At 35.6% G+C, this 72089-nt stretch overlaps 3 protein-coding genes across 3 annotated transcripts; 1 reads left to right on the plus strand and 2 right to left on the minus strand.

Annotated features, from left to right (window-relative positions):
- Positions 1 to 16879: 16879 nt before the first annotated feature.
- On the minus strand, positions 16880 to 17785 carry LOC120197565. The gene has a single exon (XM_039199055.1). It carries the CDS (start codon positions 17783 to 17785, stop codon positions 16880 to 16882), a length of 906 nt encoding a protein of 301 aa, XP_039054986.1.
- A 6647-nt stretch (positions 17786 to 24432) lies between these two features.
- On the plus strand, positions 24433 to 40396 carry LOC120197725 (probable ATP-dependent DNA helicase CHR12). Its single transcript, XM_039199143.1, has 12 exons — positions 24433 to 24731; positions 25733 to 25889; positions 26100 to 26164; positions 26692 to 26880; positions 27426 to 27575; positions 34901 to 35296; positions 35886 to 36145; positions 36290 to 36508; positions 37472 to 37679; positions 37757 to 37910; positions 38436 to 39038; positions 39564 to 40396. The coding sequence occupies exons 1-12, from the start codon at positions 24480 to 24482 to the stop codon at positions 40247 to 40249; spliced, it is 3339 nt and encodes a 1112-aa protein (XP_039055074.1). The 5' UTR covers positions 24433 to 24479; the 3' UTR covers positions 40250 to 40396.
- A 7306-nt stretch (positions 40397 to 47702) lies between these two features.
- LOC120197451 (protein NRT1/ PTR FAMILY 6.2-like) lies at positions 47703 to 50843 on the minus strand. Its single transcript, XM_039198979.1, has 5 exons — positions 50786 to 50843; positions 50596 to 50698; positions 49494 to 49711; positions 48844 to 49394; positions 47703 to 48755 (listed from the first exon to the last, which is right to left on the minus strand). The coding sequence occupies exons 1-5, from the start codon at positions 50786 to 50788 to the stop codon at positions 47867 to 47869; spliced, it is 1764 nt and encodes a 587-aa protein (XP_039054910.1). The 5' UTR covers positions 50789 to 50843; the 3' UTR covers positions 47703 to 47866.
- Positions 50844 to 72089: the final 21246 nt, after the last annotated feature.

The following is a 72089-nucleotide window of genomic DNA, read 5'->3' on the forward strand; positions in this document are numbered from 1 at the left end:
ATTGCATAAAAATATATTCACACGCTTTGGAACACCACGAGCTATCATTAGTGATGAGGGCACACATTTTGACAACAAATTGATTGCCAAGGCACTAAAACGATATAGAGTGCGACACAGGATCGCTATGGCGTATCACCCTCAGATTAATGGACAAGTCAAAGTGTCTAACCGGGAAATTAAATAGATCCTTGAGAAAGTGGTCAACCCATATTGGAAGGACTGGTCGCCGAAGCTAGATGAAGCACTATGGGCTAACTGCACAACGTTCAAGACACCGTTGGGAATGTCACCGTTCAAACTGGTTTACGGAAAGGAATGTCATCTACCTGTTGAACTTGAACATAAAGCCTACTAGGCCATCAAAAGGTTAAACATGGACGCTCAGATTGCTAGAGAAAGAAGACTCTTGGAACTGAACGAGATGGATGAATTCAGAGCACACGCATACGAGAATGCCCGCCTATACAAGAAGAAAACAAAACGATGGCATGACAGAAAAATATTGCTGAGGCAATTTTATTCTGGACAACATGTACTGCTCTACAATTCACGTCTTAAGTTATTTCCAGGCAAGTTAAAATCACGATGGTCAGGACCATTCATCGTACACCAAGTCCATGACAATGGAGTAATTGAAATCCAGAACCAACATGATGGTTCCATCTTCAAGGTGAATGGGCAGTGACTCAAGGAGTACAAAGGAGCCCCAGTCATGCGCGACAAACCGACATTATTGGCACATGATGCCCAAGAGTTTGCCTTACTTACTTGAAAAAAAAATCCGTTGCCTAGGCAACGAAAATTTGAATTCTGTACATAAATTAAGTTATTTTCTGCTTTCATTATCCGTTTTATTTTATTTTATTTTATTTATTGTAGGCATACAAAGCACACGTGATAGCATAGGGAGTTGGAGCATGCATGAAAAGAAAGGAAACCCTAGGGTGTATAGTTTTATTGGCAAAATAAAGAGGGAAATAGATCTTTCCCCCCAATTTATGTCCAATCATATATTTCTCATTGAATGCAAAAATCTTTTCCCCTCATGTAAGGACAAAACTACCCCGAAACCGCCCATTACTTTCCAACGAAAAAAAATTACTCAACTTCTTCTTCTTCTTCATGCCTCACTCTCTCTTTACCAAAAAAGAAAAATTTTCTTTCTCTCAACGAAATCCTCCCTATTGCCACCACTGGTTTCACCACACCAACAAAGTACCATGGCCAGACCACGAAAAACCTAACCCCAACACCGAGCTTTGAGCATTTCCAAACAGCCGAAGTCAAAGCACGCTTCAAAATCCTCTAAAAACGTCAAGTGTATTTGAAAGATGGATTCTTTTTTCCAACAGAGGATGGAGAGCCGTTTGGACCGGAGGTAATGGACGTGATAAAGAAGCACAATTGGGAGAAGTTCGCTCGCCATCCAAAGGTTGTAGCACCGATGATGGTGAGGGAGTTCTACGTCCATCTCGAGGACCCATCCAACCACACAGTATATGTTTGAGGAAAGCTCATTTGATTTTCCCCTCTACACTCAACCGATACTTCAAGTTGGGGAAGATGGACGAGCAGTATAAGAAATTTGTGGCTGAGGTAGATAAGGAAACATACAGTGGATTTCTAGAAGATTTATGCTTCGGGAGGGCCAAGTTCGAAGGGAATGCCCCAACAAGGAAGAGAGTCGATCACCGAGCCCTTAAACCGATCGTCAAGTTATGAAACCATTTCCTCAAGGGCAAGCTTATGCCCATGTCTCATAACACAACAGTGCTCGTGAAAAGACTGATGCTCTTGCACTCAGTAATATACGAGATGGAGATTGATGTTGGAGAACTCATCTTTGAGCAAATTCACGAATGTGCCAAGAGGAACCGGGGAAATATATTGTTTCCTAACTTGATTACTGCACTGTGCAGGAAAAAGAAGGTCCCCAAGGAGCCCTTTGAGGATTTCATTAAATCCAAGGAGGGTATCACCAAGAAGAAAGTACCTGAGTTGATGAGTTTCGATGACAATGCCCCGTATAAAGGTTTGGAGCGGGGAGCAAAATCAGTTGTCGTGGCTAGAATGGCCGCTGTGATTACGTATATGCGAGAAATGCGTGAAAAGATCGAACGCCTAGAGGATCACATGGAGATCAATTTTGAGTATGTCATGGCAAGGGACGCGCAGATTAAATCCTTTTTGAAAGAGTTTCTCCCGAACACAAATGCCAATCTGCCGCCCTTCCCCAGCGTTATCCTCAAATACACTGTTGGAGGTAGCACATTCCATGCCTCGACATCGAATGTACCGCACATTCCATGCCTCGACATCGAATGTACCTCCAGAGGTTCCCCCAGGAGTATCCATTGATGTTCCACCACTGGCAACCCATGTCTCGGCCGTACCAGAAGAGGGCCAAGGCGACACAGAAGAGTTCCTCAGCTCGTCATCTTTCTCAACCTCCGATAGCAGTCAAGATACCCCACCCAACTTCTTCTCCAATGAAGCTTTCACTCTAGCACCACAGTAACTCGAGAATGATCTTATTCAGTCCCCTGTCCATCAAGTAACGCCAGTACCAGCAGTAGCTTGTAGACTAGCACCAGTTCCAGCACAACCGACTCATACTGCCGAGCAACCAACTCCAGCACGAGCCTCGACCAGCAGGAAGTGATACAAGAGAATGGCAGGCCGTATACTTCAGCAGTCTTCCTCTACGATAGCAGCAGTAGACTCGAGATCCAAGAGTCCCTCTCTTCCAAAACGACACCGAACAAGGGCGTCCAGTCAAGCCACCCCACCACAGTAAGTTTTCATTCTAGTTTTTTTCTTTTTTGCATCTGCATATAGCATCATGTAGTTTTAGTTATCATGCATTGAGGACAATGCATTCCTCAAGTTTGGGGGAGGTATTGTGCCATATTTTTCCATACTTTGTTAAAAAAAGCAATTGATTATGATTGGTTGAAAATTTTGGTTGTCATGACATAAGTAGGTTAAGACTATTGTTAGGAATGAATTAGGGATGTCCAATGATGAATGCATAATTTGATTGCCTAGGCCAAAATTATTGTAAGTCTGTATAAGGAAGAGAACCAACCCTAGGTCTGATTCTTTGAAATTTACAAACACGATTGTAGGTTGTCTCTGCTTAAGGTAATCTGTAAAATTTTTAGGAAATAACTTCTATTTTCTGAGACTTCAAAATATTTTAAGGTAAAGTGAAGCTCCCTAGTGTTTAAAAACTTGAAAAAAAAAGGGACACTCCTCTTTGCAAAGGCATAAACATAAAAACTCCATAACAAATTAAGAGTATCCAAGGCATATGAGTGAATGAAAGTAGTCATAGGATGACTCTTTCTGACTAGCTTGGGGGTGGAAGGTATGCTCTCTTTCACCTAGAGTGTGGAACGATAGGTGTGATGAGTTGCCTCCCCTAAAAATGAATAAATAAATAAGAAGTTGATAAACAACTAGGAGTATAAACTAAGCCTGACAGATAATTGATGACAATCCAGAAATGCTTTTAAGTTTCTAATTACCTTTATGCATAGACTGGTTACAATCACGCACATGCAATAACAAGGAATCATGACTAGGGAAGGGACTTAACTGATATGACTGTCGAATGAGGCCAAATAATTTACTGAGGGCTAAAATCTCAAACCATATGATTTTCTTAACACTGCTTGGTGATAGGGAAGCGGTGGCGGGTTAATGAACGTTGCTCTTGTTGAAGAATCAAACCTAGAAAAGATCTAGACTCGATGAAGAAATAAGGGATGAATGGGGAAGGTGGCAGCAATAGATAGGGTTCTTTAGGGTTTCTTTTTGGTGCTGGAACAAGATAAAAAAAAGAAAACAATATAGAAAAGATAAAGGAATTGCAAATAAAATAAGAACCAAGAAATCAAAAGATCTCCCTTATGAAGGTGAACGGTAAAGATGATTGATGACGTGGATGGATATGTGGAAAATCGATGGATAATGTCCTATCGAGCCCTCCTAGTTGTAATGAAAAGGCAAACACGATAATATGGCTCTAACCAACCCTCCTAGTCGCGATGAAAAGGCAAATTGGAGTGTGAAGATTAATCTCCCTCACAAGAACTTGAAAGAACTCAAGGAGAAGAAGCTTCGAAGGCACAAGGCAATCAGCACTTGCAAACACGAACTCTCGTTGTATTATTAATCAAAGAAATCTTGCCTTACAAAGTTTAATGAAACCTCCTTTATATAGGGGCTGAGTTCTAAAGGTCCTAAATAACTAATGAATAAAATAATAATAAACTAAACATATCTTAACTCTAATTCCTAATAAAATAATAATAACTAAAGATAATATTTTTAACCCAACCTTAATTCCTAATAAAATAATAAATATAATCCTAAAAGATAATGCATCATCCTATATTAAGTTATATTACAAATAATCAATAAAAATATTGAAAATTCGTAATATTTACAAAATCCCGTATAGAATTTTCTGCATGCACCGTCTTCAGTAAAATAACCATATCTTGAGTTCCCGATATCGGATTGATGCGATTCAAGAACCGTTGGAAAGATAAGAGACAGAAGGTCGTATCTCCAGAAGATATCTTGACTAAATAAGATCATAATCCCATTCAAAAAGTCGTCATAAGTCTGCTTCTGTTCTGATCTTCTTTTCCAATGCTTGGACGAGTGGATCATTTGGAAGAGTTATTACTTCTTCCTTTGATGTGAGCCTTGTGATGCATGTATCATCCTCACTTTCTTCAAAAAGATTCGACCTCGAATCTGAAACATTAAAGGGAGCAACATTAGAATCGTTTAATGATTCATTCACATTATACTTACCGAATAGATATGCTTTGAATCTTCGAGACTTTGTTCTTCTAATAGGTTCGAGTAGAAACATTAGTCCAAAGAAGCATGTATTATGGACTCTGGTACATGTATCATTCCCCCACTCCTCAAAAGGATTCGTCCTCGAATCTGAAAATCCAAAAGAAAGAGATTTAGATGTGTTGAAAGAAAAACTTATGAAACATTTACCAGGATCAATGTGATGTGTCTTTATGTGTTTTAGTTGAGGTTTCTTCTTTGTAGGAACTGATTTCTTGAAGTCTTGAAATCCTCTTTTGCATACAAGTCTTGTAATCTGATGTTTTGGTTGAAATTCAACATGGCGCCGGCTACTGTTGGCTTTATGTATGATTATTTCAGATAATTTCTCCATGGTATTATTTGTGTGTGGCGAGAATGAGTGTTTAAAAACCATGTCAACTGGTTTGTTAAAGTAATCCCCTTAAGTCTCCTAAGTGAGGTTCATGAATTAATGATTCCCGGGAGGAGCTTTGTGGACTGTAGAACCTGTTTAGTTGGCAAGGAAACTCATATACAAGATAAAGCTCATTAAAAGAACTTTTAAAAGTATGGGTAGAAATATCAAAAATATCCTAGTTATCGTGATATAAATCTTTGATATGTTCAATTCTCGGAATAGTAGTATGAGTTTGATAGGTAAGAGTATACCTTCGTGGTAGTGTATCGTCTACTGTGTTTTGCTTACCTCGGTATGTTACGCACTTAAAGGAGTTGTGTTTAGTATGGATGAAAACTTCACGAGCCTTACCTTGTAAGAAGGAGAAGAAGTATGTTACAATGTCATTAAAATGAGTAATAAAATACTTACCTTTGGACTCTCGTAAATCATGACTCTTCATTGATATAGCATAGTGATTAGGGCTTTCAGGTGGTAACCCATTAGGAGGGTCACCTAGCACTATTCGACAACTCTTGGCAATAGAAGATGGTGTGGGCCAGTCTCGTGTTGCTTTTACTTTCTCATCATTTACATGGATTCCCTGTGCATGAACTATAAAGCATGTGGAGTTGTTCAAGTCATGTTTCATCATTAAGATGACGTTATGACTAAGGCTTTCATGGATGTAGCCTTTTTTTAACAAATTTAACTATTTGGTTTCTTCGAGATTGTATGTTTGACGAGGTATGATGGAACCTTGAATTAGATTGGTTTGGTGTTGTTTTCCTTTTTCCAATGGTAATTCATCAGGTGGATCACCTAATTCTTCTTGAAAATCTTGTAACAAAGATGAAAACATACTAGGCAAATCCTTGTTAATGTTAGAAATCGAAACAATTGATTCTCTAAAGCGAACAAGGATGGAAGGTTGTTTGTAAAGAAGGTTCTCTCTCAATTCTTTTGTGCTCACACATAGATTTTGAGTCACTCTTTTCTTCTCACAATTAGGTTCACTCACCTCCCATGGGTCATTATTCTTTTGGCTTTTGTAACTAGTGACCTCTTTTTCTTTTGCCTCTTTCTCAGCTTTTTCTTTTTTTTTTTTGCTTTCCCTACCTCCTCACAAATTATCATTTGATCTTAAGGGGCTGGAAGTATGTCATTCTTTGCTAGTCGTTCTTTCTCCTTGTCAGGTTTGTCATCTCTTAGCTTTTTTAGAGAAGATGGAGCAGAAGACGAGGAAGGATTTGAAGGATTACATTGGTAAGAGGATGAATTACCTTGGTAATGTTCTCGGAATCTCCTTTGGATTTTTACTTCGATTGTCATTTCTTTCTTTAGTGTATCTTCAAGGTTTTCGTACCCATGGAGGTCAAGAAGATCAGTGATGTTTGAGTTCAAGCCGACGATGAATCTTGACACGGTGACTTCTTTTTTCGGTTATGTTTATTGAGTAAGGACTGCATCTCCTTGTAGTAGTCTTCAACTGAACTTCTACCTTGTCGAAGTCGGTGTAGTCGTAGTTTAACTTCTCGTGTATAATATGTCGGTAGGAATCGCTTCCTCATGGTTTGTTTGAGGTCGGTCCAAGATGTGATTGTTGGAATTTAGAAATTCTGGATCTTTTTCCTTATTTGCATCCACCAAGTTCGAGCATATCCTTCGAATTGCATGGTGATGAGGGGAACTTGTTTAGCTTGGGGGTAGTCATGGTATGCGAATATGAGATCAACTTTTCCTTCCCAATCGATGTACATGTCCGGATCGTTGTCTTCTTTGAAAGACGGGATCATGAACTTTGGTTTTGCAAAGAGTTCGGGTGCTTGGAAACGTGGTTGTTCTCGCCTGGGTACCAAAAGTTTAGCATTGTTTAGTCTTGGATTCTGGTTTGGTAGATCCAGTTGTGGTTCTTGTCGTTCTCTCACGGTATTGGTAAGTTCATCAAATCTTTCAACTTGAGTCGTGAGTTGTGCAAGTGCGGCTAAAATAGCCGTAAGTGTCTCGTTGTTATTGTCACACATCCTGTAATCATAACACTCGAAAGAAAATTTTAAAGTAAAATAAAAATAAAAGAAATAAAATTCAACAAAGCAAGAAACCTCACAAGTCACTCCAAGAAAGTAACACAATGAGAGGCAAGTAAGCCGATCTTGTACTCTTTAAAACTCACTTTACCAAGTAGTCTTCCACTGTTCGTATTGGAGTTTGATTACTAGAAAAGGTGATAAGAAAAAACCTACAATACCAATTGATAGGGAAGCGGTGGCGGGTTAATGAACGTTGCTCTTGTTGAAGAATCAAACCTAGAAAAGATCTAGACTCGATGAAGAACAATAAGGGATGAATGGGGAAGGTGGCGGCAATAGATAGGGTTCTTTAGGGTTTTTTTTTGGTGCTGGAAAAAGATAAAAAAATAAGATTAAAACAATATAAAGAAAAGATAAAGTAATTGCAAATAAAATAAGATAACCAAGAAATCAAAAGATCTCCCTTATGAAGGTGAACGGTAAAGATGATTGATGACGTGGATGGATATGTGGAAAATCGATGGATAATGTCCTATCGAGCCCTCCTAGTCGCAATGAAAAGGCAAACACGATAATATGGCTCTAACCAACCCTCCTAGTCGCGATGAAAAGGCAAATTGGAGTGTGAAGATTAATCTCCCTCACAAGAACTTGAAAGAACTCAAGGAGAAGAAGCTTCGAAGGCAAAAGGCAATCAGCAATTGCAAAAACGAACTCTCGTTGTATTATTAATCAAAGAAATCTTGCCTTACAAAGTTTAATGAAGCCTCCTTTATATAGGGGCTGAGTTCTAAAGGTCCTAAATAACTAATGAATAAAATAATAATAAACTAAATATATCTTAACTCTAATTCCTAATAAAATAATAATAACTAAAGATAATATTTTTAACCCAACCTTAATTCCTAATAAAATAATAAATCTAATCCTAAAAGATAATGCATCATCCTATATTAAGTTATATTACAAATAATCAATAAAAATATTGAAAATTCGTAATATTTACAAAATCCCGTATTAATCCCGTATAGGATTTTCTGCATGCACCGTCTTCAGTAAAATAGCCATATATTGAGTTCCCGATATCGGATTGATGCGATTCAAGAACCGTTGGAAAGATAAGAGACAGAAGGTCGTATCTCCAGAAGGTATATTGACTAAATAAGATCAGGATACCATTCAAAAAGTCATCGTAAGTCTGCTTCTGTTCTGATCTTCTTTTCCAATGCTTGGACGAGTGGATCATTTGGAAGAGTTATTACTTCTTCCTTTGATGTGAGCCTTGTGATGCATGTATCACTTGGCCATGACAATTTTGATTTTTTTTCTTCTAGTTATTATACATTGCTTGAGGATAAGCAATAGCTTAAGTTTGGGGATGTGATAACTCCGTAAAAAAGACCCAATTTCCAGTCTTTTCACTTAAGTTATTGCTTCTCTAAACAAAATATGCACATCATTTTAGTTGCATTTAGTTGTATATAGGTTATGTTAGCTTGTGGTGGATAAGTTTTTCTTAGGCAAGATTTATTTGGTCTGATTGATGCTGCTGAGGAGAAAAGATTGTTTAGATTGTGTTTGTGCAGGAAACTTACAGAGGAATAACATTTCAGTCGTGACAACGTAAATTTACAAAAGCCAATGGAATAGATAAGAACGTGAGGAGCAGATTTACCTCACCGAGGCAAGGTTTATCTGAAGAACTCTGAAGCAGGTGTGACGAAACTGCCTATGTCACACGCCAGCTGGATGACCTACTTCACGTGCAAGCAAGCCTTAATAATTATGTTAGCCGTCTTTCCTTTTTAAGTTTGGGCATTTAGTAACGGTTATTTAAGAAACTCTAAAAGCATGCAAAGCCCTAGGAGATCTTTCCTTATAAATAACCAGTCGTAGCCGCCAAAGAGAATGAGGCAAGAAAGAAGAGAGAAGAGCTTTACTTAAGGCATGAGCAAGCAACTGCAGTGCTTTCCCACCATGTACCAACCAACCTTCTATAGCCAGACTATAACAGAGTAGTGATCAGGTCTCGAGAGAGGCTGATCACCAAGGCAGGCGCGATGCTGATCAGAATTGTCGCGACAGAGCCCCCAGTTTTGGGAGTTGTTCTTCCTTTGTCCTTAAATCTTTATCTATTTGGGGTTGTATTAAACGTTGAATCTTGGATGATTTTTTATAGCACCATGACTATCTTACTTGGTGTTAAACTTTGTTTTGCCTGAACAATATTTTCTCGTTTTATGAATGATGAATTATGGTTTGCTTATGACTGTTTTGTTCATTGTTTAAATATTTTACCTTACGTTGTAAGAGCATCAAGAGATCACCTGGGGCTTTGGTAAAACAAGTCTTGGAAAAATAAGAGCATCGAGAGATAACCTTTTGTTTAGATTGTTATTCTTATATTAGAGAGAATTAAGATAGATCCACGTGAGCAATAGAATGAATCCAGGATGGTGAAATTCTAACTTGTTTACCTTAGAGATAAGGAGTGAGTTTCAAATGAATAAAAGGGATAGATGCTAGAGTAGGGTAGACAATACCTATAGTTTACGCTGAGAGGTATTGCTACAATAACAGTTTGACAAACCAAGGGTTGTAGTTAACGCTGAGGAGTATTGCCATAGCAACCGTCTAAGAATACCTAGTAATCCTGTAGAGCAGTTTTAGCAAGTCATAATAATTCATTCTAGACTTAGAATAATTGTTGTCAATACAAAAGTTTAACATAAGTGCTCTGTGATAAGTCTGAATACGTGAGGTTGTTTGCATTATATTTAAGTCAACACTTGTCTTGTTTTATTTTATTCCAGCATTCTGCATTATTTCTTTGCCTCGACCAAAATTTTCTACAATCATTATAATTTTTCCTTGTTTCGTTAATATTAGTTTTTAAGTTGACAAGACAGTAGGGATTATTTTGTGACACTAGTTCTAGTTTTGGTAAAGATAAATTTCTCAATCAATCCTTGTGGAGATGATACTCACTCACTACTATATTACTTGCATCGATTGTGTATACTTGCACAGATTTGCTTGCCTTAGCATATATATTTACAAGTGATCAGTACTACACATGTATCACACCAAGGAGCCTATTGATCATGTATCTTTTATAATCATTATAGAGGCACCTTAAATATTGTTAATACCCCGTTTTGTATTTCCATTTGGGCATCTTTTCATGCCCATTATATTTTGTTTACATTTTCTTTTATAACATTCATTTATACTAGTTATGCATTGTTGTACATTATATATATATATATATATATATATATATATATATATATATATATATATATATATATATATATATATATATATCATGCCTTCATATCACTTAGGTACCATCCTTATCATAATACTTTAAAATTTCTTTATTCTTTTAGCCAAAGGTATTTAACCTTTCATCTAACTTGCATATTTGACACTTTTCTTTCAAATGCATAGCTAGTACATTATTCTTTTACTCAACAGTGTTTAACCGTTCATTTATTACTCAACAGTGTTTAATCGTTCATCTAACTAGCACAATTGACAACTTTTTGCCAAATGCACAGTTAGGCCTCAAGGCACTTAGCCTTTCTTCTAACTGGCATAAATGACACATTTCTGTCAAATGCACAGTTAGGCCATAACGGCACTTAGCTTTTCATCTAACTAGCATAAATGACACATTTCTGTCAAATGCACAGTTAGGCCTTAATGACACTTAGCCTTTCTCTAACTGTCATAAATGACACATTTCTGTCAAATGCACAGTTAGGCCTTAACGACACTTAGCATTTCATATAACTGGCATAAATGACACCTTTCTGTCAAATGCACAGTTAGGCCTTTAATCTTTTATTTTAGACCAATTTATACTATAATAATCATTCTAATATCAATTAATATTTTCAATCATTATACATTCTATGGTTTATACCTATAGTGCCCATGCAATAATCCCAAAATTTTACTATATTTACATGGATTACTCATCCACTACCAATACGACAATTCACATTCTTATTATGAACTTCTGACAATTTCACATATGTTTCCCATACGGAAATTCATACACTTAGTATGAATTTCTTAACATTTTAGCACACAAAGTGCCCAATACGGAAATTCATACACTTAGTATGAATTTCTTAACATTTTAGCACACTTAGTGCCATCACCATACATATATCCTTAATTCATACAACTATGACTATCATAGCATATACATACATAATTAAATGCACTCACCTGGATTGCCTTGCTATTATTTCCAAAATGCAAAGTTGATCACTCCGGTACTTTGTCTTTGTCTTTAGTTTTGCTTGACTCGGGAGCTTGGTTTCAATCTATTCAAGCATCCAAATAACTACACGTACAATATCAATTGTTAGTATATTTCCTAACAATTATACTCAAACATTATTTAAGAGTATATATTATTAACTTTCTATAACATTTTCAACCTAATTAGTCGTTCCAAGCTCAATAGTATCGATACTACTACCATGGTACTGATACCCATTTCCGACATCGATACAAATTTTATATTCGATGTTGCCTGGTATCGATACTTTTACCATGGTATCAATATTACCAAAATATGGTACCGATACCCCTTACGGTATCGATACCAATTTTATATTCGATGTTGCTTGGTATCGATACCCTTACTATGGTATCGGTACTAACTCGTCGGTATCGATACTGATTGAATCAGTATCGATACTACTAAGCTAATTTATCCAATTATAGCCAATAATATCAGCATTGTTCTATCAATACTGATACCCTTGCCCATATTTTCCAGTTTTAATCCCGATTATCACCCAAATGGGGTCAAATTTTGGTATGTTTACACCATACAATACCATTAAGCTCTTATTTACCTATCCATACTAACTTTCTTTCATTTAGTTTCTTAAAACATCTAAAATCTTCCAAGAATATCAAATTCTACGAATCACACCACTTTCTCTAATATGTTATTAATCATATTTAATGCTTCTAATATTTCATTTACCTCTTTAACAAGTCAATTGTACCAATAAACATCAATAAACACTCCTATAACAACATATCATTTTAAAACCCATTTCTTTAAATCTCAAATATTTTACTAATCACTTAGTTTTAATCCCAATTAAACCTTCCTTAAGCTTCCACATCACTTAAGGTTTCAAAACTATCCCATAATCGAAAGGAAAAACTGATTAATTGAAGTTTATCTTTGGAGCTATGGAGGAGAGCAAAACCATGGGAAGAAGAAGAAGAAGAAAATAGCTTATTGCCTTCCTCATTTTCTTAAATCCATAATTTAAATGGGTTTTAAATTCATTATACTCTAAAAGACCAAAATACTCTCTTTATTCATCTATTGATACAATTTATTCTAACACTATTCCAAATCATTCCCTATATTTATCATTTATTCAATTTAATCATCCAATTTTACATCTTTTCAAGGAAGTCACTGACCTGTTATTTGGGGTATTACAGGTCGGGTCTAGAGCTTATGTCATGAAAATGAACGTAATTTGTGTGAGGATGAACGTACAAACCTTTGACTCTAAAAAAAGAAGAAAATAAAAAAACCTCAATATATGAATCATATGTTAACTAAAGACTCGAACTCATTTCCACCACAACAACAATGTGTAAGCGACCTACAACATGACTCTCTAAAAAAGTCCCAAGCGGAGTCGCCAAGCTGTCATAACCATTTTTTTTATAAAACAATTAATTATTTAAAAAACAATTATGACTTTTATTTTGAAAAATTGGGGATTTATGAATTAATTTGTATTAAATTGAAAGGGAGTCTCCATCGACCTTTGGGTTAGGTAGGTCGAATACCTAAAAACGTCTTTTAAAACAATTTTAAGGAAAATCGTTTTTAAGACAAAAAATGGTATGTGTTTACCAAAAATTCGATTTAAAGGGTCCGGGAGTCTATTACGTTTGGGGAAGGATTATCACCCCACAGCGCCCAAAATTGGTACTCAATCGCTTACACATTGTCATAATGGTGGAAATCATGAATCGAATATAAATTAAAAATATGATATATTTATTAAAATTTAATTAATTTACTTCGAATTGATTAATCAGAGAAAATTCTTTAACTTTAAAAGAAATCTCGAGATTAGCAATCCTCCATCGGGAAAGTTATCTCGTCTATTTCTTATCTGTAAAGAATATTTCCTCCCCGATAAAAATATATATCGAATATATATCTGAATATTGACATTTGCTTAAAATAACTTGCAATTTTAGAAACATACATTGCGTCATTTGAATAAAACCACATTAATTTGTAAAATAAATTAGATTTATTTCAAATTCGTCTTTCGTTCGAAAGTTGTAATTAATCGCACCTCCTCCGTAAGGTGGTACTTTTCACACACATTCTACAACAAACGTTCTTGATAGTAGTTACGGGTAACACATCAAAAGAATCTAATAAATATAAATATGAAACTTGACCATATTTACATAATATACATATAGAACAAAATATTCATTACAAACGAAATTAACAAATTTTATTTAATAAATACATAATATACGAAATACATATATACATAAAGTGTTGAAAACATTTTGATATTTCGATATAACAAATTAAGTTAAATGAATTTTAAGATTTTCCAAAAAGATTTTCTAAGTATATTCGATATAATTATTCAAATATCAAATTACTCTAAATCTTTCAAATGTCATTTTTAATCCTTACTCAAGTGTAAAATTAAGTTTTAATCTTAAAATAATTTCAAAACAATTTTACAAAATATTTCGAACCATTTCAAAGCCAAAAATTCCATATTGCTCAGAGGGAACCGATTCCCCCTGAATGGTTTGGCTCCGAGAAAAACAGAATTCTCGGAGGGAACCGATTCCCCCTGTTTAATGGTCGAAATATTTGAATTTTACACTTAGGGAACCGATTCCCTATGAGGGGAAACCGATTCCCCCCACGCTCCAAGCAGAAATATTAGTTGTTTTCACACTTAAACGGCTCCAATAACTTCATTAATGATCCCCAACGTTCAAAAGTGATTCAAGGTGTATTTAAACAAGCTTAGAAGCCATTGATCAATAACAAGAAACATTAAGCAACTAGAATCAAGAGAGAATCAAAGAGAAAGCATCAAACCTCAAGTTTGAGCATTTCAAGCCTATTTTTCATTCAATATTCATTTTGCTTTCAAGAACACTACTTGTACTCAATTGTATTCATTCTTGAGTGTTCTTTTCTTTGTTCTAGTATTGTGCAAACAATCTACCTTGTGAGGATTTCCTTGTAAGTTTGCAAATTTGTATTGTTCTCTTTGGGAGAGAGTGTTCTCAAGAATTTAGGGTATAATTCTTGAGGGTTGTAAGTTTACTCTTTGTCCTCAAAAGAAAGACAAATTAGTGAATTTGTGAAAAATCCTTAGTGTGGATAGCTAAGGTAATGGACGTAGACTTTGGTTGAGAAAGTCGAACCACTCTAAATCGTTGTGCAATTACTTTCAATTTTCTGCAAAAGCTTCCACCAAATTTTTGATTGCCAATTCACCCCCCTCTTGGCCGATTCCGTCAATCGATTAACTCAACATAAAGGACTAAAACAAAATAATAAATCATTACACATCAAAATATAAATAACCAAATAAACAAATTTGGAAATTTAAGGGACCAAACTGGATTAACATAAACTTGAAGGACTGGAAAGCTATTACAAATGAACCATATCCATAATTAGGGGTGTTCAAATAATCGAACTAATTCGGTTAACCGACCGAACCGAATTAGTTGGTCGGTTCAGTTACCGAATTAGTTTGGTCGGTTAACGGTTAAGAAAAGTTTTAGAATTCGGTTAACGGTTAATTCGGTTCGAATTCAGTTAATTAACCGAATTAACCAAAATTAAATTTTAAATATTAAATAAATTATATATAACATATGGGCTCAGCCTAAACCATTTAAAACCCAATTAATAATTTAAGATCCAATAACTTTTAAACCTAAATCAATATTAATTAATTAAAAATTTTATATAATTTTTTTATTTTATAATTATATATTATTTAAATTAATTGTAAATTGTTTTTTAATTAAAAAATATTAAATATATTATATAAAACATATGGGTTCAGCCCAAACCATTTAAAACCCAATTAATAATTTAAGATCCAATAACTTTTAAACTTAAATCAATATTAATTAATTAAAAAATTTATCTGAAATTTTTATTTTATAATTATATATTATTTAAATTAATTATAAACTTTTTTTGAATTACAAAAAAATTTCATTTTTATATAAATTAGAAAATTTTAAAAAATTTCGGTTAATTCGAAAATTAACCGAATTAACAAAAATTTATTCGGTTCGGTTAATATTTTCGAAAAAAAGTTCGGTTCAGTTAACGGTTAAAGAAAAAAAAAGTTTGGTTAATTTGGTTCGGTTTGGTTTTAACCGAATGAACAGCCCTTTCCACAATCAAATATAGTAAATAAAATAGGTACCATAAATGAAAATAATCCAAAAATAATGTTAGGAACCAAAATGAAATAAACCAGAAACATGACAGGCTAAATAATTATTAAACAAATATGTAAAACAGTGATTAAAATAAAAGATTTACAAATATCAGGGCCAAATTCAAACATCAACAAAAACACACAACACCTAAAATCAGTGACTAAAATGAAACATTTATAAACATTGGGACCAAAGTCAAATATTAACAAGAATGACATAATATACAATAACTTGACTAAAATATAAGTATTGAATCATAAGTACTCGAAATAAAATAAAGCAAAACTTCATTAAATGGCTAAAATAAACATTACAAAGGATAGGGGGACCCAAAGTGGGATTTACCCACGCACAAAAATATCGATTGGTGCCCCTCGAAACTACTTCGTTTCGTGGGGATATTTAAGCCTAAAATTGAGGCTTTCCCTCCTCCACTTTGTCATTTGCCTCGTTTCAGAAAAATAGGGAGAGAAAAAGAGTTAGAGAATTCTCTCAACTCTTTCATCGGTGGGGGAGGAGCCGTTGTTCGCCGGTGGCAATCCACGACAGCTCACGGCGGTCGGAGGGACCCAAATACCCTCAAAAGACTTCTCTCAACAAAGCTCAGACGACTGTCAAATTTTTAACAGAAAATGACAAGTTTGAAACATATGAATAGTGGAGTGACTATTTTATAATTTTTAATAGTCGAATGACTCAATAAAATAGTATCTTATAGTCAGGGAATTTATAACTTTTAATAGTTGGGAGACTCAACAAAGCAATATCCTATAATTGGGAGACCATTTATATACTTTACTCATAGTAATATTAAAACTTATTGTAACTTTTCCAAAAACACTGTCATGTTTTTCTTATTATTATTCTAAAATTATTGAACTTTACACGTCAAAACGGAGCCAAGATTAAATATTAAGAAAGATAATGTATCTAAATTTAAAATAATAAAGATTTATTATGTATATAATCTAAAAATTAGAGGGAATACAAATTTATTTTTACCTTTTTTTTAAATAGCCATATTATTAACTAAACATTGAATCAGCAGTGACCACTGCATTAATACAATTTGGAACATCAGCCTGGAAATCTAAAGTCGTGGAAATGGCCGAAGCATAATTTGCAAGAGCTTCCCGACAAATAAACCTAACTGAAATGTGAGGATGAGCGGCCAGGAGTTGACGAGCCTCACGAATATAAAACTGAAGAACAGAGCGATCACTTGAAGGTTTGTTGAGCTGTTGAACAACATTCCAGTAATCACTTTCAATCTCCACCCTCGGAACTCAACACTTATCGCCAAATGGACACCATGTGCGATCGCCAAAGCTTCCACGAAATTTGTTGAACGAGGAACATCAACATGGAACGCTCGTCGTGCCATAACCACACCATCACTATTGCGTAAAATCATGCCAATTGCGGGTAGATCAGGTGGCCGAGGGCAGGCCCCATCAACATTCAACTTGAAAGTACCCGCCGCAGGTTTAATCCAACGATGAATGTGCAATCCCGAAGACAGAGCGACCGCCAAGGAAGAAGAAGATACCGTAGCAGAAGCGAACGCTGCCTGGAGTGCATTACCAGACGTAATTAACTGCCACCCAGGAAGAAGATGACCTTCATGACAAAACACATTCCGCCGATGCCATAATTTCCACAGCAGGATCAAAAGAGTAATGAAGTGATACACCAGTAAAGTGTTCATCAAATGCTCCATCCAAGCTCCAAAGGAAGAAAACCCCAGTTGTTCCTCTACAGTGCTAAACCCCGCCTCATGAAGAATCGGAGCAACCATCGAGCAATCCCGCAATGCATGGGACACTGTTTCATTGTATGCGTCGCAAAGAAAACATTGAACATTGGTAGCCCCTGTGAAAGCAAGTCGACGGCCCACAGGCAAGGTTTTATATGCAGCTCGCCAACCAAACATACGGACTTGAGGAAGAGTGTGAAGACGCGACATAAATAACCACACTCTAGAAGGCTGAATCATTTCAGATGACTGCCGGGCTAACCATTTGTAACCAGATCAAACAAAGTAAGAACCGGAAGAGTGTCTGCTCCATATCTGCTCAATATACGGCACAGGCGAGATTACACATCGTAAAATTTAGTTAGCATCAGAAGGAGAAAATACCTGACGTATTAAGTGTTGGTTTTTGGCAAAAGTCCCACATTGGTTGTGTATAAGGAGGATGGGAAATTCTTTTGTTATAAATAAAGCCATCCTCCTCCTTAGTTTATCATCCCACAAATATAAGCCTTCTTCTATTTTAAAGGCTATTTGTATTCTTTCTCTTTGTAATATTTCCTCTATTAGTGAAATATTTTGGTGTTCTCTTTTATGTCTATTTAATAGCTATTGTCGGGTATAGTTGTTGTTAATTATTGTCCTATTAAAATTACTTGTCTTGGTAGTTCTGTCTAAGGAAAGTGGGTTTTAAGAGGGACCATTGTGACCCCTCCTCTTTCCTGGGAATCTACCTTGGGGTGATTTTTAGTACAATCGTTTTCACACTAGTCACCTAGATAATAGTTTTCAAGGTGAATTGTTATTGGTGGAAATTAACCCAAATTTCATAACAATTGGTATCAGCGCTCTTGGTTTATTTTAGTATGCTCTGTGATTGCGGCTTAGGATGATCTTCCACATCAGAAAAATTTCCTTGGGATAATTGACATTCCACATTGGCAGCTATTAAATAGAATTTGTAGCAGAAATGGCAGACGCTTCTTCATCTTTAATTTTGGCAAGAAATGCTGTGACAAATGTTAGATTTGCAGTGGAGATTTTTGATGGCACCAGTCATTTCGGCATGTGGCAAAGCGAGGTTCTAGATGCCCTATTTCAGCAGGGTCTAGACATTGCTATTGAAGGAGAGAACCCAGATGATGTTGAGGAGAAAGAATGGAAGAGGATCAATAGAATGACATGTGGTAATATTCGATCGTGTCTTTCTAGAGAGCAGAAGTATGCATTTTCTAAGGAAACTTCTGCAAGTAAATTATGGAAGGCACTGGAGGAGAAATTTTTGAAGAAAAGCGGTCAGAACAAACTCTACATGAAAAAGAGATTGTTCCGCTTCAACTATGTACCAGGTATCACTATGAATGATCACATTACTAGCTTTAATCAGCTGGTGACTGATCTGATGAATATGGACGTGACTTTTGAAGACGAAGATCTGGCTCTGATGTTGATGGGATCACTTCCTGATGAGTGTGAGTATCTTGAAACTACTCTACTTCATGGGAAGGTTAATGTGTCTCTCAGTGAAGTAACTGCTGCCTTGTATAGTTATGAATTGAGAAAGAAAGACAAACAAGAAAACACAAGTGTCGAAGCAGAAGCTCTTGTTGTTAGAGGCCGTTCCAAGAGTCAGAATAAAGGAAGCAGAGGGAGATCGAAGTCAAAGTCCAGATTGAGCAAAGATGAATGTGCCTTTTGTCGAGAAAAAGGGCACTGAAAGAAAAAATGTCCCAGGCTAAAGAATAAAGGCAAACCTGAAAGGGGGAAGGCTGTCTCAGAATCAAATGTGGTCGAGTATGATGATGGAGATTCAGATTTCACATTCGTTGCTACGCCATCAACCAGTTGTTCCAGTTCATGGCTGTTAGATTCAGCTTGTAGCCACCATATGACCCCCAATAGAGAATGGTTCTTTGATTTTAAAGAACTAAAAGGTGGAATTGTCTACACAGTAAATAATTCCCCTCTTGACACACTTGGGATTGGTTCAATTCGCTTGAGGAATCAGGATGGATCAATCAGAACCTTAACAGGTGTCCATTATGTACCAGATTTAATGAGAAATCTCATCTATGTGGGAACCTTAGAGTCAAAAGGTTTAGAAGTGAGGGCAAAAGATGGGATTATGATGATTATCTCTGGTGCACTGGTGATAATGAAGGGAATCCGAAAAAAGAAACAATGTGTATTACTTTCTGGGTAGTACAATTGTTGGGACAGCAGCAGTGGCAGCTTCTACTGATGAACAGGAGTCAGAAGCAACCAGGTTATGGCATATGTGCTTGGGGCATGTTGGTGAAAAATCCTTGAAATTACTGATAGATCAAGGATTATTGAAGGGTGCTCGGGCTTGCAAATTAGCTTTTTGTGAGCATTGCATCAAAGGGAAGAAGACGAGGGTGAAATTTGGAACAACAATCCATGATACTAAAGGTATTTTGGATTATGTTCATTCAGATGTATGGGGGCCTTCCAAGACAACTTCATTGGGAGGAACACACTATTATGTCACCTTTGTTGATGATTTTTCCCGGAGAGTTTGGGTGTATCCAATGAAAACAAAGGATGAGGTGCTAGGATTTTTCCTTAAATGGAAAAAAGATGATGGAGACTCAAACAGGCAGAAAAATCAAACGTCTCCGTACAGACAATGGTGGAGAGTACAAAAATGATCCATTTCTGAAAGTCTGTGAAGAGGAAGGTATTGTTGGGCACTTCACTGTCAGAGGTACACCACAACAGAATGGGGTGGCAGAGCGTATGAACCGGACATTAGTGGAGAAGGTTCGGTGTATGTTGTCTAATGCTGGGTTAGGCAAAGAATTTTGGGATGAGGCTTTGGTATATTCTTGTCACCTTGTCAACCGCTTACCATCGACTGCTATTGGTGGTAAAACACCATTAGAGAAATGGTTTGGAGTACCTGCTACAGATTATGATTCCTTACATGTGTTTGGTTCCACTGCATACTACCATGTTAAGGAGTCAAAGCTGGATCCAAGAGCAAAGAAGGTGATCTTTATGGGGATCACCTCTGGTGTGAAAGGCTATCGTCTTTGGTGTCCAGAAACAAAGAAAATAATCTTCAGCAGGGATGTTACCTTTGATGAATCTACCATGTTGAGAAAGGTAACTTCAGAAAAATTGGAGCAGACAGATGGAACTCCCAAACAGGTGGAGTTTGAAGGAAGCAAATTTGTCCCAACCAGTAAATAAACTGATGTTGACTCTCCTATGGTAGAAGAAGAGTCAGATGAAGAAGAGGTTCAGACCCAAGAACCTCCACAGCAACATGAATCAATTACACTCAGAAAGGGAAAGAGGACCATTAGACAACCTGCTCGTTATGCTGATATGGTCTCTTTTGCATCACCAATTGCAATTGATGACGTTCCTGCCACTTTTAATGAAGCAGTTCAAAGTTCAGAACATAAAAAGTGGAGGATCGCCATGAATGAAGAAATGCAATCCCTTCAAAAGAATCAGACGTGGAAACTAGCTAGTCTTCCGAAGGGAAATAAGGCAATTGGGTGCAAGTGGGTATATGCAAAGAAAGATAGATTTCCTAACAAAAATAACATCCGCTACAAAGCAAGATTGGTGGCTAAAGGCTACGCTCAAACGGAGTGAGTTTATTATAATGAAGTATTTTCTCCAGTTGTAAAACATTCCTCCATCAGAATTTTGTTGGCTTTGGTATCGTAGTTGGATTTGGAACTAGTTCAGATGGATGTAAAAACTGCATTTTTACATGGAGACTTGGATGAGGAAATCTACATGACTCAGCCAGATGGATTCAAAGTTGCTGAAAAAGAAGAGATGGTGTGCAAATTAGAAAAATCGTTGTACGGATTGAAGCAATCTCCAAGGCAGTGGTACAAGCGATTTGACAAGTTTATGATAGGGCAGAAGTACACAAGAAGCAAATATGATCATTGTGTGTATTTATGCGAGCTAGAAGACGGATCCTATATATATCTTCTTCTTTATGCTGATGATATGCTGATAGCTTCCAGGAGTCAGACAGAAATTGCGAAACTAAAGACTCAATTGAATAGGGAGTTTGAGATGAAGGATCTTGGTGAAGTGAAGAAGATTCTAGGCATGGAGATATCAAGGGATAAGAAATTGGGGAGGCTTTGTTTGTCTCAGAAAGAATATCTGAGGAAGGTACTAAAATGTTTTGGCATAAATGAGATGTCAAAACCAGTTAGTACACCTCTTGCTCCTCATTTCAAGCTCGGTGCATCCATGTCACCTAAGGATGATGCAGAACGGGAATACATGTCAAAGGTTCCGTATGCAAGTGCTTTTGGTAGCTTGATGTATGCAATGGTGTGTACGAGACCCGATATTTCACAGGCAATTGGGGTTGTGAGCAAGTATATGCATGATCCTGGAAAGGAGCATTGGCAAGCTGTGAAATGGATTCTGCGGTATATTCTGAACACCGTAGATGTTGGTTTGGTCTTTCAGCAGGACAAACAAGATGGTCAGTGTGTATTTGGGTATTGTGATTCAGACTATGCAGGTGATTTGGACAAGCATCGGTCAACTACTGGTTATGTGTTTACATTTGCAAAGGCACCAGTCAGTTGGAAGTCCACCTTACAGTCAACAGTGGCTTTGTCTACTACAGAGGCAGAGTATATGGCAGTTACAGAGGCTGTGAAGGAGGCAATTTGGCTTCAAGGGTTGCTTGGTGAATTGGGAATGGAACAAAAGCACATCAAAGTGCACTGTGACAGTCAGAGTGCTATTCATTTAGCAAAGAACTAGGTTTACCATGCAAGGACGAAGCACATCGATGTTCGATATCACTTTGTACGAGAGATTCTAGAAGAAGGTGGAGTCATAATCCAGAAGATTCGGACCACTGAGAATCATGCTGATATGTTGACAAAAGTGGTAACTGCGGTCAAGTTTAAACATTGTTTAGACTTGGTCAATATTGTTACAAATTAAAAGATTGTTTTTTTTAGAGATGTGTGTGGAATTTGTCAAGGTGGAGATTTGTTGGTTTTTGGCAAAAGTCCCACATTGGTTGTGTATAAGGAGGATGGGAAATTCTTTTGTTATAAATAAAGCCCTCCTCCTCCTTAGTTTATCATCCCACAAATATAAGCCTTCTTCTATTTTAAAGGCTATTTGTATTCTTTCTCTTTGTAATATTTCCTCTATTAGTGAAATATTTTGGGGTTCTCTTTTATGTCTATTTAATAGCTATTGCCGGGTATAGTTGTTGTTAATTATTGTCCTATTAAAATTACTTGTCTTGGTAGTTCTGTCTAAGGAAAGTGGGTTTTAAGAGGGACCATTGTGACCCCTCCTCTTTCCTGGGAATCTACCTTGGGGTGATTTTTAGTACAATCGTTTTCACACTAGTCACCTAGATAATATTTTTCAAGGTGAATTGTTATTGGTGAAAATTAACCCAAATTTCACAACATTAAGGGCTCGTTTCAACGAGCAACACCGGGAAGCATGAATTCACCACAGACAATAGGCTGAGAAACATTATCCAAATATGAATCTTTAATTGCAACCGGGTGAATCCCACCCCATATAGTACCATGCATCGGGACACCATTAATTTCAATTTGCCAGTGAAAACCATATTTTAACTCCTGAATGGAGTGAAATAAACTTCTCCACACATAGGAAGGGTGATCACCAAGAGTGCATTTTAAAATATGGCATGTCGGGAACTACTTAGAAGAGAGAAGGGGAGAAGCTAAGCAGCTAGGAGATTGCATTAGACGCCAAACTTGTTTTCCAAGAAACGCAGTATTGAACAACTGCAAATCATGAAACCCCAGTCCACCCAACCGCTTCGGACGACAAAGATTCTGCCAGGCAACAAGCGGCCATCCTCTAGAAGAAGAATCACCCGTCCACCAGTACGTACTAAGCAAACTAGTAATATCCGAGATTATCCCCTCCGGAATCAAAAAACAACCCATCACATAGGTTGGAAGAGCCTGTCCCACTGCTTTAATATATACCGCTCGACCCCCATAAGAAATTAAATTCTTGTTCCAACTTCGAACTCTTTGAGCCACCTCGTCCCGAAGAAACCAAAACGTCTGGGTCTTATTCCGACCAATGAACAACATGTACCTAAATTTAAATAGATAAAAACCCAAAATACTACTAAATAAGAATCGCTCCTACTCTGTATAGTTCCGCCGGCTTTATGCCATTAACAACATGTACCGCATTGAAGCATACAATTAGGGATGGGCATGGGTCGGGTTTGGGCCAATCCGACCCGACCCGACCCAAAAAAGTTTAAATCTTTCCCTCGATCCAACTCGACCTGAAAAATATATACCCTCCACCTGACCCGAACCCGACCTGATTTTTTGAGATAAAATCCAAACTCGATCCGACCTGAAATAATAAAAAATATTATTTTTATTTAATAAAAACAATGATTTAATTAAAAAAATAATATATAGAGGAATATTATTGTAATTATTCATAAATATATATAAGCTAAAATTATATTTTTTTTCGGGTCGGGTCAGGTCAGGTTTTTTCCCCTTAAACCTAAATCCGACTTGACTTGAGCCGAACATCACCTTTAAAAAAACGACCCAACCCGACCCGAACCAATTTTTTTTAAAAAAAATCCCGACCCGATTGGTTCAGGTCGGAACCAGTCAAGTTCGAGTCCCATGCCCATATCTCTACATACAATATATATAGTCAAGCCTTCAAAGTTACCATTATAATCAAATGACTGATTTATTATTTTTAAAATATTAGTGGAGAAATGAGAAAGTTATTTACAGATTAGTGACCATTCATGTAGTTTACCCATAAATAAATTAGAGACTGAATATATTTATTGTTCCTGCCTCACTAACCACATCCCCAACCATCCCCTCCCCACACCCAAAAAAAAAAAAGAAGGAATAGATTGATTCCCGCCATGGTGGCTAAGCTAGAGGTCCAAGAGCAGCAGCATCAGGAGGAACCTTGTTTAGTCGATTTACAGAAGGTCAAGTCTTTGATATGTGCCCTTAACTTCGTTTCTAGAAATCTTCCCCTCCCTCCCCATTTATTCGACGTCGTTTCCTCTATTTGTTTCGATGAACAAGAGGAAGGGCTTCTTGAGGTCATTGATAATGGAACCCATGTTGAATCTGGATCTGATGTGCCTGGACTTGCCCACACGACTTTGGTGAGTAATTTTGGATTCCCCCTTTTGATTTTTCGCTCGTCTTTCCGTACCAATGCAAATTGTTTTGCCTTGAATTTCCCCCCTCTTTAAGTTTGTTTTGTGTTAATTGTCTGATTTTATTTTCTTTCGTGTCAATTCCTCTTCATTTATGCTATTTCCTCGGATACCCTTTTGTTTATTTTGTTTGGGTTGTGACGGGGGTTATGAATTTGTTTAGTGGCTCAATCATTTAGTCTATAATTCGAAATTTCAGTTTAAAATCCCAGATTCGGGAGTGATTTTTCGAAATTAAATTTTATATGAATTTACTTTGAATACTGGTCAAGGTTTAATTTTTAAGTTAAATTTTTTTGCTCGAATAAATATTTTTTAAGTATCTTTCCATTAACTAAGATATACATATTTTTAAAGTATCGTAATTGTAATCAAATTACAAAATAACTATAGTACTATATTTTATTTTCTTAAAAGTTAGTATTTTCTTTTAAAGAAAAGATAAATAAATCACCAAATGTAGTTACTTAATTCATCTAATAACCTAAAAAATTCTCTGTGAATTTTGTATTTTTTTGTTTCTTTCGTATATACTCTTATTATTTTTGATGTTGTGCGAGGAATTGTTTTTGAATTTGTGGCACTTTCTTTTATTGATGAGATGGTGAGTTTTTGTTTTGTTTTTAAGTCTAATAACTTATTTTGAACTGTTATAGGGAGTAATAACATTCTCTTATTGTTTTTCCATTTTGCTGTTGAAAAATTTGAAATTTTCTGAGGATTCTGTTTCAGTAATAAGTAGCACCCCCCCCCCCATTGTTTGAATTGACTGAATTTGATTTCTCTACATTATTTGTAGGTTTTTAGTGTTGGCCGTTTCACATTGAAATTAGTTAATTTCGCAAAAGTTTCGTTGTCATTGCTGTGTGCAATAATTTCATTACTTCTAAATTGTAACTTATCATATATTTCCTTTTGCGTTCTTAAATTGATTTAATATGTGGCAGGATGATCCTTCTATTTCCGAGAAGGATGATTTATTGTGTGACCTTGATGGTGCACTATCAAAACAACGATCAAAATGCATGTCAGGTTTTAGCTTGGCAGAATCAAAGGAAAACCGCTACCAGAGCCACATCCATCATCGATTGAATGAACTTGAAGGTTATCATTCTACACAGGATCTTTACTAAGTATTCTGTATTTTTCTTTTTTACATAGTCATGATATGTTAAAATTAGTGATTGAAAATCATGTCATCTTTCTATTGCCATTACCGGCATCTATGAGTTTAATAGTAACAACATTTTGTTTCAAGTTTTATTTTGACTACCAGTTTAGAAGGATTACTTATGCACTTATGTTTTGAATCAGATTTGCCTTCAAACAGAGGGGAGGACTTGCAGACAAAGTGTTTACTTGAACTCTATGGACTAAAGGTAAACTAATGTGGTAAAGTTGTAGATATACACATAAACCCACATTTCCCTAGTGCTATGTGAACTCATTATTAATACTGGAAATGTGATCATCTGTTCTACTCAGGGATGGACCGGGGGGAGGTTTCAGTTGCCCCATGAAAATTTAAAATTACCATATATTTTAAATTTTTCTATGTATTTTTTATTGAAATTCTGTTTCGCCCCCTCCCCCCACCAATTCAGAATTTTAGTTCGCCTCTCCTAGAATTTTAGTTCATCCCCCTTAAGTTTAAGTTCTGCCCCCCCCCCCCCAACATAAAATCTTGCGTCCGTCCTTGGTTCTACTGTTTAGGCAGCTGTTAATTGATTGCACTATCATGAAGTTGTTTCTTCCCCTATAGACTGGATATGGAATTAATTTGTTTTACGATTTTGCTTTCTATCGTTACTATCTGCTAAGGACTTAGATTGATGATGATGAATAATTTTCTCTACTTCACTTTCTCTTGGTTTTGGTGAATGACATGGGACTTTTTCCCTGGCAGCTAGCAGAGTTGCAAAGCAAGATACGTTCTTATATAAGCAACGAGTTCTGGCTTCATGTCAACTGTGCATATCCTGACAAGCAATTGTTTGACTGGAGCATGGCGCGATTGCCTTTTCATCCGTATGGCATTTTTGTTCCATTTACTACAGAAGTAGATGATCAAACGAGAAAGAAACGGGATTATGAGGTCTTTTTGCTTTATCCACTAGTCATTTTAATGTCAGGTTGCTTGAGGGAGTGGGTATTAAAATCTACATTGATTTTTTATAACTCTGTACACTGAACTTCAACCTTATGGGATGAGATTGTGCACAGAAATTTGTGATTTCCGTTTAGTATTTACCTTTCAAATCATTTTTCCGTAGAGATCTCATTTCCTCACGTCTTCATTTATTTGGGTATGGGAGAGGCTATGTGATATAGCAATCAACAGGTGCAGAGATTTTCTAGAGGATTTATGAGAAAGGATAAAACTGCTAAGAGTGCTCAGTTAGATGACTCTTGGTATGGTAGAATCATAGGAACTAGGAAGCCCCCTTAATGAGTAATGCAAACCTTCGTATTAGGAGAAAATGAGGATAGATAACTTGTAGAATAAAAAATCGTAGCATGCTGTATCTAAAAGGAATATGTTTGTGTATATGAATATGTATATATTGATGTGTATTCACGTGTCAAAAGGAAATTGAAATTTCTCATGTGCTGTTGATGAAATGATATTTTTTTTTGCAGAGGCTATCGCGATTGAGAGAGGAGGAGAGGAACCATTTGGAGAATAGAAAGAAGAAATTTTTCTCAGAAATAGTTAATGCATTCCGTGACTTCCAATTGCAGATTCAAGCTACTCTAAAGCGTCGAAAACAAAGGAATGATGGTGTCCTGGTATAATGTTCTTTCTCTGTGGTATACTTTTACAGTGTTTTATCTTTCATATGGTAGGGATAGAGGGATGCAAAGTTTTGCTTTACTTAGTTAACGGGAAGAATATATGTAGAATTTTGTGGAACATGTTTGTCTTGAGCCAATATTGATCAAACTAATGGGAGGTGTTAGGTAACATATAAAACGACATCACTGATTTATTCTTTCAACAAAGGAGTGAGCTGGAGCACCACAGAGTGCTTACTGAAATCTATCGACAATATTCATTAAACTTTTTGATACAAACACTTACTTGCATTCTAATTAAGTCAGTATAACTGGTATAATTATTTATGATACTTCTCACACTCCAACAAAAAAATGTTTCTATTGTTTTTCTAGTAACTATTAGCATTAGGTTATTATATGCACTCTCGCTTACTCCTCGTCTCTCATTTATCAAAGGCTTACAATATGTTTTCAATCCAACATTAATTTCTCATAAAACAAAAGAAAATCTAGAAGAGTTAGTATGGAGAATGCCAGTACTAGGTCCTTCAATCAAACATTTTATAGTGGCTGATGTTTCCCAATTATTGAAACATCCTCAGTTATGAAAAATAGTTGAGCAAGCAAAGAAAAAAGATGGAGAGAACTAGTGAGAGAGAGAGAGAGTCCGTCAAAAGTTTGGGTCCTGGTGGTAACCTTAGAGAGGTTCATGGTGGAATTATTTGGTCAGCGTTCGTTGATAATCTTAGCAGGAGAGTGAGTCGTAGTGATTTATGGGCTCGTTTTAGTCATTTTGGTAAGGTTATTAAGGTGTTCATTCCGTTTATCAATAATAGACCGAAGTATAAGGCAAGCACGTTTGCTTTCGTCCATTTTGCAAGTAAGGAGGATCTGTGTAATGCAGTGGATAAGATGAACAACGTACTGATTGATGGGAGGAGGATTTTAGTGGCTGTAGCCAAATATGAGAAAATATCTGGGTCGAAGAGACAGAAAGATGGGAGGGTTGATGGAGTTAATAGTGCTGGTATCAGTGGGGGAATGGGTAGAAGTTTGCCTCCTCAAGCTGACAGGGTGAGGAGGATGGAGATGCTGGATAAGTTTCATGATGGGAGGTCCTACAAGGAGGCGGTGGTGGGGGTGTATAAAGAGTCAGAGGGTGTGCAAGAGGGTATTCATTTTAATTCGAAGGAGCTGAATAATTCTAAGGATGTTGCCATCCCAGTGGAGGATAGGGTCTGGCTTAGATCGTCTCTTACTGGTATCTTCAAAGATATTTTTGAACTTCATGTTGTGCAGAAAGCGTTAAGGAACGAGGGCATCAACGTAAAGATTGTTAGGTGGGGTTTTTCTAAGAATGCGTGCCTGGTTGTGTTCCAGTCGGTGGAAGAGAAGAAGTTAGCAATGGAAGGAAAATGGGAAGCTTTGTCCTTCTGGTTTGAAAGGTTGGAGCCGGTATTGGATGAGGAAAGCATTCCCCGAGCTTTTTGTACGATATCCATGATAGGAGTTCCTTTAAATTGCTGGTCGGTTCCGTTCTTCACTAGGGTGGTATCCAGGTGGGGCAAGTTAGTGAAGATTAAAGATGAAACTGCTCAGAGAGTGGACTGCAGAGTTGCACAGATGCTTCTTAGGGTAGTCAGCCCTTTTGACATCCCTGATCATACTTCAGTTATTACGAATGGAAGGAAATTTCTGATAAAAATTAAGGTGGATGGGGGGGATGATTTCTTTCCTGACTTCTCAGATCTGGCTGAAGAGGTTGTTCTAGAGGATCCTTCGGTGGAGAACTCCTCCGGATGGAGCACAGAGGATGGGCAGGCACAGCATGGAGGTCACGTGGGGTGTCAGGAAGTGTCAGAAATCCATAATAGGGTGCTAGAGTGGGTTGCAGACTCACAACGTGGTATTGTCACAGATTCCGAGAGAGTTGACTTCTCTCCCAATGAAAAGTCGGAAGATCTTTTTGAAAGTAAGGAAAGCGGGAAAAGTATGGGGGGGGATCTTTTTAAGCTTGATAATGTTGACCGGGAGAGTGGGCCTAACTCAGGCCTTGGAGGGCTTCAGTTGGCTGGTCTGGAGCAAGAATACTGCCCAAACTCTATGGGCCATAGTCCTTTTTCATCAGATACAGTTAAGGACCTAGTAGGGGCTGAAGCTGGAGGAGGGGCTCCGGTTGGTTTAAAGTTGATAAGTTTAAGAGATGGTTCACAAACCTGCTCTGCAAGTTCGTTATCCATGAAGACTGCTCCGGTTGGAAGGAAATTCATCAGAAGTCATAATAAAACTTATAGTAGGTCGAAGTCTAGAAAGATCTGGAATCAGGTTGTGAAAACTTGTAATAATGTGCAGGATCGTAAGGAAAAGTCACGAGGGGTGTTCAATGGTGAGACAGGAAGAGATTTAAGTTCTAGAGGTTGTCTTTCTGATGTTCCCGAGGCTGCTGGTTTTTCGATAAAGGAATTGGACAGTTCTTGGGTGAGCAGACCATACAGGAGAATTAAAAGGTCTCTATTTAGGGAAGCTGTTGATCATGCTAGTGTTGATACTGTTTCCTCATCAGCCTTTCCTTTGCTGGTTGAGGAAGCAATTGCTACATGGGAAATTAGTAAGATGCTGGGGATATCTTTCAAGGAGGGGAAGGAAGCTTTTATACAAAAGATTGTTGAATTGGAGAAAGGGTTGTGTGGGGCTATTTGACCTTGAGATTTGTATGTGGGAGTTCTGGGTTCTTTTTGTTTGAGTATCATGACTAAGCTAAGTATCTTGTCTTGGAACGTTAGGGGTCTGGGTAAAAAAGAGAAACATAGAGTTGTGCAAAAACTTGTTTATGAGAAGAAACCGTCGTTTCTTTTTCTTCAAGAAACAAAACTTGAAAAATTACCAATGTCTTTTTTAAGGAGGAGTGGTTTGAATGGGTTGCAGGGGTTTGTTGAGTCTCCAGCAATAGGTTCATCTGGAGGTATGTTAAGTTGTTGGGATGATAATTTTTTTGAGATTGACGATCAGTTTATTCATAGGAGGTTTATTGCTGTTTTTGGAAAGATCAAGTCTAATCACCTTAGGTGTGGCTTCATTAACGTTTATGGCCCGTCTGTGGAGGAAGAGAAGGTTGCTTTTTTTGATGAACTGGGACTGTTTTTAAACGGGTTCAGTATTCCTTTGTGTGTGGGAGGGGATTTCAATGCCTATTTGAATGAAGAGGAGAAGTTAGGCAGAGGTCATAACAGGAATTCACTGGAAATTTTTAATCATTTTATTCAGCAAACGGGACTTATTGATTTGCCTCTTGTTGGGGGGAATTTCACATGGAGCAGTTATCGGGATTTGCCGACGGTTGTAAGACTAGATAGGTTTCTGGTGAACTGTAATTTCTCAGCAGAATTTTCCGGTATCAACCAGTTTCTTTTGCCTAAATCTATCTCCGATCATAATGCAATTTTCCTGGAGAGGGGGGCAGATAATTGGGGTAAGAGACCATTTAGGCTGTTCAATTATCTACTGTCTGAGGATGGTTTTGAGAAGATGGTTGTTGAGTCTGTTAAGCTGTTCAAAGAAGAAAATTCAAGAGCTGGAATTTTGAGTATGCTTAGGAATACAAAGTCTGCCATTAAGTGCTGGTCTGGAGATAGAAATCAATTTCCTAAGAAGGACATCTCTATGTTAGAGGACAAAATTCATCAGATTGAAAAGGGATGCAACATCATCCTCCTTCCAATGATGTTGTCATTTCGACAGAGTTGAGGCTTTTGAGAAATGAACTTTGGAGACTTCTTAGAATCGAAGAGCAGATTTGGGAACAAAAGTCTAGAGAGAAGTGGGTCAAAGGGGGTGACCGAAATTCAAAGTTTTTTCACACTTGCGCTTCCATTAGGAGGAGGTTGAACTCTATGTATGCTTTAAATGTTGATGGTGTTATCACCAAAGATCCAGGTCTTATCAAGTCTAGGGTCAGGGAGCATTTCTTTAAAGCGTTTAATTGTTGCTCAACAATGGAAGTGGAGGGTATTAACTTAGAGTTCGCAAATATTTCCCTGCAACAGAACCTATTGCTAGAGAAGGACTTTACGGAAGATGAGATTTGGGGGACCATTAATTCTTGTGATAGTAATAAAGCCCCTGGGCCAGATGGGTTGAACTTGGGTTTCTTTAAGACCTTCTGGCTTAGCTTGAAAGGTGACATATTGAAATTCTTCCACAACTTCTATTTGGGTAAGGAATGGGAGCATGGTATTAACCATTCCTTCTTAACTCTCATACCGAAAGGTTCTAATGTTGGGAGTTTAGATGATTTCAGACCTATCTCCCTTGTAGGTGGGATGTATAAGATCCTATCTAAGTGCCTCGCGAGAAGATTGAGATGTTGCATCAATGATATAATCAGTGAGTCTCAATTTGCTTTCATTCCTGGGAGACAAATTTTGGATTGCTCTTTTATTGCTAATGAAGGAATTGATTTATGGAGGAAGCGAGGGTTGAAGGGTTGTGTATTTAAGGTAGACTTTAAAAAGGCTTATGATTCGGTAGATTGGGACATTTTATTTAAAGTTATGGCGAAGATGGGGTTCGGTTCTAAATGGTGTAGTTGGATCCGGATGTGTGTGTCAACTGCTTCGGTGTCAGTTTTAGTTAATGGGGTCCCTACTGATGAATTTCCTATGGCTAGAGGCCTCCGGCAGGGTTGTTCCCTGTCCCCTCTGTTGTTTAACCTTGTTGGAGAACTGCTTAACCTGATGCTTCGTAAAGCAGTATCTTCGGGCCTTTTCAGTGGTCTGGTGGTTGGTAAAGACGAGACCTCAGTCAACTTATCTCATCTGCAATTTGCAGATGACCTAATCATTTTCTGTAGTGCTTCGAAGACCCAGATTGTTAATGTTAAGAGGATCCTTCGGGTGTTCGAAATTATGACTGGTCTGGAACTTAATCTGTCTAAGAGCAGATTATTTGGGATTAATATTAATGAGGAAGAGCTTCTTCAGTGGGCTAATGCTATTGGATGTCCTGTAGGACATTTTCCTGCAGAATATTTAGGGCTGCCTCTTGGTGCTAAGAGAAACTCTATGATGTTGTGGGATCCGGTAGTTCAAAAGTTTCATTCAAAGCTAGCCGGATGGAAGGCGAAGACTCTATCAATGGCAGGGAGGTTGGTATTACTGAAGGCAGTTTTGGGTTCCCTTCCTATCTATTTCATGTCCCTTTTCAAGATGCCTGCTTCGGTGAGTGTTAAGCTGAATTCCATCATGGCCAGATTCTTATGGGGAGGAGGAGTGGAGGCTAGGAAAATCCATTGGGTCAATTGGACAAAAGTTTGCTCCGATAAAAGTGTTGGAGGTCTTGGTGCTATGAATATAAGTCTGATGAATAGAGCTCTCTTAGGGAGATGGTCTTGGAGGTTTGCTAACGATAAAGACTCAGTGTGGAAGAAGGTTATTTGTTGTAAATATAATTTGGATCCCAGTTTACTGCTGTTTAACGAGAAACTTCCTACACATGCTTCTTGGATTTGGAAATCGGTGGTCCTCAACCATTTCAAAAATGATCAGTTTGGAGCAAAGTTTCGTAGCAACTTTAAAGTCAGAGTGGGTGATGGAGGGAGCATTAGATTTTGGTGGGATAGGTGGGCACATGACTCCCCACTTAAAGTGATTTTTCCGAGGTTGTATGTGCTGTCTATAAATAAGAATGGGAAGCTTTATGAGTTTGGGGAATTTCGATCTTCAGTTTGGTCTTGGCATGTTAATTTGAGAAGGAATTTGAGTGAATGGGAATTGGTTCAGTACTCTGACTTAATGACCCTAATCCACAATATACCTCTTTCTCAGGAGTTATCGGATGGGTTGGTCTGGTTTGGCAATGGGGAAGGTGTCTATACTGTTAGTTCGAGTGTTAAGTCATGCAGGCCTGTTGGTATAACAGACCCCTTTTGGAAGAAGTATGTTTGGAGGGGAACGGTGCCTCCTAGAGTGGAGGTCTTCTTGTGGCAGGTCGTGCACCAAAGATTGCCAGTTAAAGTTGAGCTAAAGAGGATAGGAGTTTCAACTATTGTGGATGTTGCTTGCCCCTTTTGCGGAGAGGCGGATGAAACCTCAGCACATTTATTCTTTTCTTGCTTGGTGGTGTGGTCCTTATGGAATAAATTTTTGTTTTTCTGGGGAGTTTCCTCAGTTTTTCAAGACAATGCTCACAGCTTTATGGTCGCTTGGGATGAATTGGTACCTAATTCGAAAATTTGGTCCTTCATTCCGGGGGTGGTTTTATGGACAATGTGGAAGGGTAGGAATGCAATTGTGTTCGAGGGGGGGAAGGTAGATCAGATTGATTTATTCTTTTTGGCAAGGTGTAGACTGGCGGCTTGGTTCTTAGCTTACTACAAGGCTGTATCTATCCCTAAGGACTCTCTTATTTGTGACCCTTCACTTGGGGATTGCTGCTCCTTATTAAGCTCTCCTATTATCAAAACTGTGTCCTGGTCTAAACCTCCAGAAGGATTTATTAAGATGAATGTGGATGCGGCTGTGACTGAAGATTGGAGGAAGAGTGGTGTTGGGGGCATTCTTAGAGATCATGATGGTTCGGTGGTGGGCTCTTTTCAAGAGGCTGCTGGTCCAGGTCCTCCTGTTTTGTTAGAACTCAAGGCAATTATGAAAGGGTTATCTTTCTTTGACTCGATCCAGCAGCGGTTTAAGGAAAGGTTAATTGTTGAATCAGACAGTAAATTAGCAGTGGATTGGGTCAAGAACATCGACCGTTGTCCCTATGTTTACTTAGACATTGTGACAGCTATTGTTGGCAAGGTTAATGGACTGAATAGTAGTATTAGATGGGTTGCTAGGTCTGCCAATGTTGAGGCTGACAGTTTAGCTAAGGCTGGTATTGGATAGATCTCTGGGTTTTTAGTTGGGTTTCTATTAGGTTTTGGGTTGCTTATTTGAATTATAGATTGTATGGTTGTTTTAACTCTTTGTAACTTGTGGTTATCAATGAATTAATGAGGCACTCTTTTCCTCCTTCCGCTGATTAAGGAGCACCTTGTGATCCGTTAATCATGAAGGGGGTTTTTAAAGAGGCCTACCTTTCCTATCAAAAAAAAAAACATCCTCAGTTAATATTATCTAGAGCTATGTTTCTTGGACTTGGGCGTAAATGTAAGCACATATTTTAGAAAAAAGGAAGACTTATGTGAAACATGTTGCTCAGTTAATCTTCTTTTCTAATTCTAACAATGCTTTATATATTTCTATTGTTGGATTTAACATCACTTACAAATAGCTATATTCATCATGCCATTTGGTATAAATCACAAGGGGACTATAACATAAGTTTGGTATTTTTAACAGGCATGGCATGGAAGGCAAAGACAACGTGCTACGAGAGCTGAGAAATTGAGGTTCCAGGCCCTGAAGGCTGATGATCAAGAAGCATATATGAGATTAGTGAAGGAGAGCAAGAATGAACGATTAACTATGCTTCTTTCGGAAACAAATAAGCTCCTTGTTAATTTAGGAGCTGCTGTTCAGCGTCAGAAAGATGCTAAACATTCAGATGGTATTGAAGATTTGAAGGATTTAGATTCTGATTCACCTGAGTTGGATGCTTCGAAGGATGGAACTCCTCAAGATTCACTTCCTGAAGAAGATATAGATGCCACTGATTCTGATCAGAATGATGAATCCAGTGATCTACTTGAAGGTCAGCGGCAGTATAACTTGGCTATTCACTCAATTCAGGAAATGGTAAGATTATAAACCTTGTTATCTGTATCCTTGTGTAAAATGTTTTCATTTTTAATGTTTGGCCTGGACCATTGAGTTTATATGGGGCCAAAGGACGATTGGCATGTGATTCTTAGAATTCCATTGTGCTGTGAAAGGTGGGAACAATATGTATGTCTACTTGCTGGCAAATTCATGGTTATAAAAACGGTTTAAATGCTTTAGTTGCTTTTAACTATTAGAAAATTATTTCAAGGTACTTCCAATATGTTCATTTGCTATCTCTTAGTCTTGGATTCCTTCTTTTTGAACACAAATATAGATTATTCTTGGTATTGTGGTCATTACTGGTTGTGGCTAATTTGCTAATGAGAGTATACTGTATACTCAATAATATAACACAGGTCCAGGTTGATGCCTGGTAATTGTCATTCCTCTACCAATTGTCAGTATTAGCTCCTTGGTATCCACCCAATTGCTACCATATGATATCTTATTAATTATTTTCTATTTGCATTGCAAACCATCCATGTTCTCAATATTTGTTATGTTTTAATTTCTGTATAATTTTTTTTTGGAAGAAGCTGGTAAATTTGTGCTCTGTAAACAGGTAACGGAGCAACCGTCCATGCTTCAAGGTGGAGAGTTAAGACTGTACCAGTTAGAAGGGCTCCAATGGATGCTTTCTTTGTTCAATAACAACCTTAATGGAATTTTAGCTGATGAGATGGGGTTGGGGAAAACAATACAGGCAATTTCATTAATTGCATATCTCATGGAGAACAAAGGGGTGACTGGGCCCCACTTGATAGTGGCTCCAAAAGCTGTATTACCAAATTGGATCCATGAATTTTCGACATGGGCTCCTAGGTACGCAATTATTTTTTGAAAACATCTCTTTCTCTCGTGCATGGGAACATCAACACATGCACACATTTATTCAAAAGTTTGCATTTGCTTTTCTACATGTAATTAATAATTTGAAATTTCTTAGGCATTTTCTTCTTGTTTCAGCATTCATGCGGTTCTTTATGATGGACGTTTGGACGAGAGGAAGTCAATGAGGGAAGAAATATCAAGAGACGGAAATATTAATGTTTTGATCACACACTATGATCTTATTATGAGAGATAAAGCATTCTTGAAGAAGATACACTGGTACTACATGATTGTTGATGAAGGCCATCGGTTAAAGAATCACCAGTGTGCTCTTGCACGAACCCTTATTTCTGGGTATGATGATAACCTTTATGTTTGTTCTTTCTGCCAAATTGTAATCATGTGATTTTGGAAGGTTATACAGCCACTTTTTCCTACCATTTTGTGTTGGTATTCTTGATCCTATAGATGTCTCGCATCTACATTTTACCTTGTATCTCAGAGGCCTTCAGTTTAGATTGTATTGCATAACATAATTGATTAGGAAGGGGCCTTACTAGCTTTCAGGTTTTCAGATAACATGTGACTTTTAACGACTAGTTCACTCTTATGTAGAAACGTAACAGAAGACAGAAAATTAAGAAACTGAAACAACAAATTGTTTGTCTTGTATTTTCCTCCTGTTTCTTCTTTTTTTCCTTTCAATCTAGAACCCCAATCAATCCTTTCCTTCTTTGGAAGTCACCTATTATACCACTAACCAAATATAAATGTCGGATATCTTCTATTTTTTCTGCGGAGTCACCCCTGCTTTGGGAAGCGGTGAAGGAGAGTTATAGTTGGCTGTAGGGATTCAGATATATATATATATATATATATATACACACACATAGATAGAAGAACTATCTACTAATTATGCTATGTAGTGTGTTGCTTTGGTTTGCCTGGAAAATCTATTAATGCCATATGCCACTTGACTTATATTATTGCTTTGGCTTAAATGTTGGCATACAATACTTCAAAGTCCTTCCTCCTTTTGTGCTATTGAGTTCAGAACGCCTTCTGAAGACAAACTGCTTGAGGTTGCTTTGAGAACAATTCGAAGTGAAGTTTCTCTAGTACTTTACCTTTTGAGACATAAGGCTAAAATATTTCACTGCATTTATTGCATTATGAAAGATACATTATTTCTAAGATAACTATCATTATGAGTGTTTCCAATTACTGGAGAATTGAGAATGTCATCTTATATTTTATATTAGGTCTTTGAAAGAGAATGGGAAAGGCTGTTGTAATTGAAATTTCACTTCTGTGCAGCTATCAGATCCAGCGGAGACTTCTGTTAACTGGAACCCCTATTCAAAATAGTTTACAAGAATTGTGGTCCCTCCTTAACTTTCTGCTCCCAAACATTTTCAATTCAGTTCAGAATTTCGAGGATTGGTTTAATGCGCCATTTGCAGATCGTGGTGATGTTTCTCTTAACGATGAAGAACAACTCTTGATTATTCGTCGTCTCCATCATGTAGGTCTACATTAGTTTCAAACTGTCTTATCTATCCTTAGACTTCTTAATATTGAATAAAATTTCTTGATTGTCAGGTTATAAGGCCGTTCATCTTAAGGAGAAAAAAAGATGAGGTGGAGAAATACCTTCCTGGAAAATCCCAGGTTATACTCAAATGTGATTTGTCAGCATGGCAGAAAGCATACTATCAGCAAGTAACAGAAAAGGGCAGGGTCGGGCTAGACAATGGTTTGTAGATTCTGTTTTCATGTGATCAAAGCTATTTTGATGGTTTATCACACGTGATCTATTTGTCAAAAATCTGTACTTGTGTTCTTTGAATCATATTTGTTAGGTTGGGATTTTCTTTTTATGGTATGTGTTTTTGGTAGTAAGTATTAATTTAAGGGGATTCACATTGTTTCCAAACTGCTAAGTGACTAGTTTCTAGTTACTGACATTTTCTTCAAAAAGTATTGATGGGTAGGTACAAATGTACCATGTGAGTTACCATATATCTACCATACAACCTTCTCAAAGGCAGCTGAGTTACAGTATTATGCTTCTTAATGCTCCGAGTTGTATCCATCTTCTCTGATCTTTTCCATATCCCTTTATCAGTTTTAGACTACTCGAGTTTTAATCTTGGACTCTTTCAAATTTGAGTTCATTTGAACTGCATTATATTGTTTCCTGCTTAGTGGTGGTATCATCTTACTGGAACATGAAAGCAAAAATAGTTGCCAATTGGTTAATAAGTCTAAATTTTTTTAGGGTCTGGGAAATCAAAGAGCCTCCAGAACCTGACGATGCAATTGAGGAAGTGTTGTAACCATCCATATCTCTTTGTGCCTACCCTCAATATGTGGCAGAAAGAGGAGATAGTTAGAGCATCAGGGAAGTTTGAGCTCCTTGATAGGTTGCTCCCAAAACTGCACAGAACCGGCCACCGTGTCCTGCTCTTCTCCCAAATGACTCAGCTCATGAACATCCTTGAAATATATCTGAGACTCAACCATTTTATGTATCTTAGACTTGATGGTTCAACAAAGACAGAGGAAAGAGGCACTTTGCTTAAGAAGTTCAATGATCCAGACTCTCCTTATTTTATGTTTCTATTAAGCACTCGTGCTGGAGGTCTTGGGCTGAACCTGCAGACAGCTGACACCGTAATAATTTTTGATAGTGACTGGAACCCCCAAATGGACCAGCAAGCAGAGGATAGAGCCCATCGGATAGGACAGAAGAAGGAAGTCAGGGTTTTTGTGCTGGTTAGTGTCGGGTCAATTGAAGAGGTTATTTTGGAGCGTGCAAAGCAGAAGATGGGTATTGATGCTAAGGTCATCCAGGCTGGATTGTTTAATACAACTTCCACAGGTCTGTTGTGCTTGATTTGATTTTATCTGTGATGCATGTAAAACAATATAAAATCAGCTTGGCATGAGTTAGAATAAGGAATGTTTCCTCGTTCTGTCGTGTTATATTTGATAATCAGCAGTTGCAAGATCTACAGGGTATTGTTGGATATTTATGTGTTTGCACGGTGTGTATGGTTTCGTATCTTTGTGTGCGCATGTGTATGCATATAGGTGGGACAGTAAAACACGGGGAATGTCGAAGCAACTGCTATCCGAACCCTACTCTACCCTAACCTTCCTTTGACATTTAACACTACTTAGTTTTGTTTCTGTCATATCATGTATGTTTTTACCATCCAATTTGTTAAAATATGTTTACTGTTCTCTCTGTAAAATATAAACCATTTGAACTGGTTGGAGTTGGAATCGAAGCAATTTTTATTTTCATCTATCACATGACAACAACTCTTCTCATTTGCTTTGATTGTGTTCCTGTTCGAGTAAATTCAATACCATGCTAACGTGATCATCTTCACTTATGCAGCTAAGGACAGAAAAGAAATGCTGGAAGAAATTATGCGGAGAGGAACAAGTTCGCTTGGAACAGATGTTCCAAGTGAGAGGGAAATCAACCGACTCGCAGCTCGCACAGAGGACGAGTTCCGATTGTTTGAGAAAATGGATGAGGAAAGAAGAGCGAAGGAGAATTATCGGTCTCGTCTCATGGAAGACCATGAGGTACCTGAGTGGGTGTTTGTACTTAACGATGATGATAGGAAGGGCAAAGCTTCCGAAAGCAATGTTGAATTAGGGAAGCGAAAAAGAAGGGACGGGAATTATTACCCAGATACGATGAGCGACTTACAGTTCATGAGGGCCGTGGAGAATGCGGAAGACATGGAAAAGAAGTTACCGAGCAAAAGGAGGAGAAAAGACCATGAGAGCAATGAGCTGGGTAGCAATAACATAGGAGGAGACTTCCAGAATGACAATATGGCAGCTTTAAGTGAAGAAACAAGTGAAGATACTACCTATGGTTCATCAGCTCCAAAGAAACCCGAATATCGAGTCGAAAGTTCTGAGCATCATGGTGGAGGAAGTTTATGGAATGAACGAATACTTGCATGGAATAGTATTAAGAAGAAGAAGAGATCAAGCTATGTTTTCCCAAGTTCATCCACAGATTCTAGAGGGCAGAATTACAATGGAAGAGGAAATGGATGGGCTTGAATTCTGAGGCTGTAAATTTCCTATTCCCGCATAGTCAATTTGATCCTAGAAATGACTTCCCCTAGTGTGTTATTATGTATGTACCATCAAGTTATTCCTCTGGTTTAATTTCCCTCATTAAATTCTAGAGTTTAGATTATGCATTTTCCAATAATATGTGTCATCATGTATTTTTCTTTTAAAAGCAAATTAATTAATGTCTAACAGTAGATCAAGTTTCTTTATTTTATATAATATCTTTGTAATATTTGTATATATAATATCTCAAGTTGTCACTAGGTTTTTCAACTCTTTTATTAGTTTTGGATGATTATAAGGTAATATCCGTTTAGAATTTAACTAAATGATAATATATATACTTTATAAATGTAGTTGTTCGAGCTTAAAATCTATTGAAAAATAATATTATTTTATCATTGATATTATTTGATGGGTTCATCATGTTATATAGAGATGTATCTGGTTACATATATTTAAGTGAGTTTGAATATTAATTTAATAAATTGATTTTTTAGAGGAATAATGCATGCGAGAAAAAAAATAAAGAAAATAGTCTGGAGAAACAAACTTGTAGTCTTAGGCGATTGTCATTTAAAGGATATTGTTCCACTACTCTTCCTCCATATTTCTCTGCGGCGGTTACCATTCTCTTGGGTGGTTTTCAAATTTGTTGCGTTTATGGCCGCACTACACTGTCATTTTTAGTTATATTTTATTCTATTTACTATAATAATACTCTTGGCCTTTTTAGTTCTTAAGTTTTTTCTCCTCCATGTTTAATGTTCGGAGCCGTTGGTGGGTTCAGTTTTTAAACGCCGTCGCTTCACTGATTAATAGTTTTGTTTATATGCTATCTCTAAGCGATCATTGTTATATTTTATTTTCTATAGTCTCAACTGTATTTATTTAGTCTGTAATTAACAAGACGTTTATTGATATGAGTTTTAATAAATGAAATTCTCTGGTTATTTTCATAAAAAGGTATATCGTTCAAAAAATTTGTGCTTTCGAGAAATTTGTATTGGAGTCTATGTTACTGAAAGTATGAATTTCTTTTAAAAAATAATTTTTATTAAAATTCGTCTCGTTAAAATGATGAATTCGTCCTCCAGTATAACAATGGTTCTATGTTATACATTTATTTTCTGCTTGACTAGTGCATTTTCTTAATTTTTTTTTCGCATGAGTTATTTGACTTAAAAAGCCAATTACTTAGTATGGAATATTTTTGATCTCATGACATGATTCGAATCTAAACCACCGACATGGCTTTGAAATCAACTTGATTCGAATAAGTTTGTGGTGGAAGTTGAATCTGGGAATGAAGACTCGTTGAAACCTATTCACGGATCAACTCAGACATTTATAAAATGGTGTACCATAACAGCCCACGTAACATCAATGGCAGCTGACCATTAACTTATCATCATTCAAAATCTTCTGCATCTTTTTTTCCTGCATTTGATGGTGTGACAGACAAAATATGAAAGTTTAAGCTACGGTTTTCATAATTACTAAGATTCCAAACACGAGGCACAGAATCAATATAGCCCTATTCACTGATCTATACACTTATGCAGAATTTTATATTAAAAAAGGTAAATTTTAAAATTTAAAATTTTAGGTAATAAATATAAATTTATAAAATTTTAAGAATAAAAAATATATTTTTAATTAAAAATACATAAAATATAAAATATATGACAATTTTAAATTTTTATAGGAACGACTGCTCTCACCCGTCCCCTCTCAGTCCATCCTGCATACATGCGTTTTACTTTTTTATATTGTTCAATATATGTGTCTTATATATATTTGAATTTCTTTTTTTTATTAATCTAGGTTAAATATAAAAATTATTTATTTAAAGACTCACAAGCATTTGATATTGTTCATAGATCTCAAGGAACACCAACAATTCTTTAATTATAGAGGTCGTTCCATTTGTGCATATACATTCAAATTTCAAAAGTAATTATACTATTTTAAAATTTAAAATTTAGTGTCTAAACAATAATTTTATAATGATTTAAATAATAAATTTAACATATGTAAATTTATATATAATTTTATAATGATTTAAACAAACAAAAATAACATAAATAAAAACATGATAATGAAGATAACATATACATATAAATATATCAAAATTTACATAAAATAAATAAGGGTAAATTACAAATTTAATAATTTAACTTTACTTTTACTCATTTTACTTTTATACGTTAAATCTTTTTGGTTACTCACTTTTTTTTCTTAACTGCGTGATGAAATGGCTTTTTTAATTAATTTTTTAACTGCTACATAGGAATTGATTAATATTTTATTAATATTACTTTTTAATATTTCTGCACCAATAGAGAAATGAAGCTTTAGTTAGGGTAGACGACCGGTGAAATCAAGATGAGAAACAGAACATACAAGGAAAGAAAGAATCATGATGAAGAAATAGTTGAAATCAGAGAAGCATCTTTTCCCCCCTATTTTTGTTTCTATTTGGTTCAACACCATGAATTTTAATCGAGACCTTTTGACTATTCGTCATTCGATCTCCTTCATTCATCGTCAGATTGAACCCAAATGGAAGCATGTTAGTCTTCTCGTCACTGCATGTCTCCTCACTGTTCGGATCTAGAAGATAATCCTCTGAACATTGGTGACTACTTCTAGCTAAACATGGGTAGACTTCTTATTAATTCTCTTTTCTTTTTTTCCCTTTTTTGCAGGTTCATTTTTATTTGGGTTTAGTTGTTTGGATTAGAGAAAATTAATGAAGAGGTTTAGGAATTGAGATGTTTTGGTAGCTTCAAGGTGATGATGTGATGATGGTCGTGTTGGGTAGAGGGTGATTTTGAAGGTTATACGGGTAGATGGTAATGTGGCAGTGGGTATGGGTGTGGTAATTCTAATGAGCTTTTTAAGGTGAAAATGCTAAAGGTTGATGGTGATTAGGGTGGATGTACTGTGGGTGGTAGGGGTATCCAATGGTGGTTGAAGGTTACCGAAGATTATAGAACAATGAGATTATATTGGGTTCTCAAGAGCCTTTTTTTTATTTTTTTTGCAGTTTGCTTCTTTTACTAAATCCTTTTTTTTTTCTTCTTTTCTTTGCTCGGTCATCGGTGTTTGAAATTTGGATTCATTCCGTGTAAACCCATAACACGTATACAACTCAAAATACGAGTTAATGATGTTACATCAATTTTACAGACATTCATTAATCATAAACACTTAAAAATTTGTTTCATTTCAAAACTTTCATTTTTCAACTTTAAATTATTTTATCAATCGTAAAATCATAAAATAATAGTTAAATTTTCAAAATGAATCCAATTTTAGACAATAATTATGCAATTTAATGTTATATTCAATAAAATATTTAAAAAACTACCTAAATACTGCTTAATTAGAAAAACATTTTAAAAATATAAATGTACCTAATTATATACTATTCAATTATAAATACGAATATAATTAGACTAGTAAAAAATAAATTGTCCTAGTTTACTATTACAAACCATTTAATACAATTATGATAAATCAACATATAGATATAATATACATGTCACTAATAAGCTAAAGGTAAGATGTATTATTGATACTATATTATGTATGATTTTCTGAAAAGAGGCTCAAAAGGCTCCTCACTTCACATTCCTTTCTCTATTTGAACCTACGAATGAAAATCGTCACGTGCTAAGTAAAACTTAGTGAGACAAAAACATAGCTAAAGGTAAGAAAAAAAAAATATTAATATCATAATGTAATATAGACATAAAACTATAATTTAAAAGAAAAACATTAAAACTTCAAACCGAACTATATATGTCGTTTTCCTCTTGAAACCTGAAAATCATTATTTCATGATTTTATCAAAAATCGTGTAAGTCAACATTAAATATAACAAATAATTCTTGTTCTTTTTATTCATACATATTTTTTAACTTTCATTTCATTTCATTTCCATATTCCTTTCTTTCATATATCTATAGTAAATTTCACAATTACTTTTATAGCTCCATGTATACGTAAAAGAATGCAAGGTACATGAGTCAGATGAGTATGAGCAATAAGTACTTCAGTACTAACATCGCAATCAGAATATGCACTCCAAGTGCATTCATATCATTTGCACCAACGGTGCTACACATCATGTACAAAAATGTATCAGATCATAATCATAATCACTCCACCTCATGGTATGCCAATTGTACATATGACTCTCAATGCAACATACAATGGGCTTTTAGAACATATATTGTTTGTTTCATAATCAATATTTCAAATTCAGAATTATTATTATTATATCATCGTCAAAATAGAACTTGGGCAGTTCATACTTGAAAAATAATCCATAATTAAAGTATAAAACATACTTGAAAAATAATATGTGGTTGACTTATCGCAAGTCGTCCTTGTACAAAATAATTAAATAAAGAAACTGCACTCACTTTGACGTTTTATAAATCAAAATTATAAGTCTCATTAAGCTTTAAGTTTAGTTCTTTGCTTCAATTACTTCGTCTATTAAATTTATCAAAATTTCATACTTTGGCAGTTTGCACAACCTTCAAAGAAGTATTATTTTGTATTAATATACATACTTAAAAAATTATTCCGTTTGTACCTATGGAAACTAGACTTGAATAAGAATCTAGCCATATAAGGTATTTCTCTTAGTTAAACTTGTACAATTTATAGCGAATTTTCAAAGTTGACTTACAAAAACTATTTTGAACAGAATCTGTTGTCCTGTTTTCTGACCTATCATCGATTAAAATTCATATCTTTTTGTGTACACCTCAAAATCAATAGTCTTTTATTTTAAAAAAAAAACTAGACTGATGTAAGAATCCAACAATATAGAGTTCATCCTCTAATCACTTTTGTATAATTTATGGTGATTTTCTAAACTTACTATTCAAATCAAAATTTCTAGACAACTTACCTTAATTAGCTCCGTAGCTTATTCCATAATTCTATTAGCTTACCAAATAAACTTATATGCATGAATCACAAATCACATAATATTTAGGAGTCACTTCTTACCATAGTAGCTCCGTTATTGGCTCATCGCAAGCCAATGTTCATTCAATAACATAAATACAAATTAAATATGCACTCACCTTTGTCGCACTATTGAACCTTCTCTACTATAGTCTTCTCAATCCTACACTTTTTCCTTCCCTTTCGAGTTACTTGGATCACTAGATTTATTGTGGTCTGACGACATCATATAATAACATAAAATATTAAAATTATATGTTAGTATCGAACTAATATAATCTAAGTTTAAATATAGGATTCGATAGAAATAAAATCGATGCTTAAATCGATATGAAACTAAATTCTATATCCATCATAATTTCAAACTTCTCAAAAATATTAATTCAATTCCAAAAATATTTATTGTCATCGTAAACCCTTCAACTTTTTTCAATTCCACAATCAATCCACAATTTACGAATTCTTTCTAGAATTCATCTTAACTTTTCCATTAACTTCATAATAGTCCTTCACCATTAGGATCATTTCACCTTAATTACTAAAATTTCCAGCATCTTAATAAGATCCTCAAATCAATACTTTAATATTCACAAACTTGAAATTTCATCCCAAAGTTTCTTAGACTTTTCGAATTCAACTATCCATCTTTATAAACTTGTAATTAAATCCTAATTCAATATTTAAACTCAAAAATCAGCATACTAAATAAATTTTCAGCATTGTAAGTTCTTTTTCAAAATAATACCAATGCATTCTCAAACTTACAAACAAGTCCCCTAATTTATAGGACTTTTCGAATTCCACCATGAAAATTTACCAAATTTATAATTTGGTTCCAATCAACTTTCTAACTTAAAATTCTAGCATTTCAATATTACGAATTAACATTGAACACCTAAATTTTCACACTTATGCAATAATGTCCCACAATTCTCAAAACTTGCTAAATAGCCCTTTTACTATTTCAAGCTTCCAAATTGATCTCCAAATCACATAGAACACTTCTAATATCGATTCTAGACCATAGGAAATTTTTCAATATTTCCCCCCAAATTTTCCCATATGGTCTGCTTCATATTCTCTAGGCTAGACTCTTTGTTCAATTTCAAGCATGAATTCAACTTCTTTACAACAAATTCATGTTATTCTATTCATCACAACATCAAATTGCATCAAAATCCTATATTTCCTTAAAACCCTAGCATGGTCGAATCAACTACAAGGCTTTACACATCATTTTAATTATCACACATGCCTAGAATTAATCTCCAACATCAAAAACATAATAATCTTTCATCAATCCTTCAAAATCCATAAAACCTACATAAACTCTAATACTCAATCTCATGAAAGAGGCATGTTCACCATGTAATACCTATACCAAATGATAGATAATTTAATGTAGATTAATTCTCTATCTAATAGCTTAATCCAAAAATCAAGTATATAACTTCAAAAATCAAAAAAAAATTACCTTAGGGAGCTACGGTGGATTCGTCCAAGAGAGAATTTGAAAATGAAAATTTATTTTTCTTGAATAATCTAGTATGATTTTATCATACACTTGGCTTAAAAATCAATATAATTGAATATTAAATTCAATTAATGAGAAATTTCATTTTTACCATTAATGAACCTTGATAATTACTAAATTCACTTACATTATCCTTAATTAAAATATTTCATACTCAAAGATAAACCAATTTGGCTTTTACTTTCTACTATGGCCATGTAATTTTCAAACATTGCATTTTAGTCACTAAATTTCCAATGTTCGCCAAATCTAAAAAATTAATTTGTTCTGTACTAAATTTGTCTGATATAAAATATGGAAATAATATTTCCAAACCTTATCTATCATCCTTCAAATTTTCGTAAAATTCTAATTCGATTAGACTATTTAAATTCTATACCGATTTTTATTACTTTATAGTTTTTAACACAAATCTCGTACCGAAAATCTGATTACAACGAAAATTCTTGTTTTAGGCTAAACCGTTCATTTACGGGCTAAAACATATAACTTTTTAAAATTACACTTTTGGTCCCTAAACTTTTATAAAATATATATTTTAGCCAACAAACTTTCAAAACTTATATTTTAGTCATTAACCAAATTTTGGGGTATTATATTTCGGCTGAGTAGAGAAATGAAGAGAAAATGAGAGTAAAATAAGAAGAAAAAAGAAAATAAGGGAAAATAGTTTTTTTGTATGACTTGTATTTTATTGATTAAAAAATTGTTTAATAATGCCAGGTCATAACTCCGTTACAAATTTAATGGCGGAGTGACAAAAAAAATTTAATGTACAAAGTTCAGTGATTAAATTAAATTTTTTTAAAGTATGATGAGTAAAATAAGAAAAATAGTAAAGTTCAGTTAATAAATTTGTAATTTACCCAACAAATAATGGAACATAACATGTAAAGCAAGCCTAAGTAAATACATGAAATCATTCTTCTTCATTTAGCCTTAAGCCTATTTTTGACTGCTGGCTAAATCAATCATACATGAACTGAAACCATGATTCTCTATTGATAGTAAAGAAAACAACAAGGGGAAAGCAGTTCTTAATCCAAAAAGACGACGTTGTGTTTATGAAGAAAGCCCTAGCACTTATTTTCAGCAGATGAACCATTAACAATGGCCTCCATCTGTAAACCAGGTTTCTGGTTCCTCGGTTTATACCACATAGCACAAACAAGATACAGTACAAAATTAATGATCCCCAGGACTGCTAAAAGTCCATAGAAAAGATCAAGTCTTCCATGGTTTATGTTATCAGCCAGCCACTCTTGGCCGCCGTTGCTTCCTCCGGTGACTCTTTTCACCACCGATACCAAGAAGCTGCTCACGAAGAAACCAAGCGATAGGGTTGTTAAGAAGAGACCGGTGCTCATTGTTTTCATTCCTTTGGGTGATTGAGTGATGAAGAAATCGAGTTGGCCTGTGTATATGAACGCCTCACCGGCTCCCACTAGGAAGAACTGTGGGATCAGGAAGAAAACGCTTATAGGCAGCGTTGTTGTCGGCGTCTTGGCGGTGGCGCCGGCGGTTTTCGCCACCTCTAGTCGTTTCTTCTCGGCTAGTGCGGCGGCTGCCATGCCAAATGTTGATAGGACTAGGCCTATGGCGATTCTCTGTAGGTTGGTGAACCCTGGTTTTCCTTTCCATTTCTTCCAGGCTGGCATGATGAGACGATCGTATACGGCGAGGGTGATCAATATCGCTGAGACGAAGAAGACGGTGAGGGAACCGGCGGGGATTAGGAAACCTCCTATTGATCTTTCCATGGTGGAGGCTTGCTCAACTGAGAAAGTGATCATCTGTGCATAAGTAGTCCAAAATATGATGGTTGTGGCCCATACCGGCATGAGTCCCACCATCATTTTCACTTCCTCCACCCTAGTGACCGAGCAAAGTTTCCATGGATTCGGAGCTGAAACGATGTTTCTTTCGAAATCGCCTTCGTCAACAATGGCTGCCTTGTCTAAGAAGCTAGGGTAACAAAAACAATGAAGAAAGTGATTAGGCATTGCCTTGATTCCCAAGCAAACGCTGATGAAGAACAAAGAGATAAACTCACTTGAATTGATCAGTGTGATGAATTCTTTGAGCCTCTGGTGTGTTTTCATATAATAACTCAACATTGTAAGGGAGTTCCATCTTTCTTTTATTGATTGCAGCCACAAGGACTTGGAAAATCTGAACTATTGGACTTCCCAAACTTTTCTTGTACCTGTATCTTTTAGTCCCTGATAAGAATATCAAGATGGCTACAAGCATGGAAACGGAGCAGATTCCGTAACTCCAGCTTCGACCGACTTCGTCTTGTAAGTAGACGAGGACCGTGACCGCCGTCAGGGTTCCTGTACTGATGAAGAAGAAGAACCTGTTAAAAAAATAGGTCATTTGGGCTTTCTCCTTCTCATCTTTCTCATCAAATTGATCAGTTCCAAATCCGGAGACACTTGATTTCAGGCCACCAGTGCCTAGTGCAATCACATATAAGGCCACGTATAAAATCCCCATCTGAAATCCATTTGCTGGTTTGCATGTATGGGATGATGCTGATGCATGGCATGGTGGAGGGCGTAGTTGTGGCAGCTTTGTAGCTATTGCTAATGCCCCAGTCCCCTATAAAAAAAATCACCATTGTCATCATCCATCACAGATCAAAACCCGAACATTCAGCAGAGAAGATTGAAATTGTAAACAATTGTCTTCAACACCCACCAGTGTTTGTATGATGGAAAACACGGCGATCGTCTTGTATCGGCCGAGGAACGAATCGGCGAGAAAGCCTCCGAGCAGACACAAGAGGAACGATGTCCCCATGAAATCTGTCACAACATTGGCTGATGTTGAGCTCGGCAAATGCATCACCCCAACCAAGTATGTCACAAGGTTAACTGCAATCCCCATCGTTGAAAGCCTCTCACAGATCTCAATCCCTATGAAATAGATACCACGTGAAACTTGATGAATTTACTTGTTAATTATTGTACTTTAATTAAGTTAATAAACAAAAGAAAACCCCTTTTTTTGTTTTTTGTTTTTGGTGGATAAGGAATGTTTGAAGAAAGTGAAACCTACATCATGATGCTGTAAAAGTGGAGTAATATTAAATACCACAAAAAATGATAGTGGAAAGCAGATTGGCTTTGAGAAAATCTCAATAATTCAGAGCCTTTTACATGCATGAATGGTCCCAGATAAATATCTTCCTTATCCCACCAAACTCCAAGCAGAAAAATGGCATGGAATAAAGGTTTATAAAATAAAAACTCGATTTTACCACTCGGAAAATAATTGGATTTTTAAAATAAGTAACTCTTTTTATTTATAATCATAGTATTAAATTACAGTTGTAACGTAAAGTAACAATTTTCTTTTCTTTTCTTTTTTAATTTCTAGAAGGGTGTCATGTATTATAGCTGAATCTTCTAACTTTTTGTTTAAGTTCCCTTAAATATTTATAAATTTTATTATTATGACTTGAAAGCCTCCATCAAGCCTTCATCTTGCATGAACTAGCTGCTTTTTGCTCTGATGGAATATCACCTTCTTTTGTATTTTTCTACCAAGACTGTTGTATTTTGACTGATGTTTATACTTGCTATAGATACGATAATAAATGCAGTCACATGGGATGTTTAAATGCTTGTCGAGAAAAAAAATTAAAGCCAACAGGAGAACATGCACAAAGCTTTTGACATGCATGATCGATCTTAGAAGTTATATGGGGCAACAGCTCTGGTGGATGCATGATTGAATGTCTACCATAATGTTCGTGTATCCAAAACAAGAAATGATGAATGATGCATCAAAAACATACCAAGAACAAGTGCAGCCGGAACCCAACCTCCGGTTTTCGACCTGTCGGCCGGGAAACCCTTGTAGTCCACAGCGTCCGCCACCGTCCAACTTATCTTTCCGTCCTGGGATTCCATGAACAAAACATTTCAGATGCCTTGATTAACAAGGTAATATGATTCATAGTGTTATTGGAACTCAAAAGAACTGACCATTTTCTGATACTCGGCAAAGAAAAGAAAAGCAACAGGAGAGAAGTATATGTTGTAAGTCACGACTTGGATGTGTTTTGGGGAATTATCTTATCCTTTTATAGGCAACAAGTCCACCAAATAAATGAATAATGTTGAAGGCAAAAGGGACTCTCCACTAAGTAATTGAGACATATCATTTGCTCATGTTTCTTGATGTAAATTAAAGGTAGGGGTTAGGTTTATCAAGTTATGAGTGGAAGGCTCTACCACTGATTAAAACCATTGGTTTTTTTTTTAATGTATATGGAGTTTTAAAGGTGATGGTGATTGAGGATGGTCAAGAAGAAAATTGGAATCTGGAACACACAAAATCAATATATGATCTTCAATCTTTAGTATTGAAATTTGTGTGAAAATAGTGAACCATTGGCAGCTTTCTTTAGTGCATTTGATGCCCCACAAACCAAAATATAAGGCTCCCTTGACACTTAACCTTTTGTTTCTGCGTGAAAACCAAAAACCAGAAACCAGCTGTGAGTTCAAAACATTTCATAAAAAAAGGAAAATTTAGTGTATCAACTTGATTCTATTTGAAAAGATAGATTTTTTTACTTGGTTCGATGTTAAAAACTCGACTTGACAAATATTCAAATTCGAGTTGAGTTATAAAAAGAACTAGAATAACTCGAATTTTCAAGCTTGAGTCGAGTACCTCAAATCTGCATGATTTATGTTTATTGCATATGAGCATCAACTCGAACAACTTCATTCGACTCGAAAAAAAAAAACTCAAATAAAATTTAAGTTAGTAAATAAGACTCATCAACTTGAAAAATTCAAAAAACATTATTCGATTCGATCAAATACTCACCCCAACGTATCATATGATTTATGAACCTTTTTTGGCATATGAAAACAATGGGGTTGAATAACGTTTTGCATTGTACCACAGACACAATGTGATCTTTCTCTTTGACATGAAAATTATGTTTCAGTAGTGCATAAATGATCAACACTTCCATTTTCAAGGCAAAAGTGATAGTTCTTTAAGCTTTTTAACTGTCGATTTCAATGGCAGAAAATGGTGTAACCGACTTTCTTTGTAAGGAGAATGAAGATCACAGATGTATCAATCAAGAAATTGCTTTTGTGAGGCTAATGAAGATCACAATAATATACAAATTCATCAAAGAAAATTCCATGGCAATACCCTATTATTTAACTGCGGCGACTCCAAAGAGAATAACCTAACAAGCTACCATTTTATCATTAAATCACTTCAAACCAAAATAATAGCCGGGCCTAATATAAAAAAAAAATTCACAAACTATACGTTTTTTTTTCTATTCAGGTGTGTAACGTTATAAACGGCAATATTTATCCTTTTAAGTGTATACACCCTAATCGCTGTTAAATGAATCCATTAAAAAATAAGTTAACCAATTATTATTTAACATGTGACCTGATTTTTTTTGTTTCGTTTAATTTTTTTAAAAAAATGAAATTCATAATTTTTTAAAAAAAAACCTCAACTTTTCATTTTTTTCTACAAAATACCCCAAGACCTTCAATTCCGTCATCGACCACCATCATCGTCGCCAATCACCCACTCACCCACCGATCATCTGCCAATCACTCATCTGTTGATTGCGATGGATGCGTATTGAGATTTAGGGATTTAGGGTTTGTATTTAGAGATTTTGGTTTAAGGATTTTGGGAGATTGAAGCTATAAGTAACGACTGGTGATGAGTGGGTCGACATTTGGCGAGGTGGGGGTGGTGAGGGAGAGCAATGGAAGACGGACGAATGGGGTTGATTCTCTAGGTTTTGGGATTTTTTTTTTGAAATTTTAGAAATATTTTGAGATTTTTTTAAAAAAAATAATAATGCTTTTATGTTTTTTTAAATAAAATTTTTAAAAATTTACAAATGTGTCATGTGTTGCATTTTGAGTGGTTGCCAGTATTTTTTAAATGATCGTTACAACGTAGGCACTTAATATGATAACGTTAAACCCTCTTATTAATCGAAAAAATTAGGCACACAAATAAAAAAAGTTATAATTTAAATATTTTTGGTACTAAACCTGATAACAATAATATCCGTACCTACTCTATATAAATCAAAAGATCAGTGAATATGCTTTAATATTTTAGGATTTTGTTAAAGTTGAACCTAACAAGCTAAGATATAGATTCCTTCCGATCACCATGAATGTATGTTAACAGTCCTACCACTATATGAAGGCATTATTGTGGACTAAGATACATTGGAGGGGTGAAAAATGCTCGAAACCGAAGTTGACAATAATGGTAGTGATTGTTGAGTAGGGTCAAGCAAAGTAGACAAACAACACATCTCTCTCCCTCACATATGCTTCGCACGTGCCGGACGGTAACTCGAGCTCCGCACATGCGAATCTAGTTATCTGCACACGTACCAACAGACACCACTCAAGAACAGATCGAACCCACCGGCCATTGCTGCAAAAGAAAAAATCATGTAATAAGGCCAAACGTGACCCATAACTAGGCAAGGCAATACTACCCTCCCATGGGACCCCTTTTTTCAATCCTTTCCTTCCCCTTCCACTACCAATTCAAGGATTTGTTTAATCTGTTTTGACTTGTTTCTCAAGGCATATGCCACAGGATCTACAACCACCCCCATTTTTGTGCATGATCTTTGACCACTTGTGTGTCGATAGAAATGCTCCAAGTGTAAAGGAAAAACATAACATGGAAATGATTTGTTTTCAGATGTTGTTCCAATCTCTTTGCATTAGGAACTCCCCATTAATTAAACTTGTTCCAATTGTTGTTTACGACTGTAAATTGTTTTGGGTATATTTTCTTTAGTCATATTTTACGACATTATCATATTTTGTACTAGAAGTTGTTGGAACGATGTAGAAAGGAGCATTATCAGATAAGGATGTACCGAGATGGTTGGTAAGGATAATCGTGACTTGAAAATTTTAAATTCTCATATAATTTAGATATTATCTCTATATTATGTTATTGATAATATATTTTTATCTTTAAAATTTTATAAATTCTCCTTTTTAATATAAAATGTTACGTCGTCGCAAAGATTGATGTTTTTAATCCTAAGTCAGAGGGAAATGAGTCTTGTGAGCCTATATGTCATCTTTGACAAAGAGTTGGACAAATTAGGCCATATTGTTTCATGTTGAACAATGATCAAAGAAGGAATCTGATGACTGCTCGAGAGTGGGAAGATTAATGGCAACAAATGAGGAACTAGCAACGATAACATTCTGTCATGGTGAGTTTGGTTACGAACTGTTTGAAAATACTTATGAATGTAATTTTGGCCTAAAATTTCGTTTGAAACGTAAAATTATTTTTAAACTATTCATCGTTAGTCAAAAATTTAAATTTAAAACGTGATTATTGACTTAAACGGAAAAGCTGAAAAATAGTGCTTTTACGTTGGAAATTCTCTGTTTAGAAATACTCATTTGCCTAGTTTTCTTTGATGCCTTGATGCTTAGTGGTGTATGGTATAAGTGTATTTGTTGGAGAGGTTTTGTAAAGAAAAAAGGAATAATACCAAAAGAAATGTCTCTAATTGATAAAATATTCATTTTAATTTCTATTTTTTTAAATAATTTAACTCGTAATATTTTATTTTGAGAAAAAATATCTCTAATTAAATGTAAACTAATAGTTGACTAATAATTAATACTTATTGTCGATGTGACAAGTTTTGTGTGTTTAAAATAATGATGCGATACATAATGTATTAAATGATGATGTGATGTATGAACCGAGCGACCTTAGTAGTAAAGGAATATTGATATTCCTTGAGGTCATTGGTTAAGCACCAGGAATATATGCGTAAGCGTTCAATGTCAAATGGTTAAGAGTTATCTAGAGTAGCAATGACCATTTAAACTTTAAGTAATAAATAAATATATATATATATATTCGAATAATTGAATTGAATATAACAATTTATAAACAAATACAATTCCATTATCAAATAGAAATAAGATTTGTTGAGGCCTGTATCGTGGAAGGTTTAGACAATTTCTTTTTGAATGACCTTCACCTCTACATAATCCACATCTCTTCGGTTGACCTTTCTCTCTAATATGGATATCCATACTAGTATGAATACGAGTAGATTCCGGCCGACCCGACGGACTTTTACGAAGTAGAGGATTTGGCAACCATTCATCATGATCTCGATTCTCCCAATAAGATTCATTTGGGATCGGACTGAACTCATGGTTGTATATATTTAATATCCTATGTAGGTGAAAGCACTCATCAACATAAGTGTATGAATTGATTCCAGTATGCATACATGCAGCGACTGCATGAGCACACGTATATTTCCACGCCTGAAAGCGGTCACAATCACACTATCTTTGTCGTAAATTAACAGTAAATGATTCTTGATCTGCTCCTTCGTTGCGACATATGCATGCGATTACAACAAAAGTATGTCCGATTCGATCAAAGTCATGAACAAACATTGAAGTTTCCATACGCTCATTTGCTTCCATTGTTTTTACCACCGTCGGAGCCTAGATTTTACCTCGATTTATCAAACACTCGATCTCTTTCCCTTTATCAGACCAAACTTTAGCCAACCTAAAGTATGTATGTTTAAAACATTTTGATATTTCGATATAACAAATTAAGATAAATGAATTTTAAGATTTTCCAAAAAGATTTTCTAAGTATATTCGATATAATTATTCGAATATCAAAATATTACTCCAAATCTTTCAAATGTCATTTTTAATCCTTACTCAAGTGTAAAATTAAGTTTTAATCTTAAAATAATTTCAAAACAATTTTACAAAGTATTTTGAACCGTTTCAAAGCCAAAAATTACAGTTTGTCCAGAGGGAACCGATTCCCCCCAAGGGGGTACCGATTCCCCCTGAATGGTTTTTCTCTGAGAAATAACAGTATGCTAGGAGGGAACCGATTCCCCCCATGGGGTATCGATTTCCCCCACTGTTCAACGGTCGAATATTTGAATTTTACACTTAGGAAACCGATTCCCCATGAGGGGGTACCGATTCCCCCCACGCTCCAAGCAGAAATATTAATTGTTTTCACACTTAAACGGCTCCAATAACTTCATTAATGATCCCCAACGTTCAGAAGTGATTCAAGGTGTATTTAAGCAGGCTTAGAAGCCATTGATCAATAACAAGAAACATCAAGCAACTAGAATCAAGAGAGAATCAAAGAGAAAGCATCAAACCTCAAGTTTGAGCATTTCAAGCCTATTTTTCATTCAATATTCATTTTGCTTTCAAGAACACTTATTGTGCTCAATTATATTTATTCTTGAGTGTTCTTTCTTTGTTCTAGAATCGTGCAAACATCTTACCTTGTGAGGTTTTCTTGTAAGTTTGCGAAATTTGTAATCTTCTCTTTGAGAAAGAGTGTTCTCAAGAATTGGGGTATAATTCTTGAGGGAGTTGTAAGGTTATCTCTTTGGCCTCAAAAGAAAGAACAAATTAGTGAATTTTTTGGAAAATCCTTAGTGTGGATAGCTAAGGTAGTGGACGTAGACTTTGTTGAGAAAGTCGAACCATTGTAAATCGCTATGCAATTACTTTCAATTTTCTGCAAAAGCTTCCACCAAAATTTTAATTGCCAATTCACCCCCCTCTTGGCCGATTCCATCGATCTATTAACTCAATAATTGGCATCAGAGCATGACTCATTTAAAGGTTTAATCACCTCTTGAGTAGATCCAGGAAGAGTTAAATCGATAAAGATGGTGTCCACTTCCGGTTCATTCTCCATGGAAGAATCCAGACCAATTGGCGTGCCTCCAATAGCTTATGATGATATTTATCCAAGCATTTGATATGGAAGCTTGGATGATGATTGAGAAAGGATATTCTTCTCCTACAAAGAAGTCAAAGAAGTGGAGTGATCAAGAACGGAAGAAAACTCAACAAAATACAAAATCTATGCACATGTTGTGTTGTGCAATTGATCCTAATGTATATAAAGGAGTTTCTTCTTGTTCAAATGCTAAGGAGATGTGGGATAAGCTTGAGGAGATCTATGGAGACAAGGAACAAGAAAAACCAATAAAGGTGATGTCTCTATTAGCTCTCACAGAGCCAAATGTATCTTCTAACTCAAATAGATAAAATTCAAAATCTTTTAATGAGTTACAAGATGCTTATAATGAATTGCTTTCGGAGTTTGAGACCATGAACTCCAAATACAATAAATTGATTTCTAAATTTATTGCTAAAAATGATCTTCTTTTGAAAGCTAAAACAGACTTGGAAAATCAAAATGAAATGTTGATAAAGAAGTTAGAGCTTTTAAAAATAAAATCTGAAAACTTTGAAAAAGAAATTTTCAAATTAAACAAACTTCTTCTAGAAACGAAAATGGATTTTGAAAATCAAAATGAAATCTTGAAGAAGGATTAAGAGCTTTCAAAAATGAAATTTGAAAGTATTGAAAAAGAAAATTTTGATTTGAAAGTTAAGCTTAAATGTTTAACAAAAGAAAAAGATATCATTTTAAATAATTCATCTAGTTCAATAATGACAATATGTTCACATTGTCATTATCATGGTCATAAGGAACATACTTGTCCTTTAAAGAAATGAAAACGATTTAAAATTAGACAAGTATGGGTTCCAAAAGGAACAAGAGGCATTGAAACTAATGTTCAAGGATCCAAAGCAATTTGGATACCAAAATCTACTTAAATGTCTCTTGTGGGTATGTGGGAGTAATGGTGATGAAGATGATGATATTCAAGATGCTCTAGCCACACATGAAAAAGGAATGAGTAACCTCTAAACTTAATGTTTTTTTTTATTTTATTTGGTTGCTCATTTAGTTTATGCATGCATGAGGTTTTAAATGTTAAATAATTCTAAATGATTATGTTTTGTCTCATGTATGTTGAAAAATATTGTATGATGAACATAATAATTGTTGGTAATGTTTTATAAACTCTAGTTCATCATATTAATTTTTGGTCAAAATTGTTTTTAAAATGTAATTGATATCTCTTTAACAATTGATATCGATTTTTCAAGAACTTTGGTTTTGCAAAATTTTGACCTTAAATTTTTCTTAATGATTATGCATAGATTTTTTAATATTATAAAGTTTTAATGCATAATATTTTCAAAAACTTTATGCATGTGCTCGTAATCTCGATTATCAATATTGCATAATGTTTTGTATGTGAATGGATTAAAGCATAATCTGATTAAATGAATTTGACAAAAGATACAATGTCTTATTTTTAAATTAAGTGTTTGCAAAATTGATTGACATTGCATCTACTTTGATTATGCTTGTTGGTTATAGAATAGGAAACATTTACATGGTGCATTTAGATTCTATCAATATGACTAATTTATGCCTAGTTGCTAAGGATGAGCATGATAGTTGGTTATGGCATAGGAGGCTTAGTAAGAGGGCTGCCTAAACTGAAATTTGATAATGATAAAATATGTGATGCTTGTGCTAAAGGAAAACAAAAGCGATTTTCTTTTAAATTCATTAATGACGTATCAACTAGTAGAGTTTTACAATTGATCCATATAGATCTTTTTGGGCCAACTAAGACTACTAGCTTGGGTGGAAAACAATATGCATTTGTCTTGGTAGATGACTATTCTAGATGTACTTGGGTTCTATTCTTAAGTACTAAAGATGAAGCATTAGAAAAATTCATCATGTTTTCAAAAGTAATCCAAAACAAAAAAGGTTACTCTATAACTAGTGTTAGGAGTGATCATGGAACTGAATTTGAAAATCTTGGATTTACTGAGTTTTGTAATTCTAATGGTATTAGCCATAATTTTTCATCACCTAGAACCCTTCAACAAAATGGAGTTGTTGAGAGGAAAAATCAAACTTTAGAAGAAATGGCTAGAACCATGCTTTGTGAAAACAATTTGCCAAAATATTTTTGGGCGGAAGCCACAAATACCGCTTGTTATGTTATTAATCGAGTAATGATTATGCCTATTTTAAAGAAAACTCCATATGAACTTTTTAAAAATAAAAAGCCTAACATTAGCTATTTTCATCCTTTTGGATGTAAATGTTTTGTTTTAAACAACGGTAAAGTCATTCTTGGTAAATTTGATGCTAAAAGTGATGAAAGAATTTTTCTGGGTTATTCCTTAAATTCTAAAGCTTATCGAGTATTTAATAAAAGAACTTTAGTTGTAGAAGAGTCTATACATGTTGTTTTCGATGAGAATCTTCTTCCAATGAAGGATTCTTGTTTGAATGATGATGTAGGTATTATAAATACAAATGACGTTAGACATGACGTTGGAGAACTATCATCAAAGGAAGAAACGAAAGATGAGGAAACTCATGATCCTCTCGAGAATCCAACCATTGAAGAAAGGGAAGCATCTTACCCAAGAGAGTACAACTATGTCAAGGATGGTGAAATCATAGGTGATCCATCCAAAGGGGTAACATCTCGATCTTCTCTTAGAAATATTTGTAATTATGTTGCATTTATCTCATGCATAGAGCCTAAGAATATTAAAGAAGCATTAAAAGATGAACATTGGGGCTATGCAAGAAGAGTTAAATCAATTTGAGAGAAGTAAAGTATTGACATTAGTTAAAAGGCCTAGTAATAAATCTACTGTAGGTACTAGATGGGTATTTAGGAATAAGCTTGATGAAAGTGGTAATATAGTGAGAAACAAGGCTAGACTTGTTGCTCAAGGGTATACTCAAGAAGAGGGCATAGACTATGATGAAACATACTCTATCGTAGCTAGGATGGAAGCAATTAGAATGTTATTAGCATTTGTATGTTTCAATGAATTCAAATTATATCAAATGGATGTTAAAAGTGCATTTTTAAATGGTTTTATAAAAGAAGAAGTGTATGTGGAACAACCTCTAGATTTTGAAGATTCAAAATTTCCGGATCATGTTTTAAAATTGACAAAAGCACTTTATGGTTTAAAACAAGCTCCTAGAGCTTGGTATAAAAGATTGTCAAATTTTTTAATTGAAAAAGGTTTTTCAAAAGGAAAGGTTGACACTACATTGTTTTTAAAGAGAAAAGGTAAATATTTATTAGTAGTTCAAATTTATGTTGATGATATAATATTTGGTTCTACTAATGATGTTCTTTGCCAAGAATTTTATAAGCTAATGCAAAGTGAGTTCGAGATGAGCATGATGGGGGAGCTCTCATATTTCTTGGGACTCCAAATAAAGCAAAGAAAAGATGACATCTTCATCAATCAAGCTAAGTACGTTAAGGATATGCTCAAGAAATTTGGATTGAAAAATGGGAAACCTTATGCCACTCCAATGAGTTCTTCTACAAAGATTGACTTGGATGAAGGAGGTAAATGTGTAAATGTTAAATTATATAGATCCATGATTGGTTCATTGCTTTATCTAACCGCAAGTAGACCCGAAATTATGTTTAGTGTTTTCTTATGTGCTAGATTTCAGTCATGTCTTAAATAATCACATTTACTAGCTGTTATGAGGATCTTTAGATACCTTAAGAACACTCCTAGTATAGGACTTTGGTATCCTAGAGACTCTAGCTTTAGCTTGCATGCCTTCTCTGATGCGGATTATGGAGGATGCATATTAGATAGGAAAAGCACCTCCGACACTTGCCAATTCCTTGGAAATATGCTAATTTCTTGGGCTGGTAGTTGTTGTGCACAAGTTTTATGGATGAAACAACAACTTTTTGATTATGGAATTGATGTAAGTATTATTCCTATCAAGTGTGAAAATACTAGTGCTATTTGTCTCACAAAAATCCCATCCAACACTCTAGAACTAAACACATTGAAATTAGACATCACTTCATTAGAGACCATGTCACTAAGGAAGATATAGTTCTAGAATTTGTTGATACTCTGCACCAATTAGCGGATATCTTTACAAAACCTTTAGACAAAAAAAGATTTTGGACACTTAGGAGAGAATTAGGTTTAACTGACCTATCTTCACTTAGTGTTTAAATTAATTGTAGCACTTTTAGAATAAATGGAAAATGCTTATAATAATAATAATTTTGTTTTGCATTCTTTGCTATTAGTTAGGGGGAGTTTATGATTCTTAGTTAAAAGTGATTTTATGTTCAAATGTAGTTTAAGGATAAATTGTTTGATTGAACATAATTAATTTTTCTATATATGAGATGCCAATACCACTAGAGCAAATTAGTTTAGCATTTGTGAAGGTTTAAAATATAGATTTTTGAATTATAGGGCAGAGGGAATCGATACCCCCTTGAAGGGGAACCGATTCCCCCTTTGAATGGGAACCGATTCCCTCCTTGAGGAAATCGATACCCCCCACGGGTTCTGGATATATCACGACCAGAAAACCTATTCTCGCAAAACCTCTTTTCTTTCTTAAACGTCGTTCGTCATCTCTTTCTCTCTAAATCTCCATTTTTGCCAAAATCATCAAATACAAGTCGGAATTAGATCTTTCTTCAACTTCTAATCCTTGCAAACAACATCACATTCTCATAAAATCCAAATTTTCAAGGTAATATTTCAAAATCCTCTATTTCATTGATTTTTGAACTTAGGACTAGTTTTGATTAGTTCTAAGATGAACATTACATCGGGCATTGGTTATATGATGATTTTACAACCAATTTCGTCAAAAACACTCAATTTTTCAAAATTATCTTTTAATTTTGAAATAAAAAAATAATCGAGGATTGTTGTTTTAATTGATGTTTTTGATTCAATTATGTTGTTTTCATAAAAACTATACGTATTATGATTTTCAAACATTATTTTCCAAATAGTTTTTCAAAACATTGCCCTTTAGAATTCGGTTTATAGAAACTTGAAATATTGAGGACTCATTTGAGTTTTGGGTTTGATTATATTGCATACATGTGTTTAAATTTTCAGGTTACATATTCTATTCTGATTCTTAAACCATGTCAAATCCTAAACGACCTAGGACATTGTCTAGTTGCTCAAGTCAAATCTGACCTTTTATTCCTCCACCCAATCCAAATAACCCAAATATGACCATTTTGAACTCTTGTTTCACGTACCTGGTCGTAGACAAGATCTATAAAATAGGTACCATACTTGTTTTGAGTCATACAAAATCCGGGAAGAACGTATCCCTTCGATCCAAGCTATAGAAGATATGGACTTCCAATATCTTCCTACTCTTAAATCCTAGACGTTTGATAAACTCTTTAAACTCAAACCTTTGGTTTATCATCAATTAGTCCATATTTTTCTATTCCAATGTGGTATGTGTCCAAAACAAGCGTCGATCTAAAATTATAGGAATTCGATCCTATCTTTTAGAACAATTCATTTTTATTGACTCCGACACAATCGCTGCCCATTTTGTACTAGATAACTCAAGTTTAATGAAAAAGAGACTGTGGATTCACCCTATAAGTCTAAGGATAGTGAGAGTACCCTAAGAACTCATCGTGATAGATTCCTTCATTATTTGATCTCTTGGTGGTTTAAACTATCCGGAGGTAGGTACTCCTCCCTTAGGAACATAGATATATGGTGGATATACTGTATCCAACATTAAAAGAAGATTAATCTCCCACAGACCATCTTTAATGAGTTTCCATAAACACTATTCCTTCAAAGAATATAGAAACCTTGGTTTATGGTTGTCTCCATAATAATTTAATTATCAAACTCGGTATTAGGGTCTCTTTTGATATTCTTATCCCTCTTCAAAACCAAATCAATCTTACTTTCTAGAAGAAAGCAAGATGGAAAAAGGATAAGGAAACAGGCCAATGGATTTATCATCCCGAACTCAGAACTTTGAATTGTGAAACATTTTGATGTTCATGGATTGTTTTATTTTGGATGTTTGAATTTGTTGGATAATTGGATATTTGAACTTACATGCTTATATATTTGGTTTGGTTTGAACTTTCATTTTGAGCTTAATGTTTATTTTTGCATCATTTACATATTAGTTGCATTATGACCAATTTTTGTCATTTCACATTATTTATGAATATTGAATTATGGAACTAATGGCTAACGTTTCTCTTGATTGTGATCTTAGCAGCTTAAGCTATATATATTTATAATCAATTGGCTTAATGATTTCAAAACCTTGTTTAAAATCTTTTAACAGTCTTTTTGATTTAACAAAAAATGGGAGAAATGTTAAAGTGTTTTAAAGGGGAGAAGTGTTATAGTAAGTGGGAGTAATTTCAAAACTTGATTTCAAAATCTTAAAATTACTAAAATGTTTTGTTATATCAAAAAGGGGGAGATTGTTTAAAAAATTTTGATATTTCGATATATCAAATTAAGATAAATGAATTTTTAAGATTTTCCAAAAAGATTTTCTAAGTATATTCGATATAATTATTCGAATATCAAAATATTACTCCAAATCTTTCAAATGTCATTTTAATCCTTACTCAAGTGTAAAATTAAGTTTTAATCTTAAAATAATTTCAAAACAATTTTACAAAGTATTTCAAACCGTTTCAAAGCCAAAAATTACAGTTTGTCCAGAGGGAACTGATTCCCCCCTGAATGGTTTTGCTCCGAGAAATAACAGTATGCTCGGAGGGAACCGATTTCCCCCAGGGGGTATCGATTCCCCCCACTGTTCAACGGTCAAATATTTGAATTTTACACTAAGGGAATCGATTCCCCATGAGGGGGTACCGATTCCCCCCACGCTCCAAGCAGAAATATTAATTGTTTTCACACTTAAACGGCTCCAATAACTTCATTAATGATCCCCAACGTTCAGAAGTAATTCAAGGTGTATTTAAGTAGGCTTAGAAGCCATTGATCAATAACAAGAAACATCAAGCAACTAGAATAAAGAGAGAATCAAAGAGAAAACATCAAACCTCAAGTTTGAGCATTTCAAGCCTATTTTTCATTCAATATTCATTTTGCTTTCAAGAACACTTATTGTGCTCAATTATATTTATTCTTGAGTGTTCTTTCTTTGTTCTAGAATTGTGCAAACATCTTACCTTGTGAGGTTTTCTTGTAAGTTTGCGAAATTTTTAATCTTCTCTTTGAGAAAGAGTGTTCTCAAGAATTGGGGTTTAATTCTTGAGGGAGTTGTAAGGTTATCTCTTTGGCCTCAAAAGAAAGAACAGATTAGTGAATTTATTGGAAAATCCTTAGTGTCGATAGCTAAGGTAGTGGACGTAGACATTGTTGAGAAAGTTGAACCACTGTAAATCGCTGTGCAATTACTTTCAATTTTCTGAAAAAGCTTTCACCAAAATTTTATTTGCCAATTCACCCCCTTTTGGCTGATTCCATTGATCGATTAACTCAACAATGTCTCTTTCACCACACTCGCTATTGGGAGATGGTGTGTACCTTTTAGTACTGAATTAATGGCCTCAGCAAGGTTTGTACTTATGTGTCCGTATCTCTTACCACCATCATATGCTTGCGACCACTTCTCCCGCTCGATTTTCAACGCCCAGTTCCAAACGCGCTCATCTATGGCCTTCAAATCCTCCAATCTCTTGTCAAAATTTGGTTGGCGTAGTTCATATCCTGTTTCAAAATAGATATTGTGTTAAAAGTCAATTTATAAACAAACACATAAATGGGTACAAATATTGAAAATAAAACCTACCCATGTGACTATCTCCCTATGAATACGGTCGTTATGAAACTTCTCAATACAATTCTTACCAATATGACGGATACAATATGCAGGATATGCGTACGGAGGAGTCCAACGACTTCTCGGTTGTTCAATTGCTACCAAAAGGCATGTTCCTTGATCGGATATCAAGGAAACTCCTTCTTTTCAGACGACATACATACGTAGATTAGTCAGAAAGAAGTCCCAAGCCTCTGTCATCTCTCCTTCAACGATGGCGAATGCAATTGGGAATATATTTCATTGACCATCTTGTGCCACTATTATCAATAATATATGTATATATTGACCGTATAACCACGTACCGTCTACTTGTACCATATATTTGCAAAATGGAAAACCTTCTTTGCATGACTTGAATGTCCAAAAGAGTCTATGGAAAATTCTCTTCCCTTGAACAAGTTGACCTTCTTGGTTGTATGCAGGTATGGTCTGAGACTTCACGATAGTTCCAGGTATGAATTATGTCAGAGCTCATAACAAATCAGGTAACTTATTATATGATGTATCCCAACCACCATATATCAACCTCTTTACCTTCTCCTTCGCATACCAAACGAGTTTTTATTTTACATTATATATGAACTGGTCTCGAATAGATGCAGCTAACACCGAGCAAGGGATCCTTGGATTTTTTTCAACCAAAACCTTCACATATTGACAAATTATATTGGAGTCCAGTAGTCGGTGGTCTTGTTCGATAGAGTTTTGAAAACATGTGTGTGGACCATTGTACCTTGTGATGACCCAAGCATCTTGCCTTTGCATTTTGGGCACTCTGATCAGCCACTTACACTATGACCCATATTTAACACACTTCGCGTACAAAGTTTTCTGGTTGGACTGTGCAACCTTGCAATCAATATGGCCTCTTATGCAATACTCTTTAATCGCTAGTGTAGCTTTTTTTTCCTCTGTATTGCTTCCCAACTGATAATTCACCAGAGTTAGCGAACGATTCAATCATGTAGCCTGAAGTTAAATGTGGCATCTCCGAGAATTCAGGTGCCCTCATTGCTTCATAATCAATCTCCTGCATGTGAGGGGTAGGTTGATACGGTGTCAGATATTCTTCAATATTGATATCAGCTTCATCACCATCAAACATGGCGTCATCTTCAGCTAAAAGAGGTTCTTCAGTTTCTTCATCTTCACTGGAATCTTCAAGTATTTCTTCCCAGTGGTTTTCAGCGTCATACGCTATGGCTCCAGATGCTCCACCAACTTCATTTGCACTTCCCAACATCGTCACAAAGATGTTCATCGACCTATCAAAATGACTCTCGAAACCCATTCGAGATGAAGTTCCAACCACATTTCTTGATGACCCAGACATATTAGATATATGACATAACTCAACAAATAACTCAATAATTGGAATATTTGTTGAGTCATGTAATTCAATCATAGTTATAATATCATCATCTTCTTCAAGTGGTACTGCATCATACCTGACCGGATTGGATCTGTACATCAAACCATCAACTTTGGCATGGATTTTTCTTTCTATCCTCGCCTTCATATCTACAAGTGTAATGTCTCATTTAAACATCATATTTATAGGTGCTTTAGACTGAAAAATAACTCCGACCTCATTTTCCATCATATGTCTATTGTAATGGACAATCGTGAAAAATTTGTTGCTCATTTTCTCTACACGTAAAAAATATAGATATTTAGAATAAATTACATTATTAATTATAATGAAAATTAATTATTTACAAAACTATAAATAATAAATGTTAATATGTTAACAATTTTTTTATAAAAATAATGCTTAAATACATTATTATTATTACGAAAAAAATGACAGGATTACATACTGGGAAATTTTTTCCCACTAAATAAAATAAATATTTTAATATTTATTTTATAAAAACAAAACTAAAATACAACTAAAAATTACACGAATAATTAAATTAACAATAATACTCAAACTTAAATTTTCTGTATACCTAATCAAACTTACATTTTATAATTTTAAATTAACAATATTACTCAATCTTAAATTACATTACTATGGTATCATGAACAAATTTTAAATGTATCATTCTCCTAACATATATTAGCATTCTTTCAACAGGGGAAAAATAATCTGAGTTCACATGGGAAACGAGAAAGAACTTACGTGTTTTTTAACAATGTTAAACCAAAGCTCGGAAAATTATCGAACCCAAAAAAAATCTCCAATATCACTAAAAATCCACTTCAAACAGCAACTCCAATTGAATCTAATGCAAAAAAAAAAAATCACGATCCTCACTTGCTTATGTAAGTTAAAACCAACTCATGCATGCAATGAAATACAATCTCCATCCCTATTTTATAACAAGTCGGTGCACCAATTATTGACATTTTTTATAATATCATCCCCTGACTCCGAGCCAATGCATTATTAGTCTGGTCAGTGCAGACGCATTATTGGTCTCAACGCATGCAGAACGAATCTCACGCTTCGGAGGAAGAAGAAGTCGTTGAGATTTCCCGGCCAACATAGCTGAAGACGCCGAGAAATGTCACCCTATTAACTAAAGATGCCGAGCAATCCAACCCATGTTCAATTACTTAAATTTTGTTCAAAGCATCTCTACATGCATGCAGAGATTCCCGTCCCAGGCCAGACGACAGATGAAGACGTCGAGCATTCCGTGTTCTCATGCTTGAAGACACCGAGCATTCCCCCGAGCATGGAAGACGCCGAGAGATCCACCTTGCATGGAAAATTTTGTGTTGAAGACGTCGAGAAATCCCTTGAACGAATCCAACACCCCTGAAGACGCCGAGAGATCCAAAGCAATGCATATAACCCTGTAGTATTCACCCCATTTGGGGAAATAATAATCTGACTGTATTTTTTTGGGAATTAAACATTCCCAACAGCATTATTTGGGCACTTTTGCCACCATAATATAATTAGTTTGAGTTAGTATGTACATGGAATACAAATAACAATGTGAATAATCTATAATACTTCCTCATTAGCTATACAAGCAAAGCTCTTCAATCCAGCCATGTGCGTAAACTTTTGTTGTTGCCTTCTAGAAAAACCAACATGCACTCGGTCCTACAATTTCAAACAACCACTTTTAATGATGATTTATAATTCGTTAAAATTCTTTTTGAAAAATACATCATACTTGTCCTTTTTGTGAACTCCAAAATCTGACTGCATCTTCCCATTAGTACCTGAGCATTCCAGGTGGGATAGTTTGTAGCTTCTCTTCAAGGTTGAGATCATTCTTGAAGTATTTCTTTTTTAATGAGCTCTTGTGGTCTCTCCATCTCTTCCCTAATGCTTGCTTCTCCATCTCTTCCCTAATGCTTGCTTCACATAATCGTCAGAGACCTCTAAAGAAAATTTCTCCTATACAGCAAATAAGTGTTCAACGTAAGTATAAATTAGTATTGAATTGTTATAGAGTATATATTATAATGACATTATTACCTTAAAAAATCCAACGCCTGATTTTTGTTACTGTTAAGCATTTCACGCCATGACTCATAATTGATCGGTAAAAGATTAGCATTACGTCCAAATATGCCTAAGTAACCGGATAGAAGACGTGCTTCTGAGCCAATAGGTTGACCGACATCGTTTCTTGAAACTTTGACACGGTGCCCAGGAGCAAGTTGGTATAATTCCTTCAACTTTGTACGTCCTCTACTCTTGCGTGTTCCAGCATTTTCAACTATATAAGAAATTATTAAATGTAAGTTTTGAAAATTAAGAAACTATTAAATAAAGTTTTGAAGATTACCTTGAATTTTTACAGCTTCTTCAACATTTATAGGAACTTCGAAAGAGTCAGTTGCATTCGATTCCTCATTATTTGTTTGTTCATGCTCTTCAGAAGCTCGAACAACCCGCAAATTACTTATTTTTCTCCTCGGCATGATATCTGTAATAAACAAAAATTTGTCATAAGAAAACGATTTAATTAATCAATATATTGAAAGACAACATGTTAAAAGTTATAACATTATAAATAAATAAAGATATAAAGATATAAAATCTTACGACATTCTTATGTAATGTCAGTTGTCATAAATATCTTCATCAACGTCCTCCCGAACCCATTGAAATTGTGTTGTATTAGTGATAGTTTCATCTAAGTTTTGTGCTACTAGAGGTAAACATTCTGATCTTGTTTTAATGTTATCTCTACTTCCATCCCCGATGTCTATCAAATCTCTGGGAGTATTACGGAGCACAACATACCAACCGTCATTGATAAATCCGTAAAAAGGTCACATTTTGGGACCCTTTCACCTAAGTTATTGAATGTCTAAGAGCTCATTTAGGACCATGTAGGTGCATATAGTTGCATGTGGTGGAATTAGGTTTGCCGCGGTATTCTATTTTGTATGCGATGCTACTTTATGGGGAAGGTATTTGTTTGGTGATGTGCAGGAATTGAGCGCAATGAAAAGGAAAAAGAAAATGCAGTGACATAAGGAGATTGCTGAGCAGAATGAAAATGCTGAGTTGGATTGGCATTTCGAGAACAAAAAAAATGAGAAAAAAAAATATTTTTGAAGCCAGTTGTCCCCTACTTTCACGTGATCTCTAACCGTGAAATCTGCCTCGAGGATCCGCCTAGAGGGATCAGAGATACTACAGCCAATCATGTTGATCGCGCCGCCTGTTGTAGATCATGTCTGTCCTTGAGCTTCTGCAGCAGGATTATGCCAGGTACTCTGCCAGTAACCTAGGCTGGATCACTGCCAGCTCTGCCCGATTCTCACGTGAATTAAGTATGGTTTGGGGTATCCTAGAAATTTCAACACCTAGTACTAGGGTTACTTTTCCCCTATAAATAGAGGATGAAGCCACAATGAAGAAGACTTTGGTTCCACACCGTTTTGAGCTTAAATAGATAGAGACAAAGGCCTCTAATTTTCTCCGTCAATCCTAGTTATCGTGGTATTTCTCCGTGACAAGCCTGAGGGAGTGGCGTTCTAGGCGTCCGAGAAGAGCTAGTTCGCTGGGGGCAGTTAGTGGTGGCCAAGGGAAGCTCTGGCAGTGCACGTCAAAGGCTTTTCCTCCTTCTCTTTGCTCTTTGCTTTCATATTTTATCATTTGGGTTGTAAGGAACATATAAACTTGCTTTGTTCTTACTTATTTCGAATCCCACCATGAACTAATCATATTTGGTGGGAGTTCATTTTGGATATTTATGTTTTACTTCAATGAATAGTTGTTTTTCTATGCCGTAATCTATTTTATTTATGAAGCTTAGTGCTTTAAGGTTGTAGAAGTTACGAGAGTAGCGTTTTCTTAGAAAATTCTTAGGGTTCGAGAGAATACCTAGGTAACACATCCTTAGTGTTCGAGAGAAACTAGGGAGGAACCATATAAGCAAGGGGTTCTAGATAGTAACTAGGCCTAATCCACCTTAGAGATAAGGCTAGGATTTCATTCGACTAAAAGTACTTGTGCATGTGCGATAGGTTAGATATTAATGCTACCGTAAAAAGGTATTGCCGAGACATATCCTATTATCTGAACCAATAGGATCACTGCATGGGTTTACGCCAACCGGTTTTGCCAGGGCATCTTCAATCTATCGAGTCCCTTACTAGAGATAGCATAGGGCACCCTAGTAGACTCTGTCGGGAAGACAAGACATAGAAATAAAACCATTCTGAGAAGTATACTTAGGTTTTCCTTAGTGACTCCTATCACTCATTCCCACTGTAGCTTGTCGTGTGAGAAAAACAAAGTCATATAAATTAAATTCAGTATTTATATTTTATTTTGCCTTGACATTTTCATTTGTTTGCACTCAACACAATTTAATTTGCTACAACATTTCCATCCGCTTTGCCACGACATATCCATTTGCTACCATACCACCACCATTCCATTTCCACAACATTCATCTTATTTTGCCACAGAATTATCAATTGTACATTCTATCACTAACTTTACTTAGGTGAGAAAGTAAAGCGTTTTCATAGAACTTGTTAAATTTCCTCCAATCCATGTGGGTACGATACTCACTTATCACTGTATTACTTGTTCGATTGTGTATACTTGCACATATATCTGCATCTAATTATAGTACTCAAAATAGCGAACAAGTTTTTGGCACCGTTGTCGGGGATTGGCAATTGGAAGTTAATTTGTTTTGTCATAGCATTTTAATTTTACTTGTTTATTTTTCTTTTATATATAGTTTTACTTTTTGTTTTCCTTATCTTTTTCAGGTTTTTCTTGGTGTATGACCAGAGGACATCCTGATGAGCCATTGGAACGGTTGAACCTGAGATCGAAAGGCCCTTTAGGAGAAGAAGACGTGCTCAATGTGCAAATATGTATCAAATCGGAAATCAAGGTATTGGTCATGAGGAATATCAGAATGACGAGGCAAATCCAAATGCTAGGGATACAGCCAGACCTCGTGTCATTCGTGATCACAACCGATCTTAGATAACTTAAATCCTAGAATTATGGCACCAGAAATTTAGGCAGCCCATTTCGAGCTCAAACCTGTCATGTTCAATATGCTGAATTCCATAGGGCAATTTGGGGGCATGCCAAATGAAGATGTTAGACATCATATTCTTAACTTCTTAGAGGTGTGTGATTCTTTTCGTCAACAAGGAGTGAACGAAGATGTTTTGAAGTTAAAGCTATTTTCATATTCTCTGTGTGACCAAACAAGGGATTGGTTAAGTGGCGTTCCAGCGGGTTCAATTGAGTCGTCGACTGATCTATGCAAAAAAAATTTGTTGCGGTATAATCCTCCGAACATGAACACCCAACTAAGGAATGACATCGCCTCTTTTCGTCAAGCTGATGGCGAGTCGATGTATGAATGTTGGGATCGATACAAAGGATTGTTTCGTAAATGTTCAAATCATGGTTTTCAAGATTGAACGCAAGTGGTGATGTTCTATAATGGAGTAAATGCACCCACAAGGATAATGCTAGATGCCTCGGCAAATGAGACATTACTTGACAAATCACTAGCAGAGGCATTTGACATTCTGGATAGGATTGCCACCAACGATTATTAATTTCCATCTACAAGACTTGGACTTGGGCGAAAATCACATAGAGCTTTCGAGCTAGATTATAAGGATTCGGTGTCCGCCCAACCTGCTGTTATCACCAATATATTGAAGAATTTGCAAAGACCAAGCGAGGTGAGAGAAGTGAAGGCAGCCAATTCAGTATGTTTATTATGCAAACAATCACAATAAGAGTGATTGCCCGACTAATCAAGAATCCATCAATTATGTAGGCAACTTTAACCGAGGCAATAACAACCCCTATTCCAACACATATAATCCTGGATGGCGTCAACATCCAAACTTTTCATGGGGAAATCAAGGAACCAACAATGCTCATCAACCAGTTCGGCAGTAGAATTTCAATGACTCCCAGGGTTTTCAATCGAATATGCCATGGCATAATTCTCATAAGGGAGGGTCATCTTCATCTAACACCAATTCTTTGGAGGCCACAATGCAAGAGTTCATAGCAACAACGAAGACAATGCTGCAAGACCATGTGACCTCCATCAAAAATAAAGGAGCTCTGCTTCAGAGCCACAGTTCGTCGCTGAGGACATTGAAGAGTCAGGTTGGTCAAATTGTCGCGACATTACAAAAACGTAGACCATGACATTTGCCGAGTGAAACTGAAGTCAT

Source organism: Hibiscus syriacus, unplaced genomic scaffold (genome assembly GCF_006381635.1).
Source record: "Hibiscus syriacus cultivar Baekdansim isolate YM2019G1 unplaced genomic scaffold, ASM638163v2 tig00117048_pilon, whole genome shotgun sequence".
Taxonomy (NCBI): domain Eukaryota; kingdom Viridiplantae; phylum Streptophyta; class Magnoliopsida; order Malvales; family Malvaceae; genus Hibiscus; species Hibiscus syriacus.

What these genes read in the sequence shown, in the direction of transcription:
- LOC120197565 (XM_039199055.1), bottom strand. Translation starts at nt 17,785, where the DNA reads ATGATTCAGCCTTCTAGAGTGTGGTTATTTATGTCGCGTCTTCACACT.
- LOC120197725 (XM_039199143.1), top strand. Translation starts at nt 24,480, where the DNA reads ATGGTGGCTAAGCTAGAGGTCCAAGAGCAGCAGCATCAGGAGGAACCT. An exon ending in GAAAGAAACGGGATTATGAG is followed by an intron (nt 26,881 to 27,425) that starts GTCTTTTTGCTT and finishes TTTTTTTTGCAG; the next exon opens with AGGCTATCGCGATTGAGAGA. An exon ending in CAGGGTCGGGCTAGACAATG is followed by an intron (nt 37,911 to 38,435) that starts GTTTGTAGATTC and finishes AAATTTTTTTAG; the next exon opens with GGTCTGGGAAATCAAAGAGC.
- LOC120197451 (XM_039198979.1), bottom strand. An exon ending in TTTCCATCATACAAACACTG is followed by an intron (nt 49,395 to 49,493) that starts GTGGGTGTTGAA and finishes TTTTTTTTATAG; the next exon opens with GGGACTGGGGCATTAGCAAT. An exon ending in CATCACACTGATCAATTCAA is followed by an intron (nt 48,756 to 48,843) that starts GTGAGTTTATCT and finishes TTGTTACCCTAG; the next exon opens with CTTCTTAGACAAGGCAGCCA.